The sequence below is a fragment of the Manacus candei genome, unplaced genomic scaffold (assembly GCF_025592945.1).
Source record: "Manacus candei isolate 608988 ecotype Guabito, Panama unplaced genomic scaffold, ASM2559294v1 h1tg000008l, whole genome shotgun sequence".
Lineage (NCBI taxonomy): Eukaryota > Metazoa > Chordata > Aves > Passeriformes > Pipridae > Manacus > Manacus candei.
Window position 1 is genome coordinate 28,168,275 of NW_026138056.1, and position 72,089 is coordinate 28,240,363.

A 72,089-nucleotide genomic window follows, 5' to 3' on the forward strand; every position below is an offset into this window, starting at 1 on the left:
TTGCTAGATTCTTCAAGTTTTTTTACCAAGGGCTCTATCTTTTTTAAGTTGTATACATTCACTAACAAATTTCTTCACTGCTTGAGTTTCACTAAATTTGTACGTTGAAGTCCTAATAGCTGCTTTGTATCTATTTTCAAAAGCCTTTAAACCACCGAAATTTTCTGATACAAGTTGTCAGACATGTTTCAGTGGCATTTGGGCCTAACTGGGCAAAGAGATGGAAAATCTATAATTAACATTATATCTGAGTGTGTGCTGCATTGTTTTCTAATAATGCTTGGATGCCTATTTTATCTTTTTCCCTTTTCAAGAGAGAAAAGAGGGTGAAATATCATCTCTATTACCCAAAGACAGGATTAGCCAATTAGGCATACACGAATCTCTGTGAAGAGATGGGATGCATCTGAAGGTGCTGATGTAGCTGACTGATATCATTGCAAGGCTGTTGTCAAACCTCTTCAGAAGGTCATGAATTTTAGAGGAGGTTCTCAATAACTGGGAAAAAAAAATAAAAATGTCACTCATCATCAAAAACGGCGAGAAGATCCAGGAAACTATGAGCTGGTCTACCTAACCTCAGTGACTGGATAAGCGATGGAATAAATCCTCTTGGAAGCCATTTTCAGAGATGTGAAGAACAAAATGGTATTTGGGAGCAGCCAACATAGATTTAGCATGCACAAATCATGGCAGACCACCTTTATATGATGAGACGAGTGCTGCTGCTGTGGACAAAAGGGAGGGGCAGTGGATGGTGTATACTTTGACTTTAACAAGGCCTTTTACACACTCTTATAAAGTCTCCTTATTATCAAACTGGTGACATATACGCTGGATAAATGGAAAATGAGTTAGATGGAAAATTGATTGGACTGCCAAGCTCAAAGAACTATGATAAGTGGTGTAAAATTTATCTGGGGGTCAGTAGCAAGTGGTATCCTTCAGGGATCAGTACTGGGACTGTTCAGTGTCTGTCTACATTAATGGTCTCGATATTGGGACACAATGCATTCTCAGCAAGTTTGCCCGTGGTACCAAATTTGGAGAAGCAGTGAAAACTCCCCTGTGAAAACTCCCCTCCAGGAAGTACCAGGACATTCTCATGTATTCGTACTTTCTGATGAGGCATAATTGGCAGCTGTAATGTCTCAGAAGGTGTTATGAACCATCAAAGATTCATGACATGTCCCATGATCCAAAGTGTTATATCATTCAGTGTATCTGGGCATTCCTTCTGAGCCTGAGCATAATATTAACACACTGGGCTTTCTGGATCCCTTTCCCCCCATGGCGTGGGGCAGCCCAGTTCTAGTTCCATTTCCATCTCAGGAACCATTTCCGATGGCTTGAGGTGGATAGGGAAAGGGAACTCCAGCACCAGGGGTTTCTTCAGGTCCTGAGCCTGGAGGGGAGAGATGTTCTCTCCTCCCCCCACCCACGTGGTCCCATGGTAGGCACAGAGACAGCACACCGGCCGTGGAGAGGAGGCAAGAGAGAGTTTATTGTTGGGGGGTTACATTTGTAGGGTTAGGAGGATTCACAGAGTAACCAATTACAGGTTGCAGGAAGGGGTTAAGAACCAATAGGAAGGGGTTAAAAGGCGCCAATGAGAACACCTCAGGATATCTTCTCAGGACATTCCTGCATGGGATAACACTTGTCGTGGGGGGTGTTGGGAAGAAGAAGAAGCATGTGTTTGCAAAGAGACCACAAAAAGCCATTTTAAGACATGTTTAAACAACAGTTTTCCCATATAATGCAGGTTTACTGCTACAGGGCTTTGTGTTTCTTGGGCTTCCCCACCACCCAATGGATCAAAACTACAACCATCACTTCAGTAAAGACTGCTACCATCGCTTCGACCAAAGGACATCAAAATTACAACAACCAAGTCTTGCTGCTGGACTCACAGGTGGGGATTACATACCTTTCTACTCTTACCCTTTCTTTCTCTCCCCTTATACATTTTCTGAAGTGTTACTTTTTTGCTTTTAAATTGCTATATTATTATAAATAATAATCAAAATGGCTACATATCTGCTTTCCATTCCAACCAAATTGTTCTAAAATAAACCCTATATGTATATATACTTACAAACGCTGATCATTCAGTGTTGTTTCACTCTAATCCACCCCAAGGAATCTATTAACAAGTGCCTGGGTTGCCCTCGCCTCCAGAGGTGGGTCATAACACCAAGAAGCTGGAAGGCATGATGGATGAGGTCAGGCTGAGGAAATGAGGTTTGTTTTGCCTTAAAAAGAGAAATCTCCAGGGGGTCCTTGTTTCTGTCTGCAAACTGAATGGATGGAGCCATGCTCTTACCAGAAGTGTGCAGCAGTAGGATGTGAGGCATTGGACACAAGCTGGAACATGGGAAGTGACAAGTAGATATAGGGAGAAACTAGTTTTATCATGAAGTTTCTCAAGCCCAGAAACTGGTTACCCTGAGAGTTTGTGGAATGTCTGCCCTCAGAGGTGTCTCAAACTTGACGGGACACAGCTCTGTGCAACCTGCTCTACTTAGAAATTCTTTAAGCACAGGACCACATGTCCCTTCCAACCTAAATTATTCCATGATTCCATTAAATTGTGAATTTGGCTCTGGTCCTTAACACTTTTTATTACAGGAATTCTTTAAACATAAATCTTTAACAAGACAGGTAATTTACTGTGGAAACTGACTAGAGCTGTCAAAGTACTCAAGATACTCTACAGCAAAGGATGCACCAGCTTGGCAACTTTGTAGAGCTATGAAAGCTGAACAGATTGTAACAGCAAAATGTGTTTGCAATAGTGGATAGTGTTTAATGATTTATACCAACTACATCTAAACTGAGACGAACATCTCTTCCAAAATAGACATGTTCAATTAGTTAAATTTATCTGCCCCCATTTAACATTCATTTTTTTGCCTTGAAAAGTACTTCTTCAACTTTTGGCTTTAACTGGAGTCACTGTGTTCCTCAGTTATTTTATCCAGAGGTCTACATGCCAGCTCAAAGGCAGGTAGAAGTCATGTCCTAGTTAGAACAGCTGTGACCAGTTCATCACTGGATGGGTGTAACCCAAAACTGTGTATTCTATAGCCTCCCGTGCCATTTCTCAGAAACTGTTATCAATAGACTATTTACACCATCTGCCCAGAGCAGCCTGACTCCTCAGGCTATAAACTGGGTGTTAAGAGGCCTGCGGGATAGGAGGGTGCCCCCTGTCCTCATACCTCACACCTATTGTGGAACTCCTCGCCCTGAGGGAAGTACTGGGCATTCCTGCCTGACCTGGAGAATATATAATCTTGGAGTCTTGGAACTTTTTTAACCACTCGTGGGATCCAGAGGAAGACTGCAGACCACCACTCTCAACTGGACTGCAACCACCACTTTTCAACCAGAATGCGACCACCACCTTCGACTGGACTGCAATCACCACTCTTGACCAGACTGCACCAGCACTCTCACCAACGGGTTTTCCCCTCTCCTTTTACTCTGGACTCAGGGGGCCCAACGAACACCACTCTGTTCATGCCTCAGGGTCCTGGGTTATACATTTGGGTTTTGTGGGTTAAACCCAATTGTTTGTCTGTATAATCGTACTTATGGTATTATTTTATTAAATTGTTATTCTGACTTATAACCTCTCTTTTGAGTTGGATTCATTTCCCCTGCCAGTTTACCTTTAAGCCAGTACAAGTCAGTATATTGAAAGCCATTTCATAATTCTGTATACATTCTTATTCCATCATACCTGTCAGTCTACACATTCAGCCACGGAAAACAGTAGGGATACTATTTACAGACAGCAAAGTGTATTATCAGTTAAATAGTACTAAAAGGAAAAACACATCTTTTTGGTTTTTTGACATATCTGAAACCCATTTCGCAAAGGGGACAAGGTTGATTAGTGCTGCACATCCTGACTCCAAAGATCACATTTGCTACTCACACCTCACATGGTGAATTATAGTTTAACCATACCAATTACTATATCCCAAGCATTCACCATTATCTTTTCCTCCAGTTCCATTTACTGCTTCTTCATAAAGGCCCCATTCTAGTAAAAGATAGGGCAGCAGCAATTATTTCTTTCTCTCTCTTAACAACAAAAACCTGTTTATCCAACTGCACACTGAGCCTCCATGATCAGGTTCTTGCTACAACACTTTCCAAGACTGAAGTTTACCCCTCCCTATAGGTCCTGACATAATGGCTACATGTCCAGAAACTCAGTTATTTCTTCCATCAACATGGTAGAAGTGTCATACTCCACAGATTTTGGGTAAAGGAGAGAGGCTCCCCCAACAACCAACCCCTTCAACCTTGATGAACTATCTAGACAGCATAATCTAAACTTGTAGTTAGCTCTGCTTTGAGGAGGCAGTTGCATAAAATGTTTTTCAGAATTCTCTTTTTTCTATAAACTGATCATTCTTCATTTGTGGTGAACTAGTCCTCATAGCAGTGCCTTGAGTGTTTTTCAGCACTGTCTATCTCCATGCCAGTTTATTGCTCTTCCTCTTGGATCTGCCAGTGTGAATGAATGGTTACCTTTTGCTTTAGTTTTAAAGACTCTCCCTGGGAGCTTACTCTTCAGCCAGCTCTTCCTCCTAGAATATCTCATCCTTCTATAGAAAGAGATGTTCCTCCTATTTATCAGCCCCAGACTGTGCCTCGGGCTCAGCTGTGTGTTTTGAGGAATAGAGTATGCCATAAAGATTGTCCTGGCAGTCTGTAAGACATATTGGCTGTGCAGGCAACATCACCGAATTTTTAGGATGCCAAAAGCCAACTTTATTGCCAAGTGAATCTAGCAGTCAGCACAGCTCCAGGACAGCTCTAAAGAAGCAGCTAAAGTACGCAAGAAGCCAATTCAGAAGAAATAGAAATTGCCTCCTATTAAGAGTAGGGGAAAAGGTAAGAAAATGATTGGAATTTATGGTGTCTAGAGACATTTGAAATCTGATTGGGCATGGTGCCTTTAGGGTTTGTCCTTGAAGCACAGTTTGAGGAGACAGTAATGTGTGTGGAAAGGAGTGTAGACTGCCTGAGTTTCCATACTCTTTCTCTGCAACATTGCTTTACTGAGGTGGTATCTCAGTCCAGGCTGAGATCACATAGTATTATGGACATTGAAATTGCACTAATGTCTAAAATAGATCATGTTACTGCAGAGACTGCCTGAACTTTGAGCATAAAACATGAGTACTTCCCTCTCCTTTGCCGTTGCCTCATTTTATTACCTTAAACAAATCTGTCTATTTCTCATCTGGAAAATGGGCAATAATAAACCCAATGTACCTTGCATTGCAACTGTTAAGATTAATTAGTTAATGCTGTGGAACTCATTTCTTCAGAGGTTTCCTATGGCCCACAACAGATGCATATAGAAACAAAGGAAGAAATTGCATTTTTAAAACAGATAGTTTCCTTATTCAAAGAGAAAGAAAGGTTAAATGTAGATTCTCTGAGATTTCAGTTTCCTTTTCGTTTGCCAGTTATATCTACGTTTGAAAGACTAATGCTCTAATAATGCTTGCTACTCATTTGGAAATTCAGATGAGACATTTGGGTTTCTTAAGTAGTTTTGCATTAGACTTAAGCTATCTCATAAATAAATGATGACTTAAAAAAATCTGTCTACATTTCATCTTATTATAGAAAGAATGGCTATTGCAGAAAGAAAAACCCTAGAGTGTTACTGTATTGGTCCTTCAATATGTATGTGGTATTATCATGTGCTTTAACAACTCCAGTCTTTAACAAATCAATTGATTGTGCTGTTCTTTGGCCTCAGAAACATTCCGTTGTATTTTTTTTTAGTAATTTTCAGGTTTGCATGTGTATGTGTATATATATATAAATACATATGTGAATACATATGTATAACAATTTTATCTTCTAAATTATTACATTCCTAGAGGAAAATGCGTTTTCTGAACTAGTTTGTATGAGCCTGTCTGGGATCCTGTGTTCTTCATCAGTGGCAGAACATGCTGCTCTGACTTCCCACCTCCATCAGCCAGATTGCATCTAGCTCAAATCTGAGTTTCCTACCTGTAAAGCGAAAGGCTAGTTGGGCAGATAAACACATCAGAGACTAAGAGTCATATACTGAAATACATAATAGGACCAGGTATTTATGTAACAAAATCCAAGAGAATCACAAAGCTATGATGATTTTATCCTGTTTTCTAAAAAAATCCAAGACTTATTAAACATATTGGAGACTCTTATTCAGCAAAGCAATTAAGCATAATCTTAACTTGAAGTCAATAGCACTTAACCACTTGCCTATAACTAATTATGTGCTTAAATGGTTTGCTGAATTTGTAATTTAATATAAATGCATATGAAGTGTGGGGGTTGGCATTTTTTTTTTTTCAAAATGCAACTTAAAGAAGAGATTGTTTCACTTAATTTCTAATTGGTTTCTTTACACTAAGATTTTGCAACTGAAATCCAACAACTTCATGCAAAATAACATTTTTCTTCTTCTCTAAAATTCAGATGATATCTATCAAGTATTTTTCACATCTCTTTGTGCTAGTTAGAACAGCTGGGACCAGTTCATCACTGGATGGGCGTAACCCAAAACTATGTGCTCTATAGACTTTCATGCCATTTTCCAGACACTGTTATCAATAGACCATTTACAACAGCTGCCCAGAGCACGCCTGACCCCTCAGGTTATAAGCTGGATGTTAAGAAGCCTGTGAGATGGGAGGATGCTCCTGTCCTCACACCCACTGTGGAACTCTCTGCCCTGAGGGAGGTACTGGGCATTCCTGCCTGAACCTGAGGATATATAATCTTGGGAGTCTTGGGACTTCTATACCACTCGTGGGATCCAGAGAAGGACCGTGACCACCACTCTCGACCAGACTGCACCAGCACTCTCACCAACAGGTTTTCCCTCTCTGTTTACTTTGGACTCAGGGGGCCCAACGAACACCATTCTGTTCATGCCCCAGGGTGCTGGGTTATACATTTGGGTTTTGTGAATTAAAACCAATAGTTTGTCTGTATAATTGTATTTATTGTATTATTTTTATTAAATTGTTATTCTGACTTATAATCTCTCTTTTGAGTTGGGTTCATTTCCCCTGCCAGTTTACCTTTAAACCAGCACACCCTTCCTGAAACATTGTCTCACATCTCCTATACAGTTTACTTCTATTTATATTTTCTTATGTAAGAAAGAGTAAAGGTTTCTTATAACCATTTTATTATTTCTGAAATAACTCTTTGTTATTCCTTTGTAAACTCTCTCTTAATTGCTCTGAAAATAGAATTCTAATAGATGCAGAATGCTCTTTTCAGTGTTTTCCTGTTATTCATCTAAGAGTCAATTATTATTTGGAAAAAAAACCCCTAATATGGTTCTTAAAAAAAAAAAATTGTTGTGAGATTACATGCATGGTAACATTATGAAAATGGCAATGTTTGCATTTTTCCAACTGTACAAAAGTAAATATTTAGAAAAAATGTCATCTGAAAAAGTGGAATAGGATGGCTTTTCAGACTCACTGATGCCATGAGTAGTGCAATAAGAAGTCCATGAAGGTTTCATTACTAAAATCAACCAATATTACGAAAAGTTAGCTTTTATTGCAGGCACTTGTGTTCCTCAAAAGTGTGTGTTTTTTAATCCCACTGAAATTGTCCTAAAACATTGTAATTTTACCTCTTGCTTTACAATTTTTTCCGGCTCCTGCTTTATCATTTTTTCCCCCACTATTTACTGAAATCAAGTGCTTTTCCTGTAATTGCTCCCATAATTTTTCTCAATGCTGAGTCTGCAAGATGTTACAGTAATCATTTAATCAGTAACAACACACTTTTGTATTCCTATTGCATGATTAAATTAGTATAGTTTACATATGTTACATTTAGAGAAATCACTGACTCATCAAATGAAAATAAATATGGTAGTCTAATTAAATGTCTTCTGATTTTATATCATATAAAAATACTCAAAATAAGATCAGGATTTTCCATGTGATTATAAATAAGCAGCTGTTTCTGACAACTATGTTATAGCTAAAATTAACTCACAGGAAAAAAATAAAGTGAGACAAGATAGCTCTAGCACTATTTACACTGATAACAATTTGCCTGGTTCTAGAACAATTAAGTTTGTTCTCATTGTTTTATGACATAATCTCTTAGCAAGATCGGTCTCAGACAGCAACACGTTATGTTTAAAAATGGTGTAAGTAATAAATAATGAATGAAAAATTTCTGAAAAATAAAAACGTATAGTTAGAACAACTATAGCTGTTCTCAAAGAAAGTCTTTACTTCCACCTTTTAAACATTTTTGCTGTGTAAACTGTATATATGTATGACAATGATTATATAGCCACATGTTAGCTTATCTCATGTGTTGACTTGACCTTGGCCAGCAGCCAGCTGCCCACCCAGCTGCTCTGTCACTCCCTCTCCTCAGTAGGACAGGGTAAGAAAATAAAATGAAGAAAAAGTTCTTGGGTCAAGATAAAGATAGGGAGCTCAATTATCAATTAACATCACAGGTGAAATATTTGACATGAAGAAAATTAATTTGATTTATTGCTAGTTAAAACAGATTTGGACAATGAGTAACAAAAGAAAGAAATTAAAATTAAAACTTCTCCTCCCCTTCTTCTCAGGTTCAATTCCAGTCCTTCACCCCAGCTCCTCTTCCTCCTCACCAGCTGTCCCTGTTCCCGTACCCAGAGCATCACAGTATGGGGAATAGGGTCGTACAGCCTTTCCATGGCAGTTCCTCTCTGCTTCTCCTTCCTTCTCCCACTTTTCCTCCATTCCAGCATGGATCCTCTCCACAGTCTGCAGTCCTGCATAAACAGCTCCAGTGTAGCTCCTCTGCATCAGGTTGCAGTCCTTCAGGAAAAAATCTGCTCTACTGTGGGTTGTCCACAGGCCGCAGTGTGGATATCTGCTCTGATGTGGTCCTCCACCTGAACTGCAAAGAAGCGCCTGCTCCACTGTAGTCTTGTCGATGGACTACAGGTGAATCTCTGCTCCAGCTCCTGGAACATATCTCTCCTCATTTTTCTCTGACCTGGGTTCTCATGCTGTTGTTTCTCACAGTTTCAGGGGGTTTTTTTGTGTTTTGTTTTGGTTTGTTTTGATTTGGTTTAGGGTTCTTTGTTTTCCTCCTCTGTTTGTCCAGTGCATTGCCCTTTCCAAAGTATATTTTCCCGGAGTCATCACCAGCCTTGCTGATGTGCTCAGCTGTGTCCTGGGGTGGGTCCACTGGGACCATCTGGAACCAGCTGGGTCCAGCATGGGACAGCCCTGGTCTCCCCTCACAGAGCCCACCCTGGAGCCCCTGCTGCCAACACATTGCCATGGACACCCAAAACACCTCAGAGTTCACTAATCCTAGAAGCTGAACTGCCACGACTCTTCAAAGATTTTGGTGTTAATTTTGACCAGCTGAAAATTCTATGTATCACTTTCACAACCTTATTTGAAACAACTTTCAGGACGCAAAATTTATTTGTCTTGATCACAATGAAGAGTTGTTATTTAATCTTTGTACTGCTAACATTGTCTATGATTGATGTCATCAAGATATAGTTCTCAACTGGTGTTTGAATAGCCTCATATGAACTACTGAAATTGTTCTTAAAAAACCCCCACATTTATGGACTGATTATTTTTTTTTTTAAATAGGACATTAATTTGTTCATAAATCTAATTTTCAGAAGTTATGAGTAACCAGTACATTGCTTAGTGGGAGTGATAAGTACCAAACTCCAAGTGACCAATGTCACATGGTTCGTTAAGGATACAGAAGAGGAAACTGAGGGGAGATCTCATTGCAGTCTTCAACATCCTGACAAGGGAATGTGGACTGGCAAGTACATACTGACTAATACAAGTGTGTTCTAGGCATAGCAAAGGAATACCTTCACCAATTTTCTGCCTGCAGCCTTTCCAAAGGCTTTATCTTTCGCTCATTAATTTCTTCAAAGCCATTCCTCAGATTTTTGCCTACCTATCTTTTATAATTAATTTCTGACTGTTATTTTGTTTTCCTGTTTCCCCATGGTTTGCCTCATCTTTGTATTTTTTTTTTAGAGTAGCCATGCATCGCTTAGCATTGCCTAAAGTTAGGGTGAAAATCTTGTACTGTTTCTGGACACCAGCAGTGACATTCTTTAGAAAGGTATGTTGTTATACTGTAGTTTAAAACTTCCTTATGTATGCGTTAAAATGTATATAAACTCGTTGGCTGCCTCTGGGCTGATTTATATGTGAATTCCCTGACCTTAATAGAACACAATTTTTTCCTTTTACTTTGTTTTATCTCCATAAGGTAAAATCAATTCCCATCACCACTTAACATTAAGGCTTCTATTTAACTGTCCGCGTTTTTAGCAAACATAGTGCATATCTTATATTTAAATATGATGTATAAAATGCCCACTTCATAAATCAAAAGATAATACCGTATTTGTTTCTTGTAAAATTATTCAAATTTGTAGTATGTCTGTGAAATTATTTATTTGTTTACATCATTCCAAACAATTTTATTCTGATACAAAAGAATATAAAAGAGAGAAGTTTTTGTTTTGTTTTGATTTTTTTTTTTTCAGAGTTAGGAAAACTATAACAAAACTACTGGGTTTGTTTGCTTTCCAATTCTGTTTTGTGGTGGGAGCCTGTACTGAGTTCCAGACACCACCAGTCATTTCAGGGGTGCTTCCAGCTTGAGGTAGAGTTGTTATTTAACAGAGGTATGGACAGAGAAAAAATGATAGATTAAGAAGCTAAGAGTCTAATTTTAAAAAAGTTATTTATATTTTATACCAGCTTAAACTAGTGTGGTTAATTAACATTATCTTAAAGCAATGGGAGTTCATATTTTATTTTTTGCTAATAATTTAAAATTGAAATAAAATTACTTTTGGACTTCCTAATGATGAACTACCACAAAATAAGGAAATCCTTATATACATATAATTAGGTTATAGATTTTGACCTTGGTATCTGTGCATTTATACAGCAGATCACATAATAGAATCATAATCCTGAATGAGGACATTTAGGTACTGTTGTAATATATGTTTATGTTGGAAGTCTGATCTAAGGTTTCCCTAACTTGTATGAATATGTATTATGATTTCCTAATATGTCTACTACTTAAATAATAAAACTACTGTGTACAACCTGACAATTTCTACAAGAATATTTTTACATTGATGAATGAACTCTTATTACTGTTCAAGATTTCTTCTCATTGCAAATTGGTCTAAAGCTAGTGCCTCCCACTTTCACAACATACATTTGAGCACCAAAAGAAATTGAAAGGACTGACTTAATTCTAGAATATGCAAATCATTTAAATGATTGCAATCATTGATAGAAAAAACACAAATGCTTAATGTATTTAATTTTGACATGCAATTGTCAACACAATACAGACAGACAATGCAGAAAGAATCATGTCTTGCCGATGCTGATACCACCTAAGGAGTCCTTCTGCTGTGCCTTTTGCAACCGGACTTGTCTGTCTTGTGTTGGCCTTTTTAGCCACCAGCGTGCTTGTAGCAAACGTGGGTAGAGCCCTTCCCAAATCTTCGTTCACAAAACCTAACCATGATAAATACGAACACATATAAATATGTAATTATGGGTATGTATACACTAAAGACTTAAGAATATCTTTATAGGCATTTATATATATATAGCATCTTAACTGGCTTTTTGGAAGGAGTACTTAGTTCATAGAACAGTTTTGGTTGGAAAGGAACTTAAAGGGCACCCAGTTCCGACCTCCCTGCCATGAGTAGGGACACCTTCCACTACACCAGGTTACTCAGAGCCCCATCCAACATAACCTTGAATGCTTCCAGCGATGGGACATCCACAACATCTGTTCCATCGCCTCACCACCCTCACAAGAAACAATTTTTTCCTTGTATTTAATCTAAATCTACCCTCTTTCAGCTTAGGCCCTTTCCCCCTTGTCCTGTCACTACATGCCCTTTTGAAGAGTCCCTCTCCAGCTCTCTTGTAGGCTTCCTTTTAGTACTGGAAGGCTGCTATAAGGTCTCTGCAGAGCCTTCTCTTCTCCAGCCTGAACAACTCTGGCTCTCTTAGTCTGTTTTCATAGGAGAGGTGCCCCAGCACTCTGATCATCTGTCTTCGTGGTCCTCCTGTACACTCCAATAGGTCCGTGTCCATCTTATTTTGGGGGCCCTGCAGCTGCACACAGTACTCCAGGTAGGATCTCATGAGAGGAAAGACCTGCTCACCATGCTTCTTTTGATGCAGACCAGAATACGGTTGGCTTTCTGGACTGTAAGCACACATTGACATAATGGACTGTGTTTTAAATCACCTACAAAGAATTTCCTATAAATCTGACTTGTATTTCCACCTTGTTCCTTTCCATTATTTCGCTCACAAAGTCCTCCAGGATAATCAAACAATATATTAGGTAGTCCACTTTGAAAATGTGAGTCAAATTATTCTGTTGAAAATTCTCTTACAGGTCTGTGCCTCAGAAAATACATATATGGCTTACTCCTTTCTATAGGAGCAAAGCTGCTAACCATGCTTTGAAATTCAATTTCTGTTTACTAAAACCTTATTTTATGTTCTAAATTATTTTAATCTTTATATTTTAAGCTATGTGATACATTATTATATCACCTTGACTTTTCTAGTAGAGTTGTTCCTCACTTGCACTTGTCCTATATTTCAGAAAAAACCTAACTATCAAATTAGAAAATGAAAGCAATTTCTCTAGTATCTTATATTGTGCTTGAGATCACTTTCAGTTTTCTGTCTGCCTGGCTGTAATTTTGGCTGTTATAAATATGTACCTTTTTCAAATGTACCAACGCTACTAAATCAGCCATGATAATCATACCACTGTGTTTATAACTCCACTATTTTAATGCCATTTCTAAACTTTATGAACAATTACATTTTAGCTTCTTTCATACTATTGACTAGTACTGAGACAAAAAGAGATATCCACAGAATCTCTTGAAAAATAATGACATGGGCTGTTCCTTCTTTATTTTAAACAAACACAAATCCTTTTTTATATTAATAATTATTTATGTAGATATTAAAATGTCTAATTAATACAATTATTATTATCAAACACACTTTTTAAAAGTTATGAAATGCATGATGAGTTATTTTTTTTGATTACTCTTCACAGGTTGTCACTAGTAATGCTTCTTTATTTTACATTTTTACTGGTTTTGCTGGTTTACACATGATTTTGCTTTGTATCAGTATGAGGCTAACTGATACAGACTTAGCCTATTTATCCTATTTCCTTTTTAAAATATTGGAAAACTTTTTTTTTCTAGTCCCCTGGAAGCTTCCTTAGAATTCTGAGACTGATTCATAGTAATGATTAATTGATAATTGAAATTAATTTTTTAGAAGAGTCATAAAAAAAATCTCAAACATTTCCTTGAGTAAAAGTTGCCCAATCCTGATAGTAAAATTTAAATTCAACAGCTGTCATCTAACATAGTTCATACAGATGGAATGAAAAGAATTTTCTTATCTCTAAATTAGAGTTAGGTAATTTTCCTTCCAAGAATAGAAACATATGTAGAAAATGAACATCTTTTATATCTTTTACAAGCATTTATCTTTTTTAAAATTAAAATATTTCCTATATGGCACTGTTAAAATTTGTTTCCTCCTGATATATTTAAATATTTTGTTGCATTGTCAGAAGGAGGTAGGTAGGCTTTGAAATACTTTTTCCTTTTTTTTGTGGTTTGTGTGTATATGCAAAAGTGTTGCCAGTTGGGAAGCTGCAGGGATTGCCCCATGCTGGACACAGCTGATTCCAGCCAAGTTCAACAGACTCATCATAGGACATAGCTAAGCCCATCAGCCAAGGTCATAGAGCTTCTGGTAAAACATATTTAAGAGCAAAATCACTGCTTTGAAGAAGGAAGGAAGGAGGTAGAGAAGGAAGGAGGGAGAGAGGGAAGGAAGAAAGGAAAGAGAAGGAAAGAAAATGAAGGATAAGGAAGAAAGGTAAAGGAAAGAAGAGAGGAATTGGAAGTGCTCCAGCTGCTAGAGCAGGTATCCACTGCAGCTTGTGGAGGACCCCATGCTGAAGCAAGTGGTATTGAAAGAACTGTGGCCCATGGGCAGTCCACACTGCAGCAGATTTTCTCCTGAAGACTGCAGCCTGTGGAGAAGACCCGCACTAGAGCGAGGTAAAAGTGTGAGGAGGAATGAGCAATAGGGAGAAGCTGTTATGAACTGACCATAACCCTCTATCTCCTATCCCCGCTGTGTTGCTTGTTGGGATACATGCTGAAGTTGGCAGTGAAGGAACAAATTGAGCCTGGGGGCAGAAAGGTGCTGTTTTTTCATGTTTGCCTTTTTGTTTCTCATTATGCAAATATATTGTAATTGGCTATTAATTAATTTTCCCTAAATTGAGTCTATTTTGTCTGAGACAGTACTTGGTAAGTGATCTCCCTGTCTTTATCTTTAAAGTATTTTGCATTTCTCTTTTTTTTCCTGTTTTCTCCCCTGTCCTGTTGAGAGTGAATGAGCAGCTGGGTGGGAGTTCAGCTGTTTGATGAGGTTAGCTCACCACGGTATACCATCTCAGGAAAATAGATCTTTCTTATTTTTATGGTTGCATAAACTGAATACATACATCTATATACTGCATATAAGAAAAATACTAAATTTTAAGTAGACCTGGGTAAAATGTGTTATGTATTTACAATATAAATTATTTGCAGTTTGTATTTTACTCTTAAACCTATGCATGCTGTTTGTATAGATTTCAAGGTCTTGACTGAAGTAATATCAGTATATGCTTTTTTGTTTTCCAATATCAGTGAAGAAATAAAATGTGTTGATTTTAAAAGTGAGATAATTAAGCCAAAATTTTCAGGGAAAAGAAGACTACTATAAAATGCTTAAAGGTTGAATTGTGAGTAGATTCTGAATAGAGTACGTGAGATGCTAAAAATATGTAGACTTCTGCAAATAAAGTAATGACTTTGAGGAAAAAAAAGTGCTATTTTTAATTCATGGTATCATAAGCCTTGATCTTTGTTGTGTCAACTAAGTAATGAATGTGTTTTCAAGTTGTCCTTTGTGAAGTTACCACACAGTCAATTTGCCAGGCAAAAGTGAGTAGTTCAGCTAAACTTGTCTGAAATTTGTTTACACAGTTTACGAAATTACTATCTTCTATATTCAGAAGTTTTCAATCAAGGCAACAAAGAGAAGTGGTATTTTTCAGTTATTGGTTTACATTTTCCTGACTTAACTAAATTACCTCAGAAGTCATATCCGAAGTCATTGCATCACTTCTTGGTGTTGCAGACATGTCTTAAAATACACCTTAGGAACTAAGCAAACTCCATCTTGAAACTACTTGGATTATTTTCCTACTACTTCTACCTTTAATTAGGAATTTGTTTAGGATTATCAATTAACATTAAACTAAAGGTTTCTCTGATTCAATAGCATTTTTAAGAATAGAATCTTGGGATACTGGAATCACTTCAGCTACATGCACCTCTACTCATGTAATTTAAAACAGCTGTGTATCAGAGTAATAGCAAAAAGAGAAACTATAGTCAAGAAGTTTTGTAAGAAATTATCCTCTTCTAGCTATTTTTTTAAAAAAACTTTCTCTACTTTTTTTATTTTAAATGTTAGCTACTAAACTGTAAAATTCTGAATAGACTGCATGCCAATAGCCCAATTTAAAGACATGGGAAATCCCAATCAGGTGGTAAATAAATAAATAGGAACGTGATGTTTACCTTCCAAATAGAACATAAATTATTATGTGATTTATATAAATTTCAGATATTTATATACTCTTTTCTTAATGAAGTCAAAATGTAGAGTGTGAACTGCATAAAACCCGGTAAATGCAAAGAATGTAATTCCTATGCATTAAGTGCAAATAAAATATAAATAAATAGAAATTTAAAAATAGGACTATATAAATTGCAATGTACATAAGACCTAGAAATATAAGTAAAAATTTGGTGTTTTAAATATGTTTATTTAGGTTTAAAGTGGGATGGAGCTACCCAAAACTGGCATTGAAAATTAGGAAAAATCTAGAACTTGAAGTGATATTAACTTGGGAACTTAAACTAATTTTAATGATTTGGGTGCAACACCAAGTTTGCACTGGAATCAGTAAACAGTTTCAATGAAAAAAGGAAAAAGACATAGCAGAACCAGACAGTGTTGAGTATTTTGATAATATACAGCAAATTAATGACTCGTAAAACTGAACCATAAGAATCCATGACTTGATAAAAACGTAGAACCCTGGGAGAAAGTTGGATCATGAAATAGTGCATAGACACAGAATGCATCATGACTGTAAAGGTTTATGTTTAAAAGAACAGGAAGGGAGGAATCTGCACAATGCAAATGAAGTCTGTGCAGAGGAGGAGCAGAAAATAATGAGGAAGGCAAGGACATTTGCAAGCTTGAGTAGTTGCAAGGACCAAGTGTGTGTATGTGTTTGTGTGTATGTGTGCATGTGCAGATATAAATATATGTCCTCTATGATTTAAGGAAAAATTCAGAATTTGAATTTTGCAATTTGATCTTACTATCTTACTTTATGTTAATCATAATATAGATAACATACCAAAATGATCAATATCTAAGCAGAACTGTAAATTGAGACCTCTGATTTATTATTGAGTAGGATTATTTGTGATGCTTAGCTTTCTTTGTAACATTTTTTCCCTAGCTTCATCCATTGACACAAAGCTATATGTAGACTCAAAGATATTTTGGAAGGAAATTTTGTCAAAAGAATTGCTAAAAGCATAAGGAAGCTATTAGATGTAGTTTTCAGTAATTTAAATTTCTAATATTTGATTTTTAAATGATGAAACATCCAATAACCCAAATGACCTTACACAAACATATACATGGAATAAATTATTTCAAATGAAAGCACAAAAATTATTTGTTCAGCTGCTCCAGTGACTGGAAGGTTAGGAACAAAAGCTATTATTGTTCGGTGTATTTTTTCACAGGAAATAGACAGTGGCAAACATACAGTAGTTCAACACATGAGATCAGAGACACAGTTTTTATAGTAAACCAAAACCAGATGTTGGAAGGACTCAAGACCTTTACAGAAATTATTAGTTATGTTTGCCTTTGAAAGCAAAGAAAGTTTACAGAGAGTCGTGTACCTGATTAAGAAAAAGACAGGTTACAAAAGCTATTCATTCAAGGAAAAATATTTGCCATACAGACTGTTTTATATATAGCAGTTAGTTATGTACATAGGATTTGAATTTTACTTTCATTTGGTTTTTGAACAAATATGCTAACTTCTTCATACTACTAAACAATTTTAGAAATAAGAAAAAGGTTAAATATTATTAAACTGAAGGAAGAATTGTGCATTAAGCCCTTGGAGTTAAGTTCCATCATTAATTGATACAGAATTAGGCATTAAACAATACTTTTATTTTAAGAATTTATCAGAGAAAAATTTAAATATATGGTGCAAAATAGGTAGCATATCACTTTTCATGCAGCATAAAATGTTTCTCTAGGAAAATATTAACGACTTGATATCACTGGATGCTAACTGATTTAATGCAAATTGGATGGAATAGTCAAAAATAAGGTCTTAGTGCTACATTCCTAGAGGTTTCTTGCAAATATGCATTTAAGTAGGAAGAAAAAGAAGGAGACTGTAGCATGTTAGACACCAAGGTTTATGTGCCACAGAGCACAGACCTATGGGAAATTAAACTTATTGCTTCTATACCTTCTAAACTATTTGTTTTCTTGCCCTGTTCAGATCATCTTTTGCAGACACTGAGCTAACTTCCAAGCAAAAGCTTTTGTTCCTAGCAAGAATTTTGATTTTTTTTCTCTATCCTTTTTTCACAAGCTGTAAATGGATTTTAAAAAGTAGATACTCATCTTAATTTTAGTCCTTTTGTAGTCCTCTACCTATAGAGCTATAGAGTCTTGAAATTCTGGAATTAGATAATCCTGCTATGTTGGAAAGATGTCTATAGCTAATATGTAACCACTAATAGGAAATATTGCAAGAGACTATAATATCAGAGTATTTGTTGGAGATGTAGTCACTGTGAAAGAGAAGACCATGCCATTTGATTTTAACTCATGATTTGATATCTGTTAGGCTTTTTAAAGCTTCGTGTACATTAAATATATAAATCAAATGCATTGAAAGTTAAATGACAATCATCCTAATATAGTATGAATAATTAAATATAATCATATCAATTAGCTCACAAAGAATATTTGTCAGCAATCAGAAAAAAGTAATCTGAAGCTGAAGTTTCCTAAAGGTTGCTTAGTAGAACCTCATCTGGTTAAATACAATTCCAAGTGGAAGAAAACATCTTTAAGCAGAACTTGTGGAATTTGCTTTACTCAATATCCTCCTGCAGGTGCAATCCAGTGTAAACCCTACTTGTTTTTCTGAACTGAGTTTTTGAAAATTTTCATGCAGCGATGGTCTACTTGAACATAGACGTTGAAACTGAGGATTTACATTGATCTGGGAAGATACTATTTACATACGAAGGTGCATATAATACCACCTATTGCAAAAAGTGCTTGAATCTACACATTTTCCTTCTTATTATATTGTTATACTGTATATGAATGAAATATATAATGTTAAAATTCATGGGATGAGATTTAATGGAAACACTACACAGTTGTCTTTAAATGTTGATGCACACATTTGTGAAGTATTCAGCACAGGCTGATGCTGAAGGCAAGGTTCTGAGCCAGATGAACCGAATACCTATCCAAAAATTTTGATCTTGCTGTAGATACAAATGAGCAATTTGTAAGGAAAGAGAAATTTTTTCAGTCTGGTTTCTGCTAGGAAGGTGTAAACATCACAAGTTAAGCTACAGTGATAAACAGTGTTTCTAATTGGCATCCCTGCTGATCATTTCAGAGAGATAAATGGTCAAAGAAACTGAGCCAGCCTCCTGTACCTAGAGATGAATCTTCCAGCACAGGATTAATGTACTTTTCTCGTGATTGTTTTCCAACACAGCTACACAGATTTGGTGGATACTGCTTGCTGTTACAGTTCCTCTTATAATCTATGAGTGAAATAAGTATGTAATGGCCAACACTGAAGTAAAAAAAAAAAGTCTAGCATGTCTGTTAGTGGAGTACAGCAACAATTAATGTTATGGCTAGTATATTAACTATGGAAAGTCTGCAAATGAGATAATAAGGATGTGTTACATCAAGGATCCTTATAAGACATCCATAAAATTATGGGAGGCTTTTCATGACACTTTGAAAACCAAATTTAAAAACAGTGAAATTCATATCATACTGCAACGCAAAAATGAAATTTTTGTAAATGTAATCTTAACTAGCAAAATAAAGTATATTATCTTCATTAGAAGACAAAACACCAGCAGGTGTAGTTCACAAACTAATAAGTACTTTTGTCTGTTCAAGGATAAACCAAGATGATTAAGGGTAGTATTGCAGAAGGACTGTTCTCTTGAAGATAGATTGGTTTGGTATATGTTATTTATTTTGTCTCTACTAGCCAAAAGGATTATATTTGCCTGAGGCAAACATTTTGGACATCTCCTTGTTATCCCTACGTGATGCTGGCGAAACAAAGGTGTTCAACTTACATATTTTTTTAGTGAGAATCACATAATATTTTCTATAATAACTTCCAAACTTCTGTAAGACTAGGCAAAGCATTGCCCTTATGCTTAGAGCAATGAAAGTTTGCACAGCAAAATGGCCTCGAGTACAGGTCAGCACACAGTCATTATAAGTTCTACTGTAAAGGTACCTCTTCTCAGATTGAGATATCCATCACCCATCTAAAAATAAAAATTAAAAATGCAAAGAATTTGAGTTGATCGTAAGAGCCAAAAGAAATTCTTATAAAATCATATGAGTCTTTTGTATATACACTCATCCACACGTCTCCAACTAAATATTTTTCCAACAGACACTGCTCAGAAGCTCTCCAAGGTCTCTTTTGACTTTAACAAGTTTTAGATCAATTCTGATAATGTCGTATGTCCTTAAAATCTTACAGTAGTGGTAGTCTCCACAAACAATTTTCTTACATTACAGAAGCATATTTTGCTGCATATGTTTTATGAATATATCTTCTACCATTTATATTTGTATTTAAATAAATATATTAAATTATATTAACTTTGAGATGCTACATTTCTATCTTTTTTAATAAATATCTATGCTGGGTAATAACTGCACTTCAATAACCTATGTAAACATATTGCATATTATTAGACCTTAAAGTTACATGTTTGACAGATAGCACACAGTTTCTCAAGGGTATTATTGCAATCTGTGAAACTTATTAACTGTGATTTCATAGCCAATGACAAAAGATAATAAAAAAATCAGCTGTTCTGTAAGCCAAAGCACTTGTCCATAGATAATAAAAAATCATAATTTCCATACATGACTGAAGAAAACAAATATTTTGTCACCTTGAGCTGCTTCCACTCATCTGACCAAAAAGACATAGCAAATCAAAATATTTTATAATTAAAATGTTTTTTAATTTGTGATTCCATATAGCAAATCATGTTGGATTTGACTAAAAGCTGGTTAAGATCCTGGAACTACAAAGCGTATCAGTAAAAAAAAGATAAAGAAAAAAACCTGCAGACCTTTTCAGTCAGAAACCCAGGGGTTGGGGAAAATGTACAGCAATACCAGATGCTCTTGGTTTAGACTCTCGGATATTGTGGATCCAAATAGTTTTTCTAGACCATATATATTAATACTTGCTGTTTTTCCTGCCAATGTAAACACATTGTATGCTCTTGTAGAAACTGCTGCTGGTTTAGATTTTTCTTGCTCCAGTCTCCCCACCCTGCCCCAGTCATTATAATGATTTCTAACTCTTCATTAATTTGGGGATTCTAGATGCTTTTTCTTTCACTGACTGAAATACTTCAGTGGCTTCTTTTTCCTGTTCATTTTTAGTGATCTGTCAGTTGACCTATAATGGAAAAGTTAAGCAAAGAGTCCACCCTGAGCAGTTCTTAGTCCTACGTCTTCCCAGAATAAACCAATACCTCTTTTTTTACCTTGCAGAAGTTCTTTTGATTTTTTTTAAGTATTCTGAGAGTTATAGCAAAGATTTGAGTGAGTTTTGCTGGAATGAAGTAACCATTGAGAATTAACCTCTCACAAATTGGAAGATGAACTTCACCCTTCTGTCCTCCACAAGAGTTTATTGGTTGATAGTCAGGGATGGGAGATTGAAGAAGTTGGTTTGAGTTTTTTGATGGAAAAGAAGGAACTAAATCTGGGTTTCTCAAAATATGGAAGAATAGTCTAAAAATTAGATAGTAATTTGTTTTAAATACAACAAAATTAGCAAATTAACAAAAAACCCCAAACACTAAAATTGCTTTTCATGACACTATAGTTTGTAGCGTTGTAGTTTATGTACAAGAGAGTTAAACGTACATTACACAGGGTATGGAGGATTTTCTGAAAACAGGTGTCTTAACATGACAGGCTCACATACCTTTTAATGAAAACATCAAGAAAGTGTTTTGAGATGGGAAAAAGTGAAGGATTTAGCACTGGAAAAATTGTTCAATAACAACTGACTACCATGTTTTTTGTTTCCTCTCCTGTGGATCCAAAGTGCTTTTGTAGCCAGGTGATAGTATGGTAGTTTTCATTTATGTTCCTAGAGCAAGTAATGTGCCAAATAAAAGTTAAATCTCTGACTTTTCAGTGAAAACTACTTGGGTTCTTGTATCGGGTCTGGCTGAGCTGGAGCTCATTTCCCCATAGTAGCCCTCACAGTGCCGTGCTTTGAATTGGTAGCTAGAAGAGTGTTGGTAACACACCAGTGATCCTGGGAGGGGACACAAGTAGGCCAGCTGACCCTAACTGACCAACCATATGACATCAGCTCAGAGATAAAAGCTGAGGCAAGGAGGAGGAGGGTGGGTATTCATTGTCTCCTATGGTTGCCTGCTGTGAAACCATTATGTGTGCTGAAGCCCTGCTTCTTGGGAGTGGCCAGCCATCACTGCTCATGGGAATTAGAGAATAAACTTCACTTTTTGGATGTGCAAGCTTTCACTTTGCTTTTGCTTTAGGTAAACTGCCTTATCCCAGCCCATGAGTTGTTTTCTACCTTACTCTCTCCCCTGTCTGGCTGGGAAGGGGAGTGATAGAGTGGCTGGGTGGGCACCTGGTGTCCAGCCAAGGTCAACCCACCACAGTTGCCCAACATAGTATTAATAATTTTCTTTTTTTCTTTTAGACAATGTACTGTATTCATGTTAATACTTCTATGACTGAGAAAATAGTTAGTGAAGGAACAATAGTCACTCTCACATTTGGGTTTTTTTGTTTGTCATTATATATTTTATCCCAATGCATCCTCATTGTCTTCAGCAAATACACTTTTTTCCTGCCTCTTGCATCTTTCTTCTCATTTCACTCTTTTGCTGCCTAGCACTCTCAGGCTTTCTGCAGGGAAGTAGGGACAGTGACACTTTATACTGAAGCTTGATAAATGAATTCTTTGCCTTCTTGTTTCTTGGTAAGTGGACCATTAAGCTGTATGTCCTTGACTCTCTGTGTTGGTAGGATGAAAGAATATAACAACAAAAGGATTTACCTTTGAGTAAATTTTATTCTACTTCCAGCACGTGGTTAATAGTATATTTTATATGTGATTTCCCTAATATACTACATGATTGAAATTGTGGTAGAATGATTAAAATCTGATATGCTTCATGTTTTCACAAGTCTTGTTGAAGTTTGTTGTTTTAACATCTTAACTTGAGCTTTCATTCCCACTTGCATTATGTGAAGATTATAATATAAAGAAAAAAAAGAAACTCCTCTGAACCAGTTTTTATAATGTGCATCCTTAACTGACAATAAGTAATTGGAAAAAAATTTTTGTATTTGTAAGGTTTGACCTTGACATTGTTTATGTAGGCCTCCAAAGCAATTATTGTAGAAACTGAGATGGAAAACAATGGCAAAAAGCAGACAGAAATGTTTGAATTAGTGCAAATCACAAATATAGCTGAATGGTATTAGATGACAGTTGGCTTTTAATGAGGGAAGACATGAAGTAATTAAATCTTGACATACAATTATGAAAAATATCAGGTAACAAGCCTGCTATGCAATATAGAATAAGAAAAGACATTTTCTGAAAACTTGCCTGATGCTCTGTCATCTGAGACTGTTCTTTATGAGTGCAGGGTGAAGGTCAAGGAGGTATCTCAACTCCATCAATCCTTTGGACAGTTACAAATGACCTTTCACTTTTCATAAGACATTCAATATTCTGAATGGGAGAGATACATTTTTCTGTGTTTAGAAAATAGCAAAATTGAAACCTTTTATAGCGCACAAGGTGCATTTGTGTTTGAATCTCCTGAACAGCTCATTCATTTTTAAATGTTCATTGACACCAATATCTCATTTACATGAAGTAAATGATTTTAAAATACTGTATCTGTTTCAACATGTACTTTAACTTTTCATATTTTTATTGCATTAATTTTTATGATTTTTTTGCTTATTTTTTAATTTTTATTTTATTTTTTCTTTAAGAAATGTTTTAAAATGCTACAGTGCATACAGATGTATAGCTTTTAATTTTTGCTGCTTTGATTTGATATTGATGGAAATTCAAGCATTGCACCAATTGTTTTTTAATATTTATTTTGCAAGGTTTAAATCTCTGTTTTCATCCTGATCTCTCAAGCTTTGTAATCCTTACTGGATTTAACTTTAATCCACAGGAGTTTCTGTGTGTAATCAGAGCTTGTTCTTTGGTCATATAAACTTTGATTTCAGTGGTACTTGTGTGAGGTAAGAACTGAGGATTTAATTGTTATTATTTTTTTACTGAATTAAAAAAAATGGTGCAAAGCTACTATTTCACCTATGTTTTGGGAATTCCTGAATATTTTTTCCCTTTTCCACACAGATTATTTTTTCCTCCCATTTGTTACACAAAACAAAGGAACTTGAAATTCTAGGCAAGAACCATTGCTGGGCCTGTCCAATACTCTGCATGTTATAAATAGGTAATCCTTTTGCTAACTTCAGTTGTACTTCAGTGTATAAACATAGAGATAATAAAGGAAAAAAACCAAGAACAAATATGTGTAAATTACGAAAGAACAGCATCTCTTCATTAAAGAAACCAAAAAACCCTCTTTGAGATAGAGTGTAGTAGCAGACTGAGATCAGTTTCAGAACAGAAAGGAAAACCTACATACAGAGAACACAAATGCAAATTTTATAGTATCTTATCTTACTTGCTGTATTTAATCAAAGATGTTAAAACATACAAGTATAACTCTATCAGTTTAGAAGATGTTAAAACATACAAGTATAATCCTATCAGTTTAGAAGAATCTATCACTATTTTTAGTGCTGAAAGTTAGGTGTGCTTTCAATTGAATGTAATTATTTATTTAAATCATACATAATATCTGATTCATTTCTTTTAGAAATATCATTCAAGGTTTGCCATGGGCAACAATTTAAAATAAAGCATGGGCAATTTTATTGGACTTGAAAAGCTATTCAGAGTGGAATTATTAAAACAATGGTCAGAATCTCACAATGAATAAACCAAAGTGACATTCATAATATCTCAGTAATTTGTTTGCAAAATTACATCTTGCTACAGTCTCCAAAATCTAATGATTGGTTTACCTGTACCTTACTATGTATTCATTACTTAAACCTTACACTGAGGTAGATTATCTAGTCCAACTAGTGTAAATCATGAGTTAGCACAGTTTTTGTGACACTTTTTGTTTTCTCTCCCACGCTTTCTTAATAGGTAAGTCCTGAAATAGAAAAATAGTAAGAAGCATTTCAGAAAATTTTAGGGAAACACTCCAGGACAAATATTGTCCAGTGTGTGCTCCTCTAGTTATAAAACATCATTAACATGAGCTTGCCTCCCAGGAATTTCAGCAAAATGAAATAATGCAGAATTATATTCTTCATGAGTAGATGTTCAGAAAAATTTCCTAAGACTACTTTTATATCAAGACATAAAAGGTATATACGTGGCAAAAATACTGACAACTGCTATTTTCAAATTTCAGAAAACTTCCCTTAATTTTTACAAGGTATCAGTTTCAAAGTAATTGTACAAATAAATGCAAAGGTAGTGATACAAAATTTTTATAGTAGCCAAAAAAAACCCCCAACGATCATGTTGTATGTATTGCAGTATTATCTGAAAATTTTACAGATCTGACAAAATAGAAACAACAATAAACTCTTTTTTCCCCACAGCTTTTAAAGAACTATACACACATGTCTTTCCTGGAATTCCCAAAATTATTTAAATTTCTTCCTTCATAAAATGGTAGGAGTCTATATTTTAACACAATGCTTCTGAAAGAACCCCTGTTTAAAACTGCTGGTCTATTTTCCTGTTTAGTCTTATCACACTAGAGTGTGAGCTCTAATTTGATACTAGCAAATACCAAGTTTAACTTATGCTACAGCTATTCTTTCTCTTAGGTTAATGTGGTATTTTTACCAAGCACATTGGTAAAAATAAAGAAACTGACCAATGCAAGACATTCCTTATTCTTTTAAGTTGTTATTCATTTCAATGTGTGAATGTTAATTAGGCACTCAGTCCAAAATTTGTACCTTAATAAACCTGTCAAATCTAAATTGGTGTCACTGCCTCAATAGATAGCCTACTGAGCTCCTGCCGATCTTTCCTTATATGTAGGCTAACATGGTGGAGATAAAGTCCCAGCAGATGACTTTTTTTCCTGTTAAGACCTCTGTCTTCTTGGTTTGAAATAGGCTCAAACTGTGACACTGGGACGGAAAAGGCCAAAAGTGTAAAAAAAGTCAAGGTGACTAAAATCTAGTGAAATAAAATTTATTTAAATGTATTCATGGTTCTTATTGTGTCTCAAATACATACTTATTTTCAAAAGCAGTGGCTCCTAGCCATGCCATATACATTGATATATACATATATATCTCCTTAAAAAAACCCCAAAACATAAAAACAAACTAGCAAAGCCAAAAGAAATTAAACGTAGAAAAAATTCAACATTATTCTGGAGATTTTACATTAACAAAAATAGGAAACTGAGTTTGTCTTCCCAGAACAACCGTTATTTAGTAATAGTACCAATATATGAAAATACAGTGAAGTTAATACTGCAGAGTGTAGGGCACAGAAATACAATACAGTATGTATAGAAAGTGCAAAGCAGCAAAATTGAGGTTGCTGTGGGAAACATATTGGCAATTTAATGACATCTGTTTGTGTCATATCTCAATCATAATGTTGCATTAATGTAGTTATTTGCATTTAATCCTATATTACATTCCCAGTTTAGAAGAACACATTTGCAGTTGCTCAAATCTCTGCTTCTAAGAGTGATTCAAAATTATATACTTTCTAAGATTATTTTGACAGAATTATATATAACTTCCTGATGGAGCATCTCATTACCCTGGCAACAGACCTTGATGAAGGAAGTAGTTTGTGAAAGGGTTAGGTATTGACAACTAAAAATCTTGTTCTTAAAGATGGTTTACTAACTAGGCTATAATGCTATTATACCTATACTGTCATGGGTGTCAGTATACTGTCATACTCTCATTTTCCTATGAGAGATGGAGTACTTAATTATTTCTCAGTGACCACAATTTCAGTGTAAATGGTCTGAACTTGTAAGAAAATAGAATGTATAATCGAGTTGAGATTAAACTTTTGCTTTATTTATTTCTTTTAAGAACATAGGACATCAGGCTGGGAAGAAGATACAGTCCTTTAGGACAGAGGTCCATAAGCTTCTGTCACCTCTTCTACTACAGAAAAGCACTGATGAGGGCCAGGTTGAACAGCTACTAATCATGATAAGGAGAATTGTGCATGGAAATAATGAAATGGAGCACAGAATGAACATTTTGTTTAAAAATGGTCAAAAAGGCAATATGACCAATAAGAGAAAATTATATATCCTAGGTATAAAATATTCAATAATACTTTAAAAGGAACATGGATTTTTCTTGTGTATGGTACTGTTATTTAAATGGAGATGTCCCTTAGGTAATCTGTGCTTAGACCAAGACTCTTTTCTTCTAGCAATTAAACAGGCAAAAGCAGGTGCACTGTTCACAACTCTCTTATGAAGAACCATCAATGACATGAAGATGCCTATTATGAGAATAAAGGTAAAATAATGACCCCTAAAAGAAGTGAAAAAACTCTAATCAGATTCACCGGGAGAGGGACTTCACCTTGAATCCTCTGTCTAAGTTTCTTTTAAACTAAGTTCTAGAATTTTTTACTGAGTGTACAGAGGACTGACGTGATCTCAACTATATCCACTTATTTTAAAATATTGCAGGAATTAGGGCATGTTTCCAGAGTAAAAGACAACAGAAAGTGTGAGAACAAAGGAAAAGAAAATAAATACTACAAAATTAAAAAAAAGTGGTGATAGGAAAGGAAAATAAGATAATAGAAAAAATAAGATGCTAGAAAAAGAAAGAAATTATTAAAAATCATAATATAAAAGAAAATAAATTAAAAACTATAAATATTTAAAGCCAAATTACATAGTTACTTTTTCTGTGCTATCTAGAAATTTCAGCCACTAGGGGATAAGGAAAATGGGGAAAATCTGCAATCAGGCCACAGTCTGAACCAATTCATCCACTGACAATGCTAAACTTGTCAAGCCTACATATCTTTTAGGGGCATGTCATAAAAGGTATATGCAACTCTACTTCAAGAATTTTATGTTGAAGACTTCCATTGTTAAAATGTTTGAAATGTTGATACACCAAAATGCAGCAAAGTTATAATTTATAACCTATTTAAAAATTAGTTATATTTTAAAAACATTTGGCAATAAAAGTATCAGATATATAAACCCCTTGATATTATCTGAGAGACTGTCTACCTTCAACACAAGTAAAAGGGGTAAAACCAGCTTCTAAGTAAATTAGCAGTGAAGTCATATCCAACTTTTACTTGGCTAGATGAAATGGAGGTAGTGGAACAGTTTCATTGTGGAACATATTCAGTTAAAAGAAGTCACATGGCACCCTACTGCATAAATTACATATTCAAATGGATATTTTTTGTAGATATATAGATGTGAAGTTCAGAATGCATTATTCAATCATTTCATCTGACTTCCTATGTAACACAGGCAACAGAATTTTATCTAGTTATTTGTGTTTCTAACCAAATAACTTCTATTTGTAGAAATATATTTTTCTAGAAGTTTTCTCTTCGAGAGTTGAACAGATACATGACTTCTGTTATCTTGTTTCACTTGTTTCACAGTACTTTTGAAGTAATAAAAAATCTAATGTTAAATTTTCTTCAGCTTCCCACTGTTGTGTGTTTCTCAAATAGCCCTTTAGTTCTCCATGCTTTGACTTTGTGAAAGCCCTGTAAAGTGTATTGAAGTGATAACTCAACATTTTGTTTTTGATGAGTAAAACAAAATATTGAGTAATTGTTGGCTCTTAACTGCGTGAGCTCTTTCAGGATGCTCTTGAATAATGTCTCAGAACTGGATGTAGTATGTGTTCTGTTAAACCCATTTAGAGAGGTAACTTCTGGCAATCAGCAAGAAGAGTCTTGAACTGATTGCCTAGAATCAATATGAATCAAGATTTTTACTTTTTTCAAACTTGGGATATAGAGGTGTTTTTTTGTTTTTTTGTTGGTTTTGTTGTTGTTGTTTTTGGTGGGTTTTTTGTGGTTTTGTTTGTTTGTTTGTTTTCTTTTTGTTGTTGTTGTTGTTTGGTTTGGGGGGTTGGGGTTTTTTTGTGCCAATCAACATATGAACACAATGAGATCAGCTATTGGCATCCTTATCTGTTAACATACTATGTTTGTCAAAAAAGAAGTTTATTAGAACCCTTGTTCTTTTTCCCTCTCCTGACCTTGTTACAGGCTGTGATTATTATCGTGCAGCAGAATCTCTCATTCTTTCTTCCACTGAGGCTGAAATACTACAAACCTTAATGCTGAAAATCTGTTGAGATGGAAATCTTAGGAAAAGTTTGAATAATTTATTTTATTGTTCTATGCATCTTTGCCTGTTATGACTTGGTAAATAACTAATTAAGAAAACCGCACATCTAGTGAAGGACTTTTAAAACATGCTTGATGCCTTTGAGGTGATATTTCTTATAGAAAACAACTGTTCAGGAAATATACATTACACTTGAGCACAAAGACAAGGCAATAACATGAAAATCTCCTAAATTCTTTTCAAAGTTGAGAAGATATTGTATTAGGAAAACTCAGCCAAAACTCAACCACACTTACTGGGAGCTGTTGAGATAATTGCAACTCCAGCATGAAGTTGCTGACTTCAAATTCAAGCCATATTCAAGGTCTGTTCGCTGGGAAAAAAATCCTCTGTGCTACTACTTGCCTGCATATGGTCACTGAAGAGATTTGGAATTTAGCTTTAGCTCCCCCACTGCCTGCCCTACCCCTATTTATTTACCAAACACAATTCCTTGGATATGATTTCACAACATAATTGTCTTCATTTATTTATGTTTATCTCTTTTGAAAGTGTCAAGAAAAATAAGCTTTTCTACTTTATAGAAGCATTAATTTATTTCTAGGTCATACCTTGTTTTCTTTGAAGGGTTTTATTTATTTATTTAATAGAAATCCTTGTCCAATTCCTTTCTGTCCTCTTATTACAATTCAAGTTACTACTACACTTTTTCTCTCATTTGAGTTGGAAGGTTTCCTTTAAAGATACACAGTTGGAAAACTTATCTCTAAGATAATATTTTCTTTTATCTCTGTGGCTAATCAGTTATATTAGTGTGTGATTGTAAAATCTGTAGGAGTAACAGTAAAGTATTCTCATAAATCTTGTTAAGTGGTCATGAGTAGTCAATTGTTTATCAATGGGCAGCTGGTGAAAGGCTTAGTGATGACAAAAATATTCATGCAGCAAGCAAGAAGTGCTTGATCTGAAGTATTTCAAGATCAAGAATTTTTGATTCAAAAATCTGGAAAATAGAATGGTATAAAGCTATACAGTAGACGTGAAACATCCAACAGTGCTATAAGAAATAGAGTATGAGGAAGGTAATTTTCACACAAACCTACCTAGAATTAGTTTCAGACTTACAAAGCATCTTACCACCAGCAACTTTCTGTTGAATGACTATAACTATAGAAGCAGACAAGCCCTGAGAGCTGTTAGCTTTCTCCAAGTGCTTTGGAATGGACATATTGGCTTGACATATCCACAAAGATGCTGAACAGCAAAATTAAGGAAAGGCATGTTATTGTCATGAGACTGTAAAACCTCAGTAGTTATTCATGGCTTTTGCAAATATGGTATATCTAGTTGAATGAAGTATGCCACATCTTTTTTTCTATCCTTTCCCTTTCTCGTGCTGGAGTCATCAGTGAATTCCAGACCTACTGAATTTTACTGAAACACTAGGTTTACAGTGGGGAACTCTGGCCAAAAAAGCTCCAAGAAATTTTAGTAAACTTTAATTGTTTTCATTGATGATCAAAGACCAAGTGACATGACTAATGTCATAACAAATGTGAATTGTTGCTATTGATCATTTGCTATCATGAGTAGTTAAACCTTACACTGGGTCATAAAACAAAAACACTTAAACTTGAGCAAGTACAAAATATCTGCAGAATAAGTCTTTGATCACCTGAAATGAACTGATTATTAGATGCACAAAAGATCTACTCCCTTTAAATTGCCCATTGTTTTCTGTTATGCATTTGAAAAGGAATATGTGAAACGTGTCTGAAATGTGGATAACGGAATTGGAGAGACCGTCCCAGCAGTTCAAGCTTCTGGGACACTGTTGATGCTTCCAGGCCTGATTACCTGCTGTAAAGCATCTCCATTTTCCTATGGCAAGAGTCCATGCTGGAGAATCTCTCCCGTATAGATAAATTGGCAGGCAGGAATCTGTTTACATTCTAAGACTCGTGTGTCTGTAGGCTATGTGCCTTGTTTGCAGTGAGATCATGTTTATCTACGTGATGGGCTCTCTTGAGTGGATGTGCTCTGTGGAGATTTCCTTTCCCTAGCTTTAAGAAAACCGAAACATTGGAAGACATTATGTGTAATTGCAAGAATACTTAGTAAGCCAAACTTGGAAAGCCTTGGGGCACTTTGGTTTGTGGGTTAAATCAAGCATGAAGTCATGGGAGCAAGAATCATCTCTTCTCTCCCCATAGTTGGCAGCATAGGAAGGAATCATGCTGGTGCTGAAACTGGAAAAAGCAAATCAGCTGAGTTTCCCTAAGGTGCTGTTCTCATTATCAGCCAGTGAGTAGCTTGGCTAGAAATAATGCTGCTCATCTACTGTGTGTCCTGCTTCTAGCTATAATGAATCACAGTTTGCCAGGGTGATGCATGCACCTTGACTTTGGCAGTAATCCACTGTTATAGCTACCTATTCCCCTGTAAGACAACAAGAAGAGGGAACATTCAAGTGAGGGAGGAGTCTGCATGAAGGCAGTTCCTTGCCATCCTGGCAATGTGCCTCACAGCTCCGGGCACATGAGCTCTCACTGGAGACTAATGTTTGAAACAAGCTGGTGGTTGATTCAGGCAATTGACTGGTATTCTCAGCTCTCAGTTTGTGGCAGTTCTCATTTCTGTGCCTCTTCCTTGCCTTTATTTCATCTTTTTTTTTCTCCTTCCCTGTCTTTTTCCTTAGCTTTCACATGAGGTTAGCAGGTTTTTCAGCTTGCTCTGCTACCTGATAGCAGTCTGACTGCTGACTATCCACCATTGCTTATGTATCTCAGCTACTCAGGGTAGAAATGGTGGAGAGGATTAGGTTATGAACCAGAACCAGCCTTTGTTGCCAGTCAGTATTACAGGATTACTAAGGTTTGAATATGAGTAGAAAAAATAACAAGATTGTAAGCACTCGAACTTAACCCGTTTGCTTTTTCCCTCTCTCTGCAAAACAACGGGTCAGTACCACTGAAGTGAAAAGTCTTAACTATTTACTTCTTCTTTTCTTATCTTCACTTTGCCATTTTGTTGATCAGGAGAATGGAACAGCAAGTGCTTAGATAGGAGAAAGGAAAAGTGAATGGAACAGCAGAGCAGACATTGGGCCCCCTGTTTGCTTTAATTGCCAAGGAAAGATGAAGGACATTCTTGACAATGCTCATCACTTATTCTTGCACTGGAGGTGGCTGAGATGTATCTTTATGATACCTGCCTGTCAAATCCCTGACATTTGGGCTAAGCCCAATGCTATCCTGTTGAGATGTAACCATGTCACTTTCAAGTATCATTAGCCTACATTGCAGTTCAAGATTTCCTTAGACTCCATTTCCGGTTCTGCTACGTTCGGCAAATTCTCCTTGCTAAAAATAATTGAAATCCCCCAAACAAACGAAAAGTCTCCAATTCACAATGGTGTCTTTTTTATACCAAGGTAATTCAAGAAGTAGAAGTAAATTTTCAGCCTTTTCTAAAACATAAAGTGCTATAAAGAGGTTAATGGATACTGTTAAGGATGCTTGTCATAAATTATTTATTTTGCTTCTTTTATGTCAGTAACATTTTAAAAATAGATTAGATAAATAATAAAATTAATAACATAACCCATGGTCAAGTTAATGGCTAGGTAGTTTTCAGATAGAAACTTCTGCAAAAAAATTTATTTAATCAAAGAAGGAAACTCCAGTTGTATGGTATAAGCAAATGCAGTAAAATGAAGAAATAATTAGAAATAAAATTTGCAATAGCTTCAGAGAAAGGGAGATCTGATCAAGAGGAAATGTGTATAGAGCATATTTACAAATGATTTCTTGTAACACAGATTTCTCTTGTTTTTATAAAGGTGTGTAACCTTTTATGAAGGTTCATCTCACCAAGTGGGTATCTACATCAAAAACAATGAGAAAAGAGAGGCAATTGAGAGATACTAAAGAAGGCGTTTGAGGATTATTTTGTCAGTCTCTTTTAGACTAACAATTTGTCTTTCAGAGTTATTTATTTTTCTTCATTGACCATACAGGGAATATAGGTGACTGGTTCAGATTTAGGTGTCTCTATCAAAAATATCTATGCGTGATTCTGCCTCTTGTGTAAAAAAGAATAGCTATAAGTAATACTCATATTCTTAAATTATAATGCAAACACACCTTTATAACTTAATTTTGGAATTAAGTAATGCATATTTTAAAGTTATGGGCCTCATAGCTGGCAATCTATGATAATTATGCCCTCAACGATTAGATGTTTGCTAACATATAAGCTTTGCTTTATACAGAGAATTCATGGATGCAATCCTATTGAAGACATCTGAAAGGTAAGGGAACTCAAAAAAGCTGGATAGTGCTTACAGGTTACATCATCCTCAAGTGTAAGAACAGTCCTGATACTCAAAGAGACCTGTAGATGTATCAGGCGACAGTCTGGCTAAGCAGGTATTTCCTGATAGAGCTCCAATCCACAAAGGCAGTACACAGGGGACGGCAAAAGGGGCAGAGTACAATGGTGGAGTCTAAAAACATTGCCCAAGGAATGTAGAGATAGTGTCACAAAAGCCAAAATTCAACAGGAGTTCAGACTTGTCACAGACATTAAGGGCAAGAACTTCTAATACAATGTTAGTAGTAAAATGCTGAACAAGGAGCATGCGGGTCCACTGCTACAGGGAGTGGGTGAATTAGCAGCAGCAGACACATAAGGCCTAGGTACTCAGTACTTTCCTTGTCTCAGTCTCCTAGGTCTCTGATTACTGAAAGAATTCAAGGAGAAGAACTATCATCAGTGGGTGAGTTAGTGATAGCTTGAGAGAACTTTACCTATAAAAGTCCATGGGAACTGATGGGCTGCATACAAGCACATTGAGAGAATTGGTTGATACCCTTTTGAGGTCATCCTCCATCATCTTAGAAGTCATAAAAATTAGGGGAAAAATGACTGGGAGAAAGACTATGTTCCACCAATCTTCAAACGAGCATTAAAAATATCCAGGGAACGGTAGGCTGTTTCAATTTCTTTTTCTAGAAAAATCATGGAGGAATGTCCTCTTGTAATATGCTTCTGGGCACACATCTACTTATTTTATTATCAAATAAGGAGGAAAAGATACTAGGAAAAGTCAGCATGGTTTAGATCATGCTTGATCAATCTTCCATGTTAAAATGTTGGATTTGTGGAAAAGGGAAGAATAGTAGATGTAACTTATTCTGACTTTGGGAAGACTATCAACACTGTCTCCCAGAGTATTCTCATGTTCAGCTTATGATATTGCAGTCCCGATGTGTCGCTAGTAAATAGATAAAAAACTGGATGTACGAGCTGAGAAGGTAGTGGGTACTAGTAACCAGAAAATTATGAAGAGGGTCTGTATTGAGATCTGGCTTGTTTAACATCTTTTCAATTTCAGTGATCTGGAGGAAGCAATAGAGTACTTGTTCACCATGTCTGTAGATGACACCACATTGGGGAACAAGTCAATACACACAAGGGAAGGGCTGCCATTCAAAGGGACTTGGACAGGCCAAAGGAATTCACAAAGATGTTCCCTATAACACTCAGCAAGGACAAAGACTAAGTTCTGCACGTGGAAAAGAAAAACTGCTTGCACTGATACAGGCTGGGGTTGGACTGCTTGAGGAGCAGCTCTGCTGGAAAAGATCTGTGGTTCTTCACAAACGGTGAGCTGAATGTGAATCAGCATTGGGCCCTGGCAGTGAAGGTGGCCAACAGCATCCTGGGTCGTACTGCTGGGAGCAGAGCCAGTAAATGAGTGAAGTGACTATGCTCTGTACTTGTGAGATGGAGTTTAAAATAGGGCATCTAGTTCTGCCTCTCACCTCCCCACTCTCAGCCCCCAAGTACAAGACAGATTTTGATAATGGGCCATCAAACAGGTCAGAGACTGCACCTGCCCTGGGCTTGTTCAGCTTGAGAAGAGAGAGCTTTGGAGGTACCTAATAGCAGCTCCCCCCCACTACCTATGAGAAGATCATCAAGAAGACAGATCCAAAGTCTTTACAGTGATTCATGGCAGGATAACAAGAGAAAGAGACATAAAGTATTTGGACAGGGCCCTGCACTACAAAGCTAAATTCAACAAGTCCAAGTGCAAGGTCCTGAACCTGGGTCAGGGCAATCACCAGTATCAGTACAGACTGATAAATTAAGTCACGGAGAGCAGGACTGAAGAGAAGGAACTGAGGATACTGGTGGTTTATGAGCTGGACATGAGCTGGCAATATGCATTTGCAGCCCAGAAAGTCAATCAAACCTGAGCTACATGAAAAGAGTGGCCAATATGTGGAGGGAGATAATTCTGCCACTCTACTCTGCTTTTGTGAGATCCTGCCTGGAGTATGGCAGCCAGATGTAGTGTCTCATCTCCAGAATGAGCTGGACTTCTTAAAGTGGATCCAGAGAAGGCCCACAAAAACAATAAGAGAGTTGGCTCACGTTTGCTATGAAGAAAGGCTGTGAGAGTTAAGCTTCTTTAGACTGAAGAAGAAAAGGCTCTGGAGAGACCTACCTTCAAATGCTTAAAGGGGGCTTATAAGAAAGATGAGGATAGACTTTGTACCAGGACCTCTAGTGATAGGACAAGATGTAGCAGACTTATACTAAAAGAGGGTATATATAGATTATAAATAAGGAAGAAATTATTTATGATTACAGTAGTGGGACACTGGAACAGGCTATTTCGGGAAGTCATAGATGCCCCAATCTCTATAAATGTTTAAGGTCAGGCTTTGATCAACCTGACCTCATGAAAGATGTTCCTGCCCATGGCTCAGAGGTTGAAACTAGACCATCTTTAAGGTTCCTTCCAACAAAAATCATTCTATGAGTCTATGATTCTGTGACTTTATGGTTCTATGACAGTCCAACAATAAAGCATCTTGCCCAGAAAAATTGTGCAATCTCCATCCCTCAAGGTTTATAAAACACTGGTGTAAATCTTATGATTGTGCAATGAGATACTCTTCCACAAATACTTAAGGCTGTTTTGTCAAAGTCCATCAAACACTGTCATCAACTCTTAAATTTTTTGTTAATCTGTTTTAACAATTAGGAGAGTGAGTTTTCAGCAGAGACTTTTTCAATATTGGAAAAGGATTTCTCAGGTCTTCCTTGAAGTAGTGCTCCTCAGTAAGCTTTGGATTTACCAGTTTTTTGTTTGTTTTTTTTTTTTTCTTCTTTAAGGAGCAAGCATGAAAAAATGGTATGTTATGAAAAGAAGAAAGTTTTCCTTTGCATTGAGGACTAGTGATCCTAGGATTTAATGCCTCTTGAAAATGAGATGTAATAGAGAGCAATGCCTAAAGGGTTTATAATTATACTGATCACAAAAAGAGAAAGATAAACATAATCTAAACAAAGAAGCTCACATGCTCAAGAGTTATACTGTTACATAAAAAAAATGAACCTTTTGCTTAGTAGTTCACAATCATCCCACATAGACAACCGGAGGAAAGTAAATACACAAAAATTAAAACATTTTCACTTGCTGTTATATATATCAAAATTCTGACAGTTCTCAGTTGTTATTTGTAATGGAGGAAGACAGTTTTTAGTCAATCTGTAAATTAAGAAATCAAATTAATTTAAAATTAATTAATCTACTTGTTTTATTATCAAAGCAGAGCAGATAAGTCATATTTGGAATTGCAACTTTTATGAAGATAAGTTATAGAAATGTTCAATAGTTTTAATCTGTTAGTTCAGCATATAAACAATTTAAAAATTATAATTTAGACAAGCATTACTCAATAAGAAAGTTTTGTATTTTGTGTGTATCTTGTCTGCCTTGTAATCATAACATGAATAGGAAAACAATGAATATAACAATGGGCCCAGCAATGAAGTGTGTTAGATTTTAATTAAAAATGTTTTGTGGGTCTATATATACATGTATGAGAAACTAGAGTTGAGATCACATTGTATTTAAAGTAATTGGTGAGATATTTTGGTGAATTAACTCATTTCTGAAAACTTTTGTGAGTCACATCAGAAAGGAAACAGACTGCAAAGGCTTCAGTAATGTCAGTGAGATCCTAGCCTGCTAAAAATAAAGCTGGATACATGACACCATATGAAGAGACACTGACACTGTTGTGAAGATCAGCTAGATATTGAAGTAACAGGTAGAATGAATTTTAGAGAGCAAAATGGAATGTCTAAGTAGTTTCTTCCTCTTGGACTTTTCTTGCTGTTAACAGGAAGCAAAGGTCTCCTTCTTCTGCGTGTAAATTTTTCCAATGATGAAAAAGCCAGCTCTGGGTCACTCTTCATCCAGGACCAGAGGTATTGTTTGTAACTTTTTAATCCAGGCAATCATTACCCTATCATTTTCCTGTTTCCCTTTTTATTCTGTCATTAGTTTGTTCTATTATATGTCAATGTGCTTTCTTGCTGTGATGTACCACAAGCATTTGTATCCTCTCAGCTTGAATTTTCTTACTGGCCTTATTTCATAGGCACTTATAATTAAACCCATATTCCATTTAATACAGAGGTAAATCATCCACAGAATTTGTATTTGGGTAAACATTTCCTGAAAATTATTTATTTTAAACATAGACAGTTTGTTATTTAGAGAATCAAAAATACATATGAGGTAAACTCATTTATAAATTTGAACTGATATGTTTAACTAATGTTATGCCTACTCTAATTCTGAAAATTAAAAATCCTGTATTTTCATACTTCAAATTTAAAGCAAATTCTCCTTCCCACATCTGCTATCACAGAATGACAACTCCTTAAAGTTTTACAAGGGTTGTTTAACATCAGTATTAACATTTTTTACCTTTGCAACTGCTTACAAAGTAACCCAAAATTTGGGGATGTGGGTAATATTGGAGTTTGGTTTGCTTTCCAAGGGAATTACCTAGTTGCGATGTTCTGTCACCTCTTTTGACATATTCCAAAATGAAACCTTTAAATCACAACTATTTGCATCATACTCCTCTATATTAAAGCAGCTTGTCCCCAGCAATTATATCAGAGTGCAGCAGTCCATTTTTCAGTACCCATTTCTGTCAATTTTGCAAGCAGGGGTTTGTTCCACAGTGCCTTAATGCTATAAACTGCTATACATTGTTATCTTTAAGTTCTTGCAGAATGAGAACCTGCTTGAAAATTTCTCTGCATGGTTTGCTATCCCTTTTGAATGACCACAGCTCCTTCATCTCAAGCACTGTCTTCTATTTCATTGCAGACCTGCATGCTCTGGGCGTGGTGACCTCTTTAAATATCTCACCTATAAACCTTTCATTCTAGTGAATGCTGCATACTGTGGCAATTTGTCTGTTGGGATCATCAGTCTTGCTCTTGAGGTTCAAATATGCTCTCTTCAGATGTCTTCATCCAGGAAACACCACATCTTATTCTGCTCACAGATCATAAGATTCCTCTTTGGTTTAGGTCCTTAATCCCTCAGACTCGGATTCTCTTTTAACTTGTAAGAATAATACTGAAAGGGTAAAAAAAGACAATAAAACTGAATGTAACGACAGCCAATGAGTCAGTACACCACCCCCCCTTCCCCTTATACCTCCCTTTCCCACTTACAATCAGCAGCAGCTGTAGTGCAATTAAACTCAGCAGGTGTTCAGAGGAATTACATTTTATCACCACCATCCCCTCTCCTCCTCTGCTGCCCCTTTTCTCCCCCTGCTCCCACAAGACTCAACTGCCTTTCTTTATGGGTCTATAAAAAATAGAGCAAGTCAGATATACAACAGCACTAAAGTAACCAAAGAATTAGTAACAGAAGATAATGATATATTGAAGAAAATGTGTTCACAGACATTCACAGGGAATTTTACAGTAAAACCATTAATATTCCTTAAACTGATAGTTACAAACTCTTCAGGGTGTCTTCATTGTCTTTTAACTTCATGTAAAGCCCTCAAGTTGATTGTAGAAGGTTCTGAAGTCCTTGTCTGGATTCAACAATGTGATTCATCATATGCTTATGAAAACCATGATGATACTTTCATGTGGGCTACTTGCATGCTTAAAATTGCCAATGAGTGCAAGTCCTCTGATGATCATAGTGCTTAGCACCTTGTAGAATCAAATGTTAAATAAGCAATATTATTATCAACTCGTGAAAATACTAAATCGGAAAGAGTTGAATGGAAGACTCAATTTTCATGTTACTGACCACTACCATTAATCACTGAAAAACTAATTCATAATATGTTTTATACTGTACTTTGCCTACTAGAAGGCAAAAAATAAATCCTTCCTCTTTAGTATTTCTTTCACTGATTCTTGTTCAGTGTTTCTTCACTTTCTTAGGTTTCTTTAGTCTTTCTTTCTATGATCAATCTTCATCATGTTTTCTAGCACGTGTTTCTATTTGTATTCATTCAGCTTCACCAGTATATTGCATCACTGCAGGACAGTAGCCAGGCAGATGACAGTGGAAGTGACAGAGTATTCTAATGTTAAAATGTTAAAATAAATTTTAATATAAACTTTAATATAAAAGTTCGCTCTTTTTTACTCAAAAATATTACTTTTCTCAGATTTTGCTGCAGAGAAATTGAAAATTACAGGGAAAAGTTATAATTTTGAAACATTCTAGTTGATACTAATAGTTTTACAGAAACAGTTATTCATTTTGTATTGATTATTTTAAACACTTCAAAATTCTGCATTTTATTTTACACAGCTTACCTTTCTGTGTGTTATTGTTAATACAGTAGTTTTCTGTTACAGTGTGATCACCTAAGAGAGTAATCAAAATTGGATCTCATGCTCTTCTGCTAATAAAATTGACTGGGGTGAAAAATAAAAGAACTTTAATTAGTAGGACCACATGTTGCAGCACACGTGGTACATTTGTATCACTGACTGTGTAGCCTTCCTTGTAGACCGGAGCAGTATCTATCTCTGAATTATTTTAGTAATAGCTAGTAACAGTTTTAATATTTTGCCCCAAAAATATATCAACACAATTTTCTAAAAATTTACAATTGTTTTTTAAATCTTTAAAACACCTAGAAACATGAGAATGTTTTCTCAAATGGGGTTTAAATACATACAGATCAGAATTCTTTTATAGTTTGTAATTTAATTTCATATAAGATACTAAATGGAGGAATACATTCAAATGGACCAAGTCAGTGCAAAGGTTCCATACTGCTCATGGAATAAGCATGAATAGATCCTGTGAGAAAGTCAGTCATACTCAAGGACTGTAAAAATACAGATAGAAGCAGATGAACATTGCACAGCCAAACCTAGCTACTGCATTTCTTATCCTCAGACTGTTGAAATTGATATTCTTTTTCATAGCTTTTTTTTTTTTTAAATACAGTTCTCAAGTATTAAAGCAGCAAACATGAGCAAAGAAAGCTAGAACCTTACTGACTCCTCTGAAAATTCAGGACTGGAATCTTTAGGACTAATAAGGTTTTTCAACAAATGAAGCTTTGGAATAATATAAATAGTGAATTTTGACACATTATACGGATTGACTAGTATAGTGGTTCTTGGCCCTATAGTATAGGAGTATATGACTGTTTAACCCCTAAATCAGAAAGGATATGGAGCATAGTAGGAATCCAGGGCTGTAGTTCAGGTTTTACAAGGCAGTGTGCTAAAGATCTTTCTGTTCTCTCCATCCCAACCTTTTTTTTTTTTTTCCCATTGCTTTTTCTTCAGTCTCTCTTTCTCCCTCTAAGCAGCCAGGAAATCAATTGGTCTGGCATTCCTTTCCCTCTGCATATAGCTGGAACATTTCTAAACCTTAGTTCATTGTAAAGTTTTTAGTTTGGCTTGGAAGATATCAAAAGATAGATATTTCACCACATTTCTCACAGCAGTTTAACCTTCTAGAACTGAGACATTAAGAAATAATTCACCTGCCAAAAAATATGACTTACAGCTAACAACGGAGTTAGTTTGAATTCACCAAGTATTTTCCATTCTTCAATATGTAAGTTGCTGGAGGTGTAGTTTCTTCTTTTACCCTTTAGCCCAGTGGTTGAATAGTCCTCAGGGTTATGAAACTCAAGTTTGATTTAATGAATCTGAACTGCTGTTTCTCCTCTTTGTCTCAGTGGTACATTACATAATGTGGAGTATGGAAATGGCTCCAACAGGATATTCCATTTTGTCTAAATTAACTGACAGCATTTTTATTGAGACATCTTAATGAAAGTTCATGAGCAAAGAAGAGTATTAAATCTTTATCTTTGTATTTCAGGAGTGGTGTTTGAGGAAAGAGAAATCAATTTCCTTTTTTTTTCCTTGTAAACACCACATCAGGCATTCTGAAGTGGGATGTGTTAATTTTAGTACAGTAAATAGATGCTGCAAGTCAAAGATGTTAACCTGATTCCATCTCTTATAATAAGCAATTAAACAAGGTCTGGGATTTTGAGTACAGAGAGACTTTGGTCTGCCTCACAAAAATTCCTTGTGTAAGTGATCACCATTGAGTAAGGCCTTTTTGAATTATTTCTAAAGATGGAGAGAAAAATGACAGTGAAGTATTTTAAAAAGGAAGTACTGAAAAAATACTTTTATTTTTAACAATTTCCTCATTTTGTTTTCTTTGTTGAAACAATCTTTATAAAAGAAAACCTTTCAGTGCTGTAGGTCAGGTAGTACTATGTACAATTCTGGTCTCAGTGTTTCAAGAAAATATTGTGGAATTAGAGAAGGTACATGTAAGGGCAACTAAAATGATTAAGGGGATGGAGCATGTACTTTATGAAGAGAGACTAAAAAGGCTTGGCTCTTCAATTTGGAGAGGAGGAGACTGAGGGGTGATAGTTTATAACTGAGGTTTATGCAACTGTAGAAATGGTGAACAAACTGAATGCAGAACTCTCATGCATTAAATCCTGCAGTACAAGTGGAAACTGCTCAATGAAAAGAGCCTGTGGCCAGTTTAAAACAGTTAAGTCGATAGTGAATGCATGGGGTTTGCTGCCATGAGACTGTGTAGAAATAGTGAATATCAGTTAATTCAAAAAAGAGATTAAGACTAAAAGATGGAAAATAGGTTCATAAATAGATACTAAAAGCACTGAGCAGAGACCTACCTCTTACACCTCTAACACAATAATTGTGGATGCTGGTGAAGGAGATGGGCTGTAGGAAGTGTCCAGCCTTGTGCATTCTCCCAATATAGCTTCTCCTATTATCGCTGTTGGAGACAGAAAACTGGACTTGATGGTCTGACCCTGGAGAGCTCTTTTTTTATGTACTTGTCAGTGTCTTAAGTGTGATTGCAAAAGCTGGAAGAGGTGGGAGTAATGTCATCTTGAATGAGAGAGTGGTATCTATGACTTCCATCTTCTGATGTAATCTTAATTCAGAACCCAATACAAAAAGAGAGTTTCTATTTCTCACACCTGCAATATACCAGCTGAAAATCAGCATTTTTGCTTTTTTTGAAGGCAATTTTGTAGTATGCTAAATATTTATCAACATCCAAGCTTCTTTTTATGGATGAAGAATACAATACTTCATACCATAGTTGATCATTACTCTGATTTGAAGTCTTTAACAATAGTAGTAAAGTGGTTTTTTTTTTAACACTGTAGAGGGACAAAATTGGTTGATATTAGCTACTTAGCACTGCTTGTCATTTAGCTTTGCTCTTAGACAATTCTGGGTGGATTGGATTGAACAAAAAGATAAGAGATGTAATTAAATAGTAGGCTCCAGTTTGATTTCTGTCATGCACAGGCTAGAAAAAACAACTAATATGAATGTGCTACACAAATATAACATGCTGGGAGATACCATAAACTTCTGTTTTATTTCAGACCTGCTTGAGCAAAGCATTAGGAGGCTTGATGCCCTGCATCCAAAGGTATTTACTTCCTTTCATAGAGCTACATAAATGTGAGAGTCACCATTACCAGAGTCCTATAAAGTAGCTAACCAGACTAATAGGTCATTATTATTGTTTACTGAGGTAGTACAAAAAGGGTATCATAGATTTCCCTGGTGCATTTTGTGTGTGTGTGTGAAAATTTATGTGTAGATTTGTCAAGATAAAAAGTCTGGTGGACTTGGTAGTGTTAGGTTAATGACTGGACTCAATGATCTTAAGGTTCTTTTCCAACCTAAATGATTCTATGCTGCTATAATAGTTCCTAGCTCACACACTGGCAAACCTCCTAGTGACCTGTCATTCCCATATTCTTTTGTGTGTTCTCTTCACCTGCTACTGTTAAGAAACTTAGATTGCTTACATCTGTTTAATTCTTTCACAGAAGCTTTGAAAAACTCAGAAAACCTACAGTCTTCCAAGCTGTATTGTATTTCATATTTTCTGCTTCCCAGAGGCTGTCCTGGGGAAAGGCTACAGGCTAATAAATGTTGACTTGGAGTCAAAGCTGTGTCCTGTGTTCCTGCCTGAATTGTAGTTTCTTTCCTACAACTTCTGACTGGCCTGTGTCTCAGCATCTATTATGGGCTACATTGATCTTTCTCGCCACTTCTTTCTCATACAGACTGTCTACTCATCATCCTAGGCAGCATTGCATAAATTTACATAATGTCCAAAAATATTTACTCTTGTTAAAAAACATAGCTAAGACTCCTACAGTGCAGGAGCAACCTCCTACAGTGCTTTCTGAGCCACTCATTCCCTGATCTCCCTGAGAGGGGTCTAGGTCTTCATTTTCTTTTTTGCTTAAGAAGGGGGAATCACTCTACTCCTCTCTCACAAGAAATGTCTCCTAATCATCTTACCTACATTTCTTTCAGAAATGCTTTCATGCATTTCTTCAGATAGAAATCTACATACTAGTCCTGCTCTTGAATCAGATGAGCTTTGCTGCTGAATTTTCTAGCTATGGGAACCAAGCAAACTAGTCACCAGGGAATGTATAAGGTATAAATGTTTTATCTGTTCTCCACCTCAACCCATCAATCTTTGCCTGAGGCATCTGGTATTGGGAATGGCACTGCTGGCTAACCTGAAGGACTATCTACCTATTATATTTCTTAACAGAAATATAGTAGCAGACCTTACAATTACAGCCAAGGGAATACATCCAGATTGTTATTGTTGGATTTTTATTTTATTGGGAATGTCTAAGTAATCTCTGGTTGTATGCTCAGTTCCATGCTTTTCCAACTCAGTTTTTCCTTCCACTTTTCAAAAATTGTAATTATCCATTAGGTTTTAGAGGTGCATCTCTTGGAAGTACTAATTATATTTATTACTCTTTATTATGCTTTTTTTCTTTGACCATATTGAAAGTTAGTGCTTAACAATCACGGATTGTTATGCAACCATCAGTTTCCAGCTCAAAAATTAAATGGCCTTTCTCTCTTAAGATGATGGTCAAAATATCCTCATTTACAATAACATTAGGCAGTAGCCGTACTTCTTAAAAAACACTAATGATATGTTATTGGTAGATACCTTAACACTCATTTCTAATCATTCCACTTCATCTCCTTATTTCTTTGTGTACAACTCTGACAGTTTCCATTCTTATTTTTGTCCAAGTGCCAGAAGCATTTACTTTTCAATCCTTAATTTTCAGTTCTGCTGTCTGTTACTATTACAGGCTTAATGTGCAAATAGCAATCACAGGAAATTCTGCCAACTTTAGCTGAAAACTGATCTGTTTCAGGTGGGCTGTTCAAGAAAATTGTCATCTGGGGGGCACAGCATGTTATTGGGGTTGCCTGCAGGACCCAACCTTGGCAAAATGCGGGTTTTTGCCCGCAGCAGCTGGCAGAGACAGGAAAGTAAGAGTAACAGGGTGGGTGAGTGGGACAATGGAACAGCTGAACTATTCACCCCAGATCGATAGTTCTGAAGAGGAAGGTGACCATCAGCTGGATCAAATGCTAACCAAGGAACTGTAGACACTTTTCAAACATAGGAGTCAGCTTGAAAAAAAATAGTATAGGAGAAGAGAAACTCTGAGTCTTGTAGTGTGTGGAAAAAAGGAGAGCACAGCAAGCAGTAGGGTTGGCATGACCCTGCCAGATGTTACCCGGTGGCACTGGGGGCTCTGACTGGACCTGGCAGCATGATGTCCTTGTGGCACCGCCTCCAGCTCGCTCATGGCCACCATGGAGGCATCCAACTTGCATCTCATGAAGGGTTTTTAGAGATTTGTACATGTGTAATAACATTTTGTAGTATTGTGGTATATCTGTTGTGTTGCTGGTACATATCCTAACTTATAGGTCATTGTTTTACAGATAAATCTTTAATAAATCAATGAACCCCTTTAAACCTGGTTTGATTGAAATAATACAACTATTTTCCCAATTTTTTTTCAGTAATGTATACTAAACACACACAGAGTGTTCAGCTAGTATATATAGAGAATGAACTGAGAATGTGTAAGTAGATTATTTTAAAATTGATTTAATTTAAATTAAATTAAATCATACTAGATAATGCAAATACAACAAAATGTATTTTGGGATATAAGCATGCAATCATAAGTTACTGAGTTACCACCTATCTGTTGAGCAATTAAGCACTGGCAACTTCATCTCCATCTGTTTTGTTATTGAAGAGCAATTTTAAGTCAAGTTTGAAAGCAAAAAGCAACCAATCATTTGATTTCTTATCATGTGTATTTGGTTGTAATAGCATTCCTATTTTTACATTAAAAAGCATTTTTACTGATTCAGGCTAATATAAACATTCAACAGGAATATTATTTTTATCATTAAGCCATTTTCTGAATTTTTTTACTCTTTAGGATGTTTTCTCTTAGACACTGCTGAGGAAACATTCCATTGTTGAAAATGAGCTCTACTTTTTAATAAGGTTGACAAGGACAATTTTAAAGGATTATCATTAGGTAAACTCCCACATGAGTGTCTCCTCAAAAATAATTAATTATAAGGACCTAGAAGGAAATAACCTTGTAATTTCTGATTTCTTAGCTTGTAAAAATCTATTATTTACATTACTGTAGTTGAGAGTCAAAAAGGTATAAAATTTCTGTGCTGTTTTTATAGAGTGATGTTTGAAGTCAGACTTATGTCAGGCTGAATAGTGAAAATCAAATTTGTCATGCATCTCAAATATTGTGTAGACACAAGAACTTTTAGGTTGGGTGCTGAAAACTGCTGGATTCCTTCCTGTAGATGCAGGAACAATTTGCAAAAAATTAGCTAAAATCTATTTCTAGGTTTTTCTTTAAAAGTCCCATATAAATAATCTTTTAAATTTAAAACTTCAAGAAATTGAAATCTGGAGGGGTTTTTTGGGTTGCATTCTTTTTTGTTGTTGCTTTGTTGGCTTTTTTTTGACAAAGTTTTAAATCTATAAAAAATGTGAATTATTGTGAAAATATAGTGGCATAGTACTAAAATTTCCTGCAGAAATCATTTGCTGGGTAGAAGTAACCAATAAAATCTTTAAAATGCAACAATGCAATGTCTTTTAACAGTTGAACTTTGGTGTTGTTGAACTAAGAATGCGAACATTTAGATTTTATAGCAGAGGAATAAACACAAAAAGGAACTCTAAAGCAAAGAGTTCATTACAGTAATCTCACAAAATAATTAGGTTTGGAAATGTATTTATTATGTATGTCTGAGAGGAGTTATTGCAGTTATTTTTTAAATTTCAGAAATGCTTATAGAAATGTCAATCAAAATGTCTTATCATTTGTCAGTGAATAATGGAAAACTACTTTCCCTTGAGATCCACCCAAGTGTACTGAGGGAGCTTGCAGAAGTGCTTACCAAGACACTTTCAATCATTTATCGGCAGTTCTGTTTATCCGGGGAGGTCCCAGTGGACTGGAGGTTAGCACATGTGATGCCCATCTACAAGAAAGGACAGAAGGAATATCTGGAGAACTACAGGCCTCTCATTTTGATCTTGGTGCCAGGAAAAGTTATGGAGCAGATCGTCTTGAGTGCCATTACACAGCATGGACAGGACAACCAGATCATCAGGCTCAGTCAGCATGAGCAGGTCCTGCTTGACCAACTGACCTCCTATGACCCACTCAGCGGATGAGGGAAACACTGTGTATGTTGTCTACGTGGGCCTTATTAAAGCCTTTGACACCATTCCCCACAACATTCTCCTGGAGAAACTGGCTGCTCATGGCTCATAGCTGCTCATGGTGTGCCTGGGTGCACTGTTCACTGGGTAAAAATACTGGTTGGAAGGCCAGGCCCAGAGAGTGGTAGTGGAATTACATCCAGTTGGCAGCAGTCATGAGTGGTGTTCCCCAGGGCTCAATGTTGGATCCAACCCTGTTTCATTTCTTTATCAATGATCTGGATGAAGGGATCAGGTGCAGGCAACACCAAGTTGAGCCTCTATGATGAAATCCTTGATTTGACAATGCTAATCTCTGCTGCTTCATGGAGAAACGTGTGAAAAGCTAAATTTTTTTACTCTGTAGTAAGCTCCTGCAGGGTTTTACACCTTTGATGAACATGGTATATATAGCCAGAATTTCCAAGAGGCAGCACAAGCTCTTTCAAAAGAGTTTGTATGTCATATAATTTAGAAACCTCATAATCAATGTTCTACTACTTACATTTGTGCTGATTTTATTTTTACTATGCTTTTCATAAGCATTACTTACTTTAGTTTTGTGTAGCTTTCTAGATATTTGTATTAATTTATTATTATCTTTTTTCAAAACCTTGTGTACTTTAAAAGAGAAACTTTATAAATGTCTGTTTTTCTAAAGTTATGTCTGTTTTTCTGTTTTCAGTATAAAAGCACACGGTGGCAAGAGCCAGTGGTACTGATTTATTCTTTGAGTAACTATGGAAAGGAAGAAAAAGAGGACTTACCTTTGCAGGGAAATAATTTGCTATTCTCAAACATTATATTCTGACTTTGCACTCAGCACTGTCATAACTTGGATGGACAACTCATTTCTTTGTAATGTATTTATTTCTTATTTTCTTTATGTGTATACCAGTACGTCACATACTGGCAATGGTTTCATTCCCCACTAGGGTATGCCAAGGCTATTATGAATGTTGATGACATGTTTCAATCATGTCCTTTTCTACAGAACACAATTGTGCCAGCTGAGTACAAATATCTTCTTTCCAACCACTGTAATTTTTTTAAAATTTAATTATTTGCTACCAGCTGATGTTCTTTAAGAAAGTAGAGAGATGAAACAGTTTTCTTACTCATATACTGGGCAGGCTAATTAACTTTAGTTTTTATCCCTTTGTCAGAGGAAAATTCTTGTCCAGTAAGCAAAAGGGTAAGCAAAAAGCACCCAACTGGTGATTTTTTTCCAGTCAAGTGTAGTAACCTGCTTCCCAGACCTTGCTCAGAATTTGGTCATCTGAAAAAAAGGAAATCAATCCTTTCCCTCTCATTTTCTTCTGAGGTAGTATATTATTCCTATAGAAATACTACAATAGTGCAAAAAGGCTGTCTCAGTCCAGTTTGTTTACTAAAAGCACCTGAAGTTAGAAGTATGGTTTTTGATGGAGACTATAATTTTCTCATAAGGTAATCAGACCTGTCATGTATCTCTCGATATTGATTGTCTTGCAATGGTTGGTCTCAGTGTGAATATATGGTGAAACAGTAATCCCATTTCAAAAAAGACAATATTTGTATTTCACTACCAGTAAATTCTGCAGAGGAAGGCTGTGTTTAATATCTAGCACTATCTTCCAAGCAGTGGAAGAGTGAAGTCAAATATATCCTATGAAATACAAGAATAAAAGGTATTTTGTTTTATAATCTATCACCCAATTTTCTTAATTTATTTTACATTTTTTCAAATTTTATCCAGACTTCTTGCTAACTTCTTAAGCAATGCTGTATTTCCCTTCTTATGGTGACATATTTCCTAGGTTGTCAGTACAACAATTCAATACTGTTAGACTTGAAATTTGAATTTGACACTAAAATGAAAGAAAAAGGTTGTTTAAGCTGCCCTATGCTTTAGGATAGTTGCTTTTCCTTTTCCCATCTTTCCTGGCTGACCATGATATACTTTAATTATTTATGTGAAATCCTGGCTTTAACTTATATGAATTAGAATCTGACCATCAAGCTTGATTGACACTTAGATAGTTTCTTGAATTTGATTAATGGAATATATTAATTAACTTACTATTTAGTAGAAAATTATTTAGATTCTCTTTTCATTTATTATCTTTCTCTCATTTCTTTTAATTAAAATGTGTGCATTTCATCAGGATACTTTTGAAAAATCTACCTAGACTTGTAGCTCATTTCTCACCAAAGGTAAATTTAATTTCACTGTAATTTCTAAAACAACTCAGTGTGTTTTTGCATTTTAAGCAAATGGAAGCAATACAGAGATTTTTAATACCAAGGTTTCTTTTTGTAAGAAAATTTCCTGCATAATAAAAGGAATGAAGAACATAAATATTTTTAAAATAGAAATATTCTGGGTTTCAGCTATTTTACCTTAAAAAATAATTAAGAGTCACAGTGAATAACTATTAAACAGTAAAGAAAAATTTTGAAGGTATGGATCCATTGCTTCTGTGGACCTCACTAGTTAAATATCTTCATTTTTATTAGCTGAGGTCAGTAAACTGGACCAGAGGGGGAAAAAATCTAGAGTTAGATACATGAGTAGCAGGTTAAATGCAATGAACAGGAAGATCAAATCAAGTTGGTCAAGTTAAATAGCAACTGGAGCATGAGCAAGAGATTCATATATAACAGGTACCATGTACTTCATTTGGACATTAATAATATAATCTTAATATTTTTACTATTTTTTCTTTTGTCAATAATGATGAGCACTCCTAAATCATAAAGATTTGGTTTAAGATAAGAAAGACATCAAAATTTCTGTAGTCGAACAGTTTTCAGAATTTAACAAAAACATGACTGCTTTCATGTGCATGTATGACATACATTCACCTAGGAGAGAGCTGGAGAGGTACTTTTTACAAGGGCATTTACTATTAGGACAAAGGCTTTAAAATTAAAGAGAGTGTGTTCACATTAGATATTAGGAAGAAAATCTCTACTGTGAGGGTGGGGAACACTGGAACAGGCTGCCTGGAGAAGTTGTGATACCCCATCCCTGGAAGTATTCAAGACTAGTTTGGATGGGGCCTTGATCAACTGGTCTAGTGGAAGGTGTCCCTGTCAATGGCACTGGGGTTGGAACTCAATGACCTTTAGGGTCCCTTCCAACCCAAATCATTCTATAGCTCTATGATTCGATGATTTTGTTCTTTATAATGAGGTTGATATAAAAACTATATTTATCATAGAAAGGATTCCAAAACTCAGAGCTAAGACATCTGCCTCTGTTTTGGGTGTTCTTTATCTCAAGTGGTATGTCTTCTAAGCCAGGAATTTACATGACAATTTGGAAGCATTTTCCAATGTCTCTCAATTTCAAGAACATATACTTGCAGCATAATGACATTTGAAACAAAAGCTGAAACTGAGGTTGCTCTGCATTTAAATGAAGGTAATAACAATTTAGTGGCTACAGTATCCTTACTTGGAAATGGTGGATGCTCCTTACACATTGTTTTGGCACCTTCTGTAATGTCTTCAAAACCAGAGAAATATCTTGGGATGTGATAGGGTTTGCGACTTCTGCTTACTGTTGTTTATAGAACTGTTCAAACTAGTTGTCCTGCCAATAAACCTGGAAAATATACTGAGGAAACAAACCATGGCATACCAATTTATGTGCATCTGTTGCATGTTTTAGCGGATAAATCATGTCCTGAAAACCTATTCAAACTTGCAGCAAGAGCTTTTACAGCACAAACACTTTACATAGATTCGTTTATTTTCTAAAATTTCTATACATTTTCATAACTTTAAAAAAAATTAAATAAACTCTAAAACAAAAAAGGCACATCAGAAAGCTTGGAATTAACTGTATGTAACAAACTGTAAGTACATAGGAGATGTAGGGCATAATTTCATGGATGCAAATATCTTCAAATAAAGGAAATGTGGTTGTTAATGAAGTCTAACACAGAACCACAGATATATGGATATATGAATATGGATTTGTAAAATTAATTTATTAACTCACAATAACTTAATATTCAAAATGTAAAATGCAAAAGCCCAAAAACAACTAGAGAAAAGCTAATGAAGACACACACAAACACTCACACAGTTATAAATGACATCTGCAATGAGTTGGAAAACTGGAATTCCTGAATAAGCAGTAGAAGTTTATTGTTCATTTAAAAGCGTTGGGGTTGTTAAATTATTTATATTACAGATGTGTAATTGCACTAAAATGTCTTTTAAATTCCAAATAGAATTATTTCTTGTTACTGGGAATAATTATCACTTGTGCATTTTGTAAAAAAATTTTATTTCTGTGATTAATTTTATTTCATGCTGTATATGATTGCATGAAACAAAACATGTATGTGTGTTGTATATGTATTCTTTTGAATATAAATATTTTCAAAAGATAAACCAAATTCAATATATATTAAATAGATTATCTGTAAAGTATATTAAATGCATATGAAATATACATCTACATTACAAATATGTATTATTTAATTTTATACTCAATAAAATAGATCAGTTTTAAAAATTCTGTAGTTTAGAGGTATTTTTCTGAGTCTGTCTTTATTTGATCCTAAAACACTATATGCTTTCAAGTTGTATTTTTGAAAAAAAAATTGTTATTAGAAAAATTTTAATGAGTGATTAAATCTTTTACAAACTTTAATGGTTGTGAACCTGAAGAGCTAAAAATATTTATTAAAGTGTATCAGGTCTTAAAACTTTCACAGCTCAGTACCTGTAGTACAACAAATCAACTGAAGACTTGCTCCTAGACACAGTATACCATCTGCTCTTTTTTGCAACATGCCGTGATATTGTTACATGTTCTGATGACCAAAAATATTTTCTATTAGACAAGTCTTACAGTTTGGTTATGAAATTGTGATTAATTTTTCTGTCAAAGGGAGATCACCTCTTTCTTCATGAAACCAACCTAAAGTAACAAGTTTTAAAACCCGAAGTTATGTTCTTAGCTTTCTAAAGTGTCATTGTTCTAACAACTTACTTAACAGGAGGTAAAATCTTTCTTCTTAGTTTTTCATAAATATGCTTCTGCCCATATTTTTTTATATTGTCCTCTGTGATTTACAGTTCAAGGCTCCATAAAGTATATAAACATGGACTGTGACGATATTTTTCCTTTATGCTCTTGATAGAGAGAGGTTTCTGGATGTCTCCAAATTGGATTTTATAAGTTAGCATGAAGTTGCCACCAGTGATGTTAATGTTATTCCTGTTCTATATAAACTCTGGAGCAATAATAACTACCAGTTTAAAACTATAGCAGTGCATACTGTGCTTTTGTGTGTTTTATGCACATACTCTCTTCAAAAGCATTTTGAACAACTCTTTTCTCTTCTCTGGATTTTTTTGTTTGTTTGGTTTGGTTTGTTTTTTTGATGATGATTCCCAGTAACTGAGGAGCTGAAGGTCAGTTACTCATGACTAACTGTCAGTCATTGTGTGTCTTATTCTCATTGACCCTATTCCAAATCCTTCATCTTCCTTAGATGGGACATTTTTGTCACTATATGTACTTGTATGTTATTTGTGAAGGTGTTCATTGGCCTTTAAAAATGTCCTCCTTGTTTATATAGGCTTTTTGATGAAAGGAAATTCTGCAAGTACTTATGAAAGCACCAGTTTCTTGAAGACAAACACAACATTTTTAAAGATAGCTGCTCTACTGAGAGAAAATAGCATACAGTGTGTGTGCACACAATATCAACAAATCATCTTGACATGCCTGTTTCAGTATAATAGTGCCAGGCATACATTTCTTAAAAAAATATTTTTTTCATGTAATTGCCACATGGATGCATTCTGCATCCTGAACTTCGCTAACTTTTTCAACATTATTGAAAATATCCGTTCCCCAGCCTTATGCTAAGCTACCATGGCTGTTCATCGCTGCTAGCTGCTGGGGCAAGCACTCTGTTTACTTAGCCTCTCTTTGTTAGAGCTCCAAAGACACCTTTCAAAGGCAGATAGTTCTCGTATTTGTCTGCTACTGTGAATTTACACTTAGCAGAACAGACACTCAGAAAATAGTACTAACTTCTGTAGCTTACTATCATTAATGATATTCTTCAGTTCTAGTGTTTGTATGCAACACTTCTGGACAATTACATGGAGTGGAACTTACACTGACACACTTGAAAAAGGATGAATGTCTTCTTATTCTTAAATTGAAGTCCTCATAGACATTGTCAGTGCAGCTTATATTGCACCCTTATTGATCTTGCCTTGAAAGCTTTGATTTGCAGGGGTACTGAGGCAGAAGATGGTGGGTTTTTTTAATTAACTGACATGGGAGTGCAATTGCGCACAGCTATCATAGAGTAAGGGTCAAATTTTTGCTGAGAAAAAGGTTCTAAATGAACTGTTGTTCTAACAGAGCGCACCTCCACTTGGTAGTAGACTGTTAATTGTCAATAAGATTTCTCCCTGCCCCTCCAAAGTAGCTTATTAACACCACTGGAGTTTATTGTTTTATGCGTTCTCCCTTCACTTGCAGTTCTGCTAATAAAACTCCTATCAATGTGGTTATTTTCCTGTATATTGAGTGAGATGAGGAAACTGTTAGAAAGCCAAACCTGGATATTACATATTTAAAAACGTTGTTTGGGGTTCTTGAAAAAAACCATAAAGGATGGATTATTATTGGACAAAAGTTCTACCTGCAATACTGCTACCTTCTAACAAAAACATCATGATATCATAGATGTAATTAAAGGACAAGACAAATAATTGCAAAACCCAGAAGAAGATGGAGAATCAAGAAATACTCTAGTGAAATGTTTAATTAGGCTTGAAACCCTCTATGTTAAAATAAATATACTAATACATAACTCTCAGAAAAGAGCAAATGCTAACAACAGGAGAAGTTTAGATTAAATAATTATTTATTTTGTGACTAGATGCATGTTTTTGGATAAAATCCTGAGCATATATTTTGGTATTTAGTTGGTAGAATTTAAAATGTATTTTATTCATAAATAATATACACTGAAACATTTACAAGTCTTTCCCTTGATTCTCTTGTCATCCCACAAATTCTTCATTTTAGGAAAACATATTAGTAAAAAATACAATGTAGTTGGGTCATAAGACACTTGAATGTTATACGTCTTCAGTGTGATTTACTTGCCACACACATGCATGAATTTCTATGCAAAGTGGACAGAAAGTCACAGCAAAGGTGTACAAGTGAAAGAGTTAGAAACCTGTTAGTAGGCTACATACATATAACGCTGCATGAGTACTGACTACATCAGTTAAATTCTCTTAGTTAATGTGATATAAATAATGTGATCTTCTAAATTTAATTCAGCCTCAGTCATGCCATTGAACCCTCATTTCCTGACAAGTTAGACCTTGTTCTTGGTTTGAAGGTAATTGGCCTCCTTGCAGCATACTTGTTTTCTGGGAACTGAGGAAGCCTAGTACAGACGTAGGTATAAGGTCTTGTGCAGGTATTGCATTAGAGTATGGACTGAATTTGCATTTGAGCCAGGACCTCCAGAAGATCTCTCACATTTCCACTGTAAACTGCACAGTCATTGAAGGTAAGCCTCACCACTCTGCAATATGAAGTCAGGGTTCAGTAAAGGAACCTGTCGCCCAGATATTAGAACAATATAATACTGCAGAAAGTAAATAAATGTACTTTCCAAAAATTTGCTGTTACCTTTTCTATTTTGTATTTAATTAAATTACAGTATTTCATAATTAGATGTTGAGGAGGGAACTTGAAATAATCTCACTGCTGACATTTCAAAATAATTAATCAAAAAGAAACAGGTCTCCTGATTTTTTTGACCTTTAATTATGAGTACTCTGTGGTTTATAATTTTTGTTATATGAGATGCAAATGGCACCAGGAAACAGAATTTTTAGATGTCACTGAAATTTAATTCCTATTTTAAGCCTTCTAAGCTGTTTAGCACAATTTTTTTGCACTTCTAGGCTCTTTGCATATTTGCTAGAGAGTGAATTAAGCACTTCGCACCTTTGGAAGAAAAAAGAAAATTGACTACTCTTGATCTTCGTTTTTAAATTTCCCTTAATCAACCCAAAATGTGCATGAAGTTGTCAACTTTTTTTTCCATAGCTTTTCTGTGATCCTTTTCCTGAAGAATCAGAAACATCGGAAGTATCAGAATCAGAAATAGGTGTTTATGTCTAGAAAGACATAGAGAATGTCTTCCAAGGACCTTGGAAACCCTTCAGGCAGAAGAGCTATTCAAAGGGTATTCATTAGGTACCACATCTGGAAATTTTATTCTTCTGTAACAGATTTTTTTCCACTTAATTTTAGTAACTCATAAATGAGACATCAGGAAAGTCCTAACCAGTTGTCAATGAATATACAGGTACTTATAGATTAAATATTTGTATACTTGCATACACTTGAAGATAGCACTAAAGCATTTTTCTAAATTCTCAGCCTGCTACCAATCTTCACCATCTCAGCCAGGAAATATCTATAAGGATTTTCCTGGTACCTGCTGCTACTTGGCAGGTAGTTTTCAAAAGGTTCTGGTTAGACCTATTCTCATTTTAGATTGGGCTCTGTTTCTTTTCAAGGGAGCTGATCACTTTCTGACTATCAGTTTTAGTTCAGGTTTTGTGAATCTTTGCCTTTAGGCACAGATTGCAGTCACAGTAGCCCTTGAACCAACTATAATGGTGTTCAAAGTTGGTTTGATTGTTTTTCTAACTCTGCATCAATCTCTATATTTTTTGTATGCCAAAGACTAGACCATAAGAATTTCAGAATATTTCAGAAATATTTGGTTGTTCAATATTACTCACAGACCTAAAAATGCCAGTATTTCTCACCAGGTTGACAAAATAAATATGTAAGATTTTATTATTTAAATTTAATTTCATTTTTAAAACATTTATACAGCTATATTTGTGTCGACATAGAAATATATTTATGTATTGTAACACTGAAATGGTACTAGGAAAACACTGTTTAAAATGTAGATGCATAACTTTATTCAAGTTGTAGACACATCCCCAGAAATGTTACTGCGTTTCAGCTCCATTGTGAAAACTGTCTTTACCAACTAAAATGTTTAGCTTCAGTAGAGATTGTTGAAGGCAATGCATACTACTTCCAGGGAGAGCAAGCAAGGAACATACTTGTGACCAGTTGTGGTGTATCAACTGATAGTGGTAGCCTATTAGGCTATGGTAACTCAATTGTGTTTAAGCATAAGCCCATCCATATGTTATATGGTGCACATGTTCTCTGATGCTTTTACAGTTGTCCATCTATACCTATACCTTTCCTTTCCATAGATATAACCTTAGATTTTTCTTTTACTACGTGTACTTTCATCTGGCTGATAAATAATTTTAGAAGCCACAAAACTGCTGTTTATTCTGCATTCCATAACACCAGCTCAGAGGCATAGTGTAATATTCCATTTTTTCGGTGGTCTCTAATCACTAAAATGTTTAAAAAATCAATATACTGTTTCTAAACATAATTTTCTGGCCTTTACTGTCTTAGTATTTCATGTTTGGTATTCTATGGTATCATACTTTGAAAAAAGTTCTCCCTCTCCCGAGGCCTAGAATAGAAAAGTTTTGGCTCTGCACTAATAAAGGTTTTCCTGTGTCAAAAAGTGTTCTTTACTTTCAAGTCTAGTATTTCATGGCTGGATAGGGTAAGAAATTGGAATTCACTGCTATCTAGGGCAATCCTCTGAGGACACTATCTATGAAGAATGGAAAACTTTGCATCCAACATTTAAGAGCGCTATATAGAACTCTGATATGGGAGGACAGATACAGACACAGAATGGTTGATACTGGAAGGGACCTCTGAAGGTCATTTGGTCTAGCCTGTCAGCTCAAGTAAGGTTGCCTAGAGCCAGTTGCCCAGGACCATGTCCAGACACCTTTTGAATATCTCCAAAGAGGAAGACTCCGCAACAATCCTGGGCAACCTGCGCCGGTGCTCAGTCACCCTTAGAGTGAAGGAGTCTCCTGAGGTTCAGAGGGAGCCTCTTGTGTTTCAGTGTATGCCCATTGCCTCTGGTTCCATCACTGGGAACCACTGAAAAGAGCCTGACTCAGTCTTCTTTACACCCTCCTTTTAGTTTTGTTTGTGCGTACAGCATAAACCACATTTAACACAATAATTATTTATTAGGTATTTGTTATAATAGTTTTAGAAAACAAAATTACTTATTTCCCTACTATGTTCTGTCTATTCACTGTATTCACCAGGGATATAGGCTGACTGGTACTGTAAATATTAAGTGGGAATTTTGTCATGAAACTTTACTGTGTGTACGAAATTCACACTCCTAAAATCACTAATGACATATTCATTATTTTAGAAGGCATCTTGGTTAGAGATGAAAAGCATAGAAATTAATGGTAAGAGACAGGAGACTGAAAATAGATGAAGAATAAAGCTAAATATGCAGAAAGAAAAATTAGGATTCTGAAGAAATTATTAACTTCGATGGGGAAAAATCCTAAACTCTGTTATTCTTTTGTTAATTGAGTAGAAAGATCCATCATGATGCAGATGGCTGCAAATGTTAAAACATATTTGGTTTGTGTCTGAAAAGAAGCTTAATAGGGTTGTGGTTTTCTGAGTACCCAGGTGGCAGTTACATCTTAGGCAAACCTGCCTTCATCTGTCTTGCAGAATTTTCTTCCTTGAGTTTCTTCCATGTGCTGTCCAGATACTGCGGTGTCTTCAACCACAGGATGAACCAGATTGCTTGGACCTATCAGAGGTGGAAAATAAAGTAGTAGGATTTTTCAGCTGGGCCATCTTCCATATACAATCCAAACTTTATTTTGTGTTTTGTGTCAAAATAAAGTTTACTTCATTGAAAATATCCCCTAGATAAGAGCATTTGGTCAGGAATGACCAAGTTGACAAAATGTTACCTTGTCAGATAACCACTGAAAAGCTATCAGAAATAGATTCATGGATCATCAATGTTAATTGTTTTACAACAAGTTGTCCATCCATTGGGACAATGTTTTTCATACTCCAGTAATTATGAAGGAAACATCAATGAGAGGAATATAGCAAGCAGATAAAAAGATCTGTTTCAGAAAAATCTCCCAGCATTTTAGTGGGGAGGGGAGGAATCACGACCATACATTAAAAGGACTTCCAGCGAGAGAGACGTAGAAAATTCTTTTCAGCCCTTCAAAAAGGCCTTTATTTTGACCAAATGCACAATTGTGGGATGCATCAAATACAGTAACAGTGAGCTGAGACATCAAATATGATAAATTTGCAAACATAACCTAATGGAGCATTTGTAGTGAAGTTGCAAAAGGACCTGGTTTTGTACACTGGAAGTAGTCTGGAAGAAGACAAGATTATTGCTGATAAAGTGTGTAGATGAAATAAAAATACTGAAGTGCTAAATGGAAATTTCAGGGTGGTTTTTTTGCTGTCTGATTTTGTGAGTTTTTGTTGAGATCTCAAAAAATATCATACTTGCAGAGTGAGAGGTATATTTTATAAAATGATAGTAGAAAGAACTTTGAAACCTTCCTGGATTGTATATATTTTAATATGTACTTTCATTAGGAGAAAGGACTGGCAAGATTTTTGATCTATAAGTATGGAAATTTTTAATAGAATTACAGAGAATTACATATTAAAATTACATTTTAATAGAATTATAGAATTACATACTTTTTGTATGGAGACAGAGGATGCTGTTGCTTCAATATTGTTTGTTTATTGATTGCCTGATACTTTGAAAAATAGTACAGCAAATGTTCATGGTTTCAGAAGAGTAATTGGAAAGATCTGAGGCCCAAGAGCTAACTCATAGAGAGACACAAGAAAAATCTGATCACATTAATCTTTGTGAAAATATAAGAAGAGTTTATTTTTACAGAATCTCTAGCAACTGTAGAAGTAGAAAATTATGGTCAAGAGAGAAAGCTAGAAAAATTTGTATCAGAAATGAGGCATTTTCTTTTAACAGTGCATTTAACTGATGCTGACCAAGCCTATCAGAGGACAGAGTAGATTCTTCATGTGCCTGAATTGTTTATTTCTTAATTAAATGTGTTTCTAAGTATAAACATCGGCTAGAAGAGAAGCTATAGGGCAGAAGAAATACTTGATGGAATTCATAGTTCTGTGTAGAACAGGTACAATTGCCATTCTTAACTTAAAAATGTTATTTTGTGATTTTGTGTATGAAGACACATATTTTATACTTGTTAGGAATAACTGGGCATCTTTTAAATACTCATGAGTAGGGTTTTTGTAAGGCTATTAAAACTAAGTTCCAACTACCTTCAGGGCTAAATGAATACCACATGCTGTCTTAGATCCTAACACGTTTTCACTTCTGAAGAATAAACAATAAATGGGCATTAGCCATAAAATTTATTTTTTTAAACTCTCTGTCACATAGCTCTCTGTGTTCTTAGAACAAAGGAAATTCAGTGCATTAGATTTCAAAAGAACTCAAAGAAATGACATCTCAAAGAAATGGCCAAATAACTTGGAACTTTTCTCTCTCAAAAAAAAAAAAAAAGTGCTTGTTGAGGGATGTTTGTGACACAGTTTTTTGAAGAAATAACCAAACTGCTACCTAGAAAACAGCTGAAGTAATTCTGAGTTCTAAGAAGGTCTGTGGTGTTCAGGTCCCAGGTTTGAAGAGAAGGTCCAAAGAAGTCTTACATAAGAATGATGTCCATCCTTTGTCCAAAAAATCAATTATTGGACTTAAAGAACCACTCTGAGAGTAACTTCTGATTGTCTATAAACTTATTTTCTTCTCTGAATTCCATACAAATTGGCCATCTGGGATAGCTAATTTGATGTCTGGTTGAGTTTCCTTCAATGTTGTCCTTTCTAGCAGGAACTTGATCTTAACTATGAAGCTGTGAAATGGCAAAAGTTTTAGCAAAGACATAGAATTTATGTATTGGTTAATACTTTTGCTTTTAAGTTTAATACACAATGAAACAGGACATACATTTTAAAGAAAAATAATGTCCATATTAAACAAGTGCAAGAACAATAAATAAACCCAGTTCCTCTAAATATCTGATTACTGAAGATTTATAAAATTGCTAACCATTTCTTATTTAAGGAGCCCCACAACTGGGACATTCAGTGTCTTATTAACATTCATAGTAACTGAAGTGTTTGATTAGGAACAAGGTTAAACATGTCAATGAAATACCTGCAACTGTGCTTATATATGTACTTATTTAGGGACTCTATTCTCTCCGACATATGTAGTTTTTAATATATTGTGCTATTATATGATGTTGATTGGACATACTTTTAACTACCAAACCACTAAAATTGAACAACATTGACATCCTGATAACTGAATAGTTAAATAGATTAAAATAAACACAAGTAACACCAGACATTTGAAAATTATAGACCATCTGACAGAACTGTCTTTATCACAGACAGATCACAAAAGAACCCTAAGAAACAAGTATTCCTAAAGAATACTACAAGCATTATCTCTAAAAATTCAAAAGCTCTAGGACTATCCTCAAAATTAGGTAATTTATTTATTTCACTTTTTAAAAACAAGAAATCAGCATTTTAATTTTTAACCATATTTAATTAATGGTTTGTCTTATGTATTGTACATATCAGAAAATATCCTGTACTTTAAAAAGATTTCTAAGAAAGAAATGTCATATTTCCCCTTCAGTCTGATTTGGCAGGTACCAATTCTATAGTGGACATTTCATGTAAAGTTATATGCACTTGAATCTTTAGAAAAGATAAGTAAATATATTGCATAAACACAGAAATTAACTAGCTCAACCAGAATTTAATAAAATTAATCAAGTACTTATATAGACTTTTTGGAGTCAGAATAATAGTAGTATTATCTAATTGTGTCTTTACAGATAATAAAGATATAACTCTGCTTTTTAGAATTAGAAATGAGAAATATCTTTTACATATAAATTTAATAAATTTTTCCAAATATTCTGTTCACTGAAAATAAAATACAATTCTCAAGTAACAACATGTTCAACATTTGTGAAATCTGGAAATGGAGCTATAATTGATGTTTGTTAAACGATAGGCAACTGAATCAGGACATCTGGTATAATGTACAATAATTTCTGATATAAAACATGAGCTGGTGATGTTGAAAAATCAATACAGTGAAAAATCCTCCAGAGCTGAAGAATGTGAACAGATCATATGAGAACAAAAAGCTGAAGCTGCTAATATACTTGACCAACAACAACAACAAAAAAAAAGTCTGGTTTTGAAATTGAAAAGCTAGACAAGACCTTGCAGTCACTGCATCTGGATGTAATAGCTTCCTAGGAGAAACACAAAGTAGAACTTACTCAGCTAGAACAGTAGATAACACAGATTGAAAGGGTCCTTACAGATGCCAGGAACTTTATAGTCACAAAGATCAGGTACGTTTTTGCTATGAGAATGAGCAGAAATGGAATGTGAAGGATCTGGGCATGTACTGCCTCATGCATATTTGTTATGAATTCTAGAGAAAAAATAATTTATCACTGATTTTTTAAGTACATATTTCTCTGGTGTTTGTCTCTAAATTCAAGATATATTAGAGTTTGTGATAGCAATGCTGACAAAATGCATTCTGATAAAAATAAAATGAGTACAGTAATATGACTTCTGTTATGTTTGCAGATATTTTTATAAATGCATTTGCCAATTTTAACTGTAAATCCTATTCATACACATTTTCAATGTCAGAAATTTACCTTGTCATACATTTTCTTGGGATAAAATGTACATAGGCCTAGGGGTTTTATTTACTCTTTTTACCTTTCTCTGTGAATGCTTCCTGCACAAAAAAAAGTTCATAAGATGGAAAGGTTTGGGCTTTATTATTAGCATGGTATCTGTATCACTAAACAGCAGAAATAATTTCTACTTATTTGGGAACTTTGCCAAATACAGAATTGCAATTAGCAGTGACAGCATTTAGGGTAGTCTAATTGTTTCTGTTGTTACTGTTTTATTTTGGCTTTTTACTAGTATACTGAAAACAATAAAAATCAACAACCCCTTAATTTTCTGAGTGGGTTTCAGAAAGAGATGTACAAGGTATAAGTTGTCTGCAGACAGCTTAGAAATCTACTAATTAGGAAGTAGTGTTGATTGTTTAATTTATAATCTTTTGTTAAACAAAAAAGAGCAACAGAAGGGAATTAAACCCCCAACAATCTTTTCCTTTTAATTAGAACCTTTTTATTATTTACCAAATAAACAGAAAAAATAGAAACATATTAGAATGGCAGGATATTATACCCTGTCTATTACATTTTGCACACCTGAAAAAATATGTTAATACAAATAATTGTTGTCATGTTAACATCATTGGTTTCAAACTGTCTGAAACAATTTTATGTTCTCAATAAAGAATATTTAGCATTTGAACCAAAAACAGTACAGCACGAATAATTAAAGGCTTAAGTTAAATACATAGACAGTCATTTAAATTTAGATCTGCAATAACATTTACTATTATTCTCTAAGGCTTTGACTGTGCTTGACAGAAACAAAGTACTCTGGGATTAATTTCAAGAAATGGTGCCAACTGTGCGCAATTTGCTGTAATTAAGACATGAAAGAGTACTAAATATTCAGATTAAAAGAAGCATGATGGAGTATGATAGAGAATCAAGGTGTGGCATCAAGCCAGTAAAGCACAGTCACTCATGAATGCTCAATAGTGATTGATATGAAACTTATACCTATAAACTTGCAGCATGTACTTAATAACTGTGCAGATAAAAATTAAAATCATGGTACTGTGACTTAAGGTAAAGGGCTCTTCTAAATCCAAAGTCCAAAGTGTGTGTGACATCTTCATAAAATAAAAAAACAGAGCCTAATAATCCATTTTTACACAAACAAGATGCTTAAACAATGAACGGAGGGAAAAAGAGTAGCATGACAGTTTTTTCCTTTGTGATATCCCTATGCTTTGGGATATCCCTATGACCAGATTAACCTACAGCATTTGCCAGAGTGCCAAATGAAAGAGGTCTGTAGCAGTTGGCACCAAGAGGTTAAATACCCCCCTTCTCTCTTTTTTTTATTCATCAAACATTTTTCCTTCTGTTTTTTTTTTTTTTAAGGAAAAGTATTCATTTAGATCAAACTGCATTTCCCATTTTTCTCTCCGAATTAGATAGAATATTTCTTCTTGCCTTTGAACTTATAAGTATTGATTAATGATGTATTTATTGTAATCCTGAATCTTTTCTTCAACAGACTTTTTTAAATTAAAGTCCTTGTAACTTTTTGATCCTAGAGGAGATGTGGGTACTTGACCCAATTGCTAATGAGGTGCTGTATAATCTCATGTATCCTATAGCTCAAAATAGCAGGATGCAGTATAAAAAGTACATCATAAAAGGCCCTATTGGAATGCTTTTTGTCTTCACAGGCAATACGCAAAAGAGATGACCTTCTGAGAAAGTCGGAAGCCGATTTCCTGCAGGCAAAGGAAGGTATCAAAGCAAAAGTGGCTGAGGTGGAGCACCTTGACAGTGTGGTCAAGAAACTGAAAGCCAGTATCCAGGACACACAGAAAGAAAAGAATCAGACAGAGACAGAAACCACCATACTGAGAACTGAGATTCAGCAGCTAAATCAGTAACTGCAGGGTGTGCATAAGCAGTGCAGAAAGACAGGTAATAATGTACAAAAATAGTAATATTACAGAAATGTGAATTTGGTACAGTCTAATGGAATAGAATTTTCAATCATATGGGCATATGACTGTTGCAATCAAATGAATATGAAAGGTTCCCTGTTCTGCTTTAGGGTAAATTTACAGCTACAGACTGTGACTTCATCAAAACAAAATAAACACGACTGAATTTTTTTTTGTAATTCTATTTCTGTTCTATACTCTTTGCATTAATTTGGTGAAACATCTATTTCTGTTGCAGAACACCTGCTCATTCACTGACAATGCAAAATGTAATTTGAACTTCACAAGTCTGATATCATTGTTAATATTTTAAGTGACTTTTTAAACCAGTATGATTAATCCCTGGTATAGATAACTTAACAGCTTTAGCAGCAGTGCAATAATGCATATGGATTTTTTTTTCAAGAGAATAGTGTACACAAAAGCAACATAAGATGGAAAAACAGGGAATCATTTGATTATTGGGAATAAATTGCTTTAAAAAATTTTTGGTTGGTACTTTTGACTTTTACACTGAATATCTATACTAGAACTAGTTTTCAAAATAAGCAAATGCAACGAGGAAATTGCATTATTAATATTTTGAAGTCACTGTATAGTAAAGCTTGAAATATACTACTTTTACCAAATAAAATATTAATGAAGTCATTTGGAACATAATAGACAGCCTGTGTCAACCCCTTAATTTTCTCTTTCACTATTCACAACATTGCCAGATACGTGTTTCTGGATAAAACCCCCTAGAGGTCTGCTGCAAATTCTTTTTCAATACAACCAGATCATTGCAGATAATTGTATTACACAGGGTATTGATCCAAAATCGTTGTGCACCGGAAACATCTGAAAAAACATGATTATAGCTTTCTGTTTATTGTTCGTACATCATATAAGCAGGCTTTTGTGTGAATCACCTGTAAGAAAGGCAAGGTGGAAACATCAGAGAAATTACCTCTTTACAAGAATCTATTGATCACTTTAAATCAAAGAAGTATGTTTGACATAAGATTACCTGCCAGTTTGAACATTAGGTACACTATGTTATAGCCTGGGGCAGTTGTAAGTCTGACAAAGGGATTGTAAATAAAGCATGCAGCTGCTAGTGCCTCTGGCTTGGGATCAACCAAGGCTCAAGTCCAAGGCATAGGTAAACTTAAAATAATTTAACCCTTTTTTACCAGGAGATTGTGAGTTAAAACAGACTATTAAAAGTAGCGACTAAATAACTTTTTGTATGTTTAAATAGTTATGCAATTGCAAAAGATACATTGTTGAATCTGTTTACAAATCAAAGCTGATATCAATTAAATAAATTTTGAAAGATAATTCCAGCTCCACACAACAGATCACAGCTCTAAGCTATTTCTAAGAACTTTTAAAGCATTGTTAAATGTCTGTCTCTGAATAATACAGACAATGCTATCGCAAATAAAATTGACAGGGACTTAATAAGTTCTCAAATTTAAATAAACTTCAATTGTTATACGAAGAATTGTCTTTTGGACAAAAAATATAAATAGATCAAAGCTGAAAGCTTTTAATGGAAAGGTACATATTACATGTGAAGCATTTATCCTTCTTTTGGTTTTAAACCCGAATCGAATACCAGGAGCCCACAGATAACTAACATTATTCAAAGAAGGAGTAATACTGGTTCCACTGAAATCATCTACCACACAAAAGTTATGTAAAGATGTATTGCAGAAATGGGTCAAAAATACACTGACAAATAGAATTTTGTTATATATTATATTTCTTACTACATGATGGCAGCTTAGGCTTGACTTTACTAAATTGCTCATTTTCTGACTGTGAAGAAAAACCTGCTATAAGTTGATTTTTTAGGCTGTGCATTTTTTTAAACATGTGTTGAAACTAATAACCGTTTAACTCATTAGTTCACATAGAGTTAGATTTGCATGACGCTCAGTAAAGATGAGCTGTGGGTGATATGCAGTTTGTTTAATATTTAGCTGTTAATGTTAGCTATGTACCTTCCTGAGGCACAAATTTAAACAATTTATATACAGTACTTTTTACTTATGGAAATGGTACTGCTGTGTTTTGTGAGAAGTTGGGTTCTGTTACTGTCAATGAGAAAAGAACAAAGCCATTTTTTTATATAAAGAAATTGATCTGCTGGATATTCTGAATTCGTAAAGGAAGATATGACACCTGAATTTAGATCCTGTGCATATGGTGAATGTTGTCAGATATTGAAGACAATAAATGCAGAATCATGTTAACAGAGCACAAATGTTTTTCTTTAAAGGATTCTATCCTTCTAAGCCTGGAAAATACTGTTTTCTGACTTTATTGAATTCTGGTGTACTTATCACTCTTTAATACTACAGCACATTCAAACCAGGTTTTTTTATTTATGCTCATGCAAAATCCTCTGTTATGATACTTATTGAACTGCTATGACTAAAAGATTCTTAATATCTTCAATTTTCTGGCGTCCAATTTCAAAATCATTTGAATACTGCGAAATGAAGGGAATGCATGCTATAAAATGCTTGTTGTGAAGCACTTGTTTTAATGATTAGTTTCATTCCAAGATATCCTAGACCTGATAACTACATGTGCCTATATGTCTGAAGCCATATATTTATGAAGGAGTATAAAAACAAATACATGTGTGTGGATTTGTGTCTGTGCAGGTACACATATATCTGCACATTCACACAAACTCATATGTTCACATACTAAGGGTTAAATATTTAAATTAAAGCCTATGTACATATATCTTTTAGGAAAATGGTCAACAAAGAACAAAGGAAAAATGTCTTTGTCTTAAATCACTTATTTTTTCTGAGAGCTGGCAGTGTACGGCTAAGGTTTCTTTTGGTCTAAGGAAAGATTGCCATCTATTGGATGACCTTGGAAAAGAACAGGTTTTTACTATGTATGTGCTCTGTAATTCATGAAAAAATATAATGAAATTGAAGACTTGGAGCTTAGATTGTATACGTTACTATTGTGAAATAGTAAAAAAGCTTTTATATTTTAAAAACTGTGATTTTGAATTCTAGTTTGACTTATGTTAAAAAATGCAAAGACAATAGGTGTTTGCTTCAGAATGAACTAAACACTGGATGTGTGTGTGTATACAGTAAGCTCTGGTAGCAGTTTAAATGTTTGCAGACTACTGAATCCAAGAATTTTGTTATTTAAGTTTACTGGAATACAATGAAAGAGACTTAGGCCACCTATTAATATATTTATAATATATTTTCCTCTCAAGATTTGGGAACTAAATGATGCTCTTCTCCTGAAAACAATATTTGCCCAGCTCTTATAGTGAGTTGCAGTGGATTGCATTTAAAACAAAAATATCACTCGGCTTGAGCTTAAAATGTAATGCTTTTTTTTTTTTTTTTTTTTAACTTTCAGCCCAAGAACTTGCCAGTCAAGATGAAAAACAACTTCTAATGGAATCCAGCTTGAAAGCAACTCAAGAGCAGCTAAGTGAGCAAATAGCAGAAACAGTTTGCCAAGAACAGAACAGTAGAAAACCAGAGTCGAAGAGCTGGAGACCCTGAGAAAGCGTACTATGACTTCTGAAGAAGAAATTAGTGATTACAAGTGAGTTACTGCTCTTTTGGTATTTGAGAAACAGAAGACATTAAAGTCAGCAGTAAATCCTTTTAATATGTACTGTATTAATCATTTCTCTCAGGTAAGAAATAGTGTAAATGTGTTCTGTAACTCTATTGAATAAACTATTAAATATAGATGACTGATTAATGTATGCTTTAAAATACATTCTGCATTTAAAAAGATTCAATGTTGAAAAATACTATTGTTAAGTGTCTGGTTTATTTTTAAAATTAATATTCTGTAGTGTTGAAGTAGAATAGTGTGTATAATTATTTATTACCTATCTGTTAATGATATTCTCATCTTCCTCTTTTTAGAGACCAAAGGTTACATATGGGTCTTATCTTCATTCTTTTTTGTTAGAGAAGCTGCCTCTAAGCAACAGACTGCCAAATTAAAGGAAATTTGGTGTTTGAACTTTTAGTCACAACAGCAAGGCATATATGAAGTTGCTAACATAAACAAACGAAAAAAGCAGACTCTAGAAAAGTTTACTTCTGCTCTAATCAGAGTAGAAATACTTCGGCTTTAATCAGCCAAATTTAGTATCTATTAGACTGAATGTTAACTCATGGGATTTAATTAAAAAGTAACAATGTGCAACAATTACATTTTGTAATTTAGCTTAACATTAACTGTATTTTTATGTTGAGCCACAAAGTGATTCATTACTTAGAGTTTTCAAGATTTAGAGTATGGTAAAAATTACTCACTTCAACTGATTTTTTTTCATGCAAACAGTCACTTTCTTCTTGTTAAAGTTACGTTAGATTAAGTAATCCCTATATATACAGACAGAATCTCAAGTTGTTTTGTAATATCACAGAACATGATGAACACTTTATACAAGATAGTTTGGCTGCAAAAAAATGTCTATTCATTTGGTGGTGGACTGAACATATAGAGCTAAATGTTTTTTCTCAGATTTGTGGCAAGCATCAAATATCTCAACAAATCTCTGAGAGAAGGTTTGCTAAATTCAAATGCAACAAACATCATGCATCTAAAATAAACTATGATAATGTATGCTCAGTATAAACGACTTTAGACTGAAACTTCATCTGTTCTGTAGTTCAAATGTTTTAAATTACTTTTTCTGCTGAAGACTGAGAAAAGCTTCATGGAAAGAAACATTGCCTTCAGTAAAGTGTCTTCATTTCTTTAAATAAAATAGCTTGCTGGGTTTTAACCTGTAGTTATACCTCTAAAGATGTAACTAGTACTTCTCTAGGGAAAACACTGTCACTGATTTACTTTCCTAACATAACTTGAATCTTTTGCCACAGTGGGTTTTCTTTACCATTTCAAGTGATTCCTCAGTTGCCAAAATGCCATGTTATGCCAATACTTGTAGATACTTCTTTGAAAATAGAAAGGTCACAAACTTCTAGGATTACTGATTGTGGTAACTTAGTGTGAGATGGAGGGGGAGGGGGGGAATGGAATTGAAACTCCCAGCTGTAACTGATCGATTGTATCATGAAATATAGCTTTTGAGAGAGCAGGAATTTTGCAAAAGTTCAGTGAAATGAGTTTCACTAATGTTGAAATAGAAAGCCAAATGATAATCATTAGAAGATTTTCAGAGGGACTTTTTAATAGTTTTTTTTTATTGTACTTTGTATGAACAAATAAAACTTGAATGAATCTCTTAACATGCAAAAATTATTAACTAATCTACGTTTTTCTGTTCTGCTTTCTACACTTGTTCAGTGACTTTGGAAGTTTGTTACTTCAGTACATGAACATAATAAACTCTAGTAAGAGTAATCTTTTCTTAGCTCTACAGATTATAAAACTATTTTTTATTTAATCTTATGTAAAATTTTGACCTTAACTTTGTGATACTACTGCTTTTTAAAAGCATTCTGACTCATTGCTGCAGGATCACCATCACCAAAGTATTTTTTGAATCTGGAAAATTAAAACTGCTAGTTTAGAACAATAGGTTTAGTAAAATGGAACTAATAAAGCTAAAAAAAATGGACAACGCAGTTGGAGGCTTTAAATATTGAAATTTCCCTTTAAAACAACATCTCACTGTCTACCTGAAAACAATAATGCAGTCCCAGTCAGTATCTGCTCTCTTCTGTTCCTTGGGAGACAGAAAGAACAATGGATCTCTGTCCCCTGGGTCTTTTGGGACAGGGAATGTCACAAGGGTTATGTTCAGTCACTATGAAGGGTAGCTCGTGTGTCATAAAGTAGCATCCCTTTGGTGCTGACTTATTCAAAGTCATACAGTCCTGGACTTTACCTACCTTCCTACTCAGAGAATCTGGCAAATGCAGGTGGTATCAAGGCAAGAGCATAGGACTATACAAAGAAAAATGCAGCATGAATTGGTCAGTTAAAACTACACTGAGACCTGAGATTCTGCTATAGCTGTTCTAAAGCCTTTGAGGGGAAAGGTCCATTTCTCTATGCTTTTTTTCCCTGTTGTGAAATCCTTGTTAAAAGTTATTTTTTCATGGAAGTGGTGAAAAAAGGAAAATGGTTGACAAGGATTTAAAAACAATACAAAGACCATTACATTCAATTGTTTAATAGAATAAAAATATTTAGTTTTAAAACAGAGTAAAAATATTTTCTGCTAATTTCACAGGGTGTCCAAAATACATTTACTTCATAGGGAATATAACTGAAAGTTTTTAGAAGTCACAAGCTTTGTTTGTTGTGGACTTATCCCATACGAGATAAACCTAAGGTAACACACCCCCAGCCTCCACCCACCCGCCCTCCCCCATATAAGCCTGTTACACCTGAAAGATTTGTTCAGAATGTCCAGTGGGAACCTGGAAATCGTAATAATTTGTAGTATCGATTGTGTGAAGCTATGCAGCTGGGGCCTCTAGTGAATAGACAGGAATAGACATTTTATTGATTAACTTTTACAGTCATATTTTCAGGACTGTGCTGCAACATAATTTTCACTTCCCAGCTTTGTGCTGCTGCATCATGAAACTTGGATTCTTCTCTCTTAACATTTACCCACCTGAGAGAAACAGTACAGACTTGTCTTTTTTGAGCTGTGTTCTGCAGAAATGCATAATATTTGGTGCAGTGAATTCTTTTACATTTCCCCTCTGCTGTCACAATAAAATGAAAAATCTTCACAAGTTATGTTAGCAAGTATTGAATAAGATGAACATTCCCCCACAACCCCTCACCAAGAGCTATTGTGTAATACCTTCTAGTAATTCTATTCCTCCTTTGCATTTTCATTTTTATTTTCTAAGCGGATAAGATTGTGGCAAAAGCAACCCCTCTCCTCACATCCACAAATTCCAGAAGTGCTTAAAGTAAAACCAGGACAGACCCTAATGAAATAGATGCTGTTATTAGTTAGTGGAAATTTAAAAATTTAAAAGGGGAAGGCAAAAATGTTCCCTTGAAAATCTGAAGGGAATTATCAATAAAAACTTATTTATTTTCAGGATTGACATCCTGCATTAACTAAAATTGCTTATAAGATTACTGAGAGGGCAGGATTTCAATACAGTTACTAATAATTTTTAAAAATACGTATATATGTACTGAAGTCTTAAATAAAGAAAAATCTTAAAAAAACTATTTTGCATTTCTGGAACTATTATTTTCCAGAAAATAATAAAAATGACATTGTACCATTTTGTAAAGGACTTTTGCATATTTACTGCTTTTTTTAGTACGGGTTACTTTTTACATTAGATACCTAAGCAATTTCTCTTTTATGGACTTGCAGAATTACCAGTGAAAATCCTGATCCTTTTTTATTAATTTAGTGACTGTTTATTACTAGTTTTTTTATGTGCTTACTTTCACTTAGACCATGTTTTTACCATACGTTTAATAATGACTTATAGGCTAACATGATTTAAACCTCTGTCATCACACTATTTTTTCTATGTTATGTTGCTATTAACATCTTCTAATTATATCAGTGTTTAAGATATTCGTGGTCATGTTCCCTTTTGTCCTTCCCCTCTCATCAGAGACATGATGGTGTGCACCATATGGAGCTACAACTAAGGCAGAAATTCTCCCATCCATCACAAAAGGTTGATTTTGTTTACCGTCGTCAAACTTATTATTGAATAATTCCTATTTTGTTTAAAATATCAAGAAAAGGGTGGAGGACTTTAAGGTAAGAATAACAGTATCAAAGAAAGAGGATAAATAGCAACTTTCTCAAGGCTTCAGTGTCTACTGGACCTGGAATAAGCTGAAGTAGTCTCAATCAGGTGAAGAACTAGAAAATTGGAAGTGGGTTTCTTCTTAGGCATGGAAAATTAGTGTTTTATATAGGAAGCTGAATAAAGTAGTGTCAGATTTTAATGGCATCCTAGGCTTCAAACATATACAAATGCCAGCAGTTTTGTAAAACCACTTACCCTATAAACACATTAAATGCTGTTCACAAATTTGCAAGATTGAAGATGAAAACTCTTTTATGTGTTGTTCATGATTTTATTTTGTAGTTGTGACGCTTTATTATAAAAGTGGTGAATTATAATGTAAGGATTACAGGAAATCACTGAAGTGTCTGATTGTATTTTAATTTAGATTAATTTGATTGAAATCCAAATCAGTGTGTGTGTGTGTGTGTGTGACAGTTAAAGAAAGGAGAAATTTCCTCTTCTGAACATTTGTGGAGATGTTAAATGAGATCAAAGTACTATTTCAGTAAGTTTTATATGTTGTAGGTAGACAATCCACTAAGTGC

General features: G+C 35.0%; 2 long non-coding RNA genes across 2 annotated transcripts; both read left to right on the plus strand.

Annotated features, from left to right (window-relative positions):
* The first annotated feature begins 12,410 nt into the window (after positions 1-12,410).
* Positions 12,411-22,649, plus strand: LOC127465350 (uncharacterized). The gene is made up of 3 exons (XR_007902150.1): positions 12,411-12,507; positions 18,508-18,582; positions 22,513-22,649. It is a non-coding gene; the product is annotated as an uncharacterized LOC127465350 (long non-coding RNA).
* A 44,469-nt stretch (positions 22,650-67,118) lies between these two features.
* On the plus strand, positions 67,119-71,632 carry LOC127465357 (uncharacterized). The gene is made up of 2 exons (XR_007902155.1): positions 67,119-67,369; positions 71,359-71,632. It is a non-coding gene; the product is annotated as an uncharacterized LOC127465357 (long non-coding RNA).
* The last annotated feature ends 457 nt before the right edge of the window (positions 71,633-72,089 follow it).